This window comes from Achroia grisella, unplaced genomic scaffold, assembly GCF_030625045.1.
Source record: "Achroia grisella isolate CSIRO2021 unplaced genomic scaffold, CSIRO_AGI_Agris_v1 utg11170, whole genome shotgun sequence".
NCBI classification, from domain to species: domain Eukaryota; kingdom Metazoa; phylum Arthropoda; class Insecta; order Lepidoptera; family Pyralidae; genus Achroia; species Achroia grisella.
Window position 1 is genome coordinate 250,110 of NW_026712583.1, and position 72,089 is coordinate 322,198.

General features: G+C 34.5%; 1 protein-coding gene across 1 annotated transcript; it reads left to right on the plus strand.

Moving 5' to 3' along the window:
- The first annotated feature begins 27,733 nt into the window (after positions 1-27,733).
- Positions 27,734-36,541, plus strand: LOC131850156 (uncharacterized). The gene is made up of 5 exons (XM_059200333.1): positions 27,734-27,864; positions 30,613-30,737; positions 34,267-34,365; positions 35,490-35,600; positions 36,352-36,541. Exons 1-5 carry the CDS (start codon positions 27,843-27,845, stop codon positions 36,457-36,459), a joined length of 465 nt encoding a protein of 154 aa, XP_059056316.1. The 5' UTR covers positions 27,734-27,842; the 3' UTR covers positions 36,460-36,541.
- The last annotated feature ends 35,548 nt before the right edge of the window (positions 36,542-72,089 follow it).

Below are 72,089 nucleotides of genomic sequence, written 5' to 3' on the forward strand. Positions count from 1 at the left end.
TTCCAGATGGGAGACTGGTACTCCAGATGAGGAAGGTGGTTTTAGAAGGATTGTCAACAATATATGTAGTGTGTCGGAACGCAAAAGTAGCCATTACTAAATTTCGCTGGGAATATTTAAATCCAACATGACAATGGGCCACAGCCACCCCATCTAGGACAAAGGTTGTTTAGTTATTATTGTTTCCTTTACAGAGAGACGAACTTCTTAACATTCCATGAATTCACCATGCGGAAGTCGGGTCCATCAGCAAAGAAGGAAACTTCAAGCAGTTCTCTGGCATTGTGACCCGTGTGTAGGTTTAAGGGGCCACCGACGTACGTCAAAATTCATCTTCGCCGCTTGTGTGTCTCTTCTTACCACACAAATCTGGTGTCAGCCTGCTAGTGCTACCTTAAATACACGTTCTAGTATAGAACTTACTGCAGTTCTATGACAGGCCGAGATATTTTAGAAAATTGTAGATAAATCCCGCTAGTATACTTCTCGCTCCCATTTCGACTGCATATAAATTAATCAAATTGTAATTATTGATAATTTTACCACGGTTTTTTTTAAATATCTAGTTTTTTATTGTGATATAACCATGAAAAACCATCCAGAATATATATTATTTAAAAAGTACAGTTCTAATAGTATCGTAACTCTATGCGCCTAACTGGCGCGTAGTAAAACGCACGTGTTGTCACAGGACCATATTGCTATTCTATCGCCATACGGCTGCCGCGCTGTAAAATATACCCTGCGAAGGAGGGAAGTAGGTAATAATTGCAAGAGCAGAATTTAAAGGTGTCGTATTTTGTTTGCATTTATTTGTGATCTTATGAAGAAATTTCAAGTTATGAAAGCACGTTACGTTTTATGTGAATCCAATTATGGAGTTTATGAAAGTTCTAACGCTGAACAGATGAGCAGTAGTGTGAAATATGTTATTAGGATATGCGAGTATACACTCGAAACTAATACCGATCTAATGACATTAGATTGCGGGGTTTTTGCCTTTTTTGTACTTTAAGAGGGTGTTTGTACACGTCCCTTTAAGGTTTAAGTTTAGGACCTACTTCGTCGAGAATCTGGGAGCTTGTAATGATACAGGCGAGAGACAGAATAGAAGTGTTTTATTTGTAATTTTTTTTTTTCGGACTACCCTAATGCTGTTGGCCGTAGCTGGCCTTTACAGCTTCACCGGACGTTATGGGGCGAGTGCAGATGGCACTCCAAACCCGGGGAAGGACTTATGGAGCGGCTGAAGGCCAACTCCTGCCCGACGGATACGAATTTAGTCTGAGGGCACCACTAGGGGTTCGAACCTCGGCTCAGGCCGTCGTAATTTCGATCCCCGTTGGACGGGGAATCGATCGGAGGGGCGCCCGGGGGCGCCGGTGTGGAGCGCCCGGGCGCGCGCAGGCGCCCGGTTGAATGCGCGATATTGTGTGTTTGAGGTCGTCGTCTTCGCCGGCGAGGACGATGTCGTGTGTGTGTGTAAAAGTGTGGTCGGGGTGGACATTTTATTTGTAGAAATGTTCCGGCCTTATATACAAAACTACACGTGTCGCGTACACGCGCTGCTGCAGGTAGCAACGGTTCGAAGGTCATGCAGCTGCGTTGCGAATATTACACGTGCCGTGCGATAAGAGTTCTAGGAAGTTGCAAGGACTAAAGGTGGCACGTGTAGTAAGTATACTGCTACAGTACTATTGAATTATCTACTATGTAGTACGAATGTCTCAATAAGTATAATTAGTAAATCACGGGATCTTACCACGTTTTATTTTTATTGAGTTCCCGATATTTCGGCAGTGTTTCAACCGCCATGATCACGGGTAAACTGAAGAGCAGCGAGTAGATGGTAAATATAAATCTTTTATGGGCAGAAATATGGGTCTACCTTCACACGTCTTCGTTTGTAAATCTATACTCACAGTATCTTTACGTCTTAATACACTTTCTGTTCGTGTTGTTGTTTAATTAAAATATCTCAATGACTAAATTTAATTTTAAAAACAAATTTGTAGGGACACAGGTATTGCTATTACTTACTAAGTCAACATTTAGTACTTAACACAGCAAAACAGCGCTATCTAGTCCCACAGTAAGCAGAGCTTGTGTTATGGGTACTAGATTACTGATAAAAATGCTCCGATATTTTTTTTGTACTACGACGTTAGCGAACAAGCATACGGCCCTTCTGATGGTAAATGGTTACCGTAGCCTTACCAGAGCCGTAGCGCAGCATGCTGTAGTCTCTAGAGAAAACCTCGTTAGGTAGTTCATTCCACAAGGAAGTTAAGTTATCTTCTATCGAGTACTACAATCGAGGCCCCCTGGGTGTTGCTCCTCGAGTTGATGTCGGAGTAAACGGGGTGGCCCGAAGCCTTAATCTCCTAGAGAGTTACGAAAGATATGTGTCTGACTGTTATCTCAAAATGATGATGTCATATGTAACAAATTTTATATATAAAACGTCTCTTATAAAACACTTACAAAGAATATTTCATGTCGTATAAAAATAGCCACAATGAATTTATATATAAAAGTTATATTACAATAATAATCTCGACAGGAAGTCTCATAAATGTGTCAAATTTGAGAACAGTACACTTAAAAATATGTTTTATACGAAACGCCTACGTGCCTTTTTACAGCTACAGCTACAAAAGCGCTAAATGTCAAGTCATTCGCTATTTACAGCACACACAGCACATAAACTGTGACACTCCAGTTACCTACATAGTATATTTTGTAGAATAACCGCCAGCTTTCTTGACTTAGTACAAATTTGTAGCGTCGTAAACGCTTATTGCAACTGTTTTACGGTCCAACTTAGGGGGTAATAGTTACTCTATGCAGGTGTACACATTATTGTACATTGTACGCTGTGAACAATTAGGTAAGCTGGTCACTAAATGTATATTTCTTGCTACCTTTACACCTACGTTTTATCACGCGTGATTTAGTTTTCATGCGGGAGAGAGTGTTATGTAGACACATCAATCAGAACGAAATAAAATTCACGTTATCCTGAAATTTTTTCTTATTTTCGGACGACTCACAGCTGGCCTTTACAGCTTCACTAAGCAGTGCCAGTGCAAATGGAACTCCAAACCCGCGGAAAGACTTATGGAGGGCTGATGGCCAACTCCTGCCTGACAGATATGACTTTAGTCGTCGTAATTTCGATCCCCGTTTGAACTGGATGGGGGATCTATCGGAGGGATGTTCAAAGAGTGTCTATGTAAGGGTAGCCAAAGAGAAGTAGAAAGAATTCGAGCGATCCTACATGCTACGATGCTTGATACGAGAATTTTACATATTAGATATAAGACTGTAAAATAGTGGACATAGAACTAATACTACTACTAATAATACTAATGAACTAATTAAGCAAAGACCTAATTACATTATAAAATAAACATTATAAACCACCATTCAGACTGGAACATGGCTTACAAAGCCATCAATCTAGCTGTACCCGCAACTTCGTCCGTTTGGAATTTATTTTTCTAAATTAAAGTAGCCTCAGTTACTCCTTATTACATCAGCTACCTGCCAAAAAGTCCCGTTAAAATCGGTCCAGCCATTTCAGAGATTAACCGGAACAAACAGACAGACAGAAATTGTAAAAAAAATATATTTTGGTGTGTGTACCGTATTTATAGTCATACGCATGCAGTAAAAACGGTTATTTCAATATTACAAACAGACACTCCAATTTTATTTATATGTATAGATGTAACAAAATTTCAAATATACATAAAATATATTTTAATTTAAATACATACCTATATATAATATAAACAATACTAAACAGTCACAATAATATAAGTCGTCGAAACAAGACTCGGAGAGACTGCGGTAATCAGTTTTGGCCAATTCGTACCAGTTTCATCCGGCTCAAACCGGATTAATGGAGTTAGTATCGCGACTTTGGCACGTCTGGCTGGCATGCCGCTAATTCCTCGGATCAGTAAAGGTACGCCTAGCTTTTAAATACTTTATTCCTAAAGACATTCCTGAGGTTTGATTCCGTTTAGCATTCTATTATACTTTAAAGAAAATTTATTTCTGTTGTATTATGATAAGAACAAATGATAATAACAATAATATTCTAGGATAATACATACAGCGCCATCTAGTTCCAAGATAAGCAGAGCTTGTTCTATATGTACTAGACAATTGATATAATATATAGATACATACACAACGAGTTTCAACTTTGTAGCTTTAAAAACGGCGGTTATTCTATAAAACCTTTCATCTCCTTTCAACCACTTACAATCATTTTTTCGCATTAAAAAGTAGGAGCTTGTGCTATAGGTACTATACACCTGATATAATACAAAGATACATACACAAGTTTCAAGCTTGTAGCTTTAAAAACGGCGGTTATTCTATATAACCTTTCATCTCTCCTTTCAACGGCTTACCAATCTTTTTCGCATTAAAAAGTAGCATCCTTTCTCAGGGTCTACTCTGGACTCTCTGTGTACTTAATTTAATTTCAATCGGTTTACTAGTTTTAACGTGAAAGCACGATAGATAGCCAGACAGAGTTACTTTCGTATTTATAATATTAGTACTTATCCACTGTTATGTCCTTTTATTTATGTATATATTATGTACAAGAGTATCAGCAGAATACCAGCATCGTGGCACCCCATCACGGTACCCCATGCTGAGCGGAGATCTTTAGTACCATAATGATCCAAATTGTAATTTAAAATTCTTCTTGTTTAAGTGTATCAAATAGACGTATTTTCTTTCTTGCTTCTTCTTTCTAGCAAGAATTTTTATAAAGCGTTGGTGTTTGTTAAAGCATATTGCGTGATTATCTTATTATAATAATCTCAGTTATGTGCTATAATTTAACATTTCATAAACATGAACATAACTCGTATTGTTATAGCGTCGTAAAAACCTTATTTTCCTCTTTCTACTAAGGTCAGGTGAATTTATTCAACATTAAATGTATTAAGGTTTACGAATATTCATTAGACTGCTTGTTATTATTAACTTGTTCTACATTATCAGATTTATAAATGTCTTAATTAGGCTTCAATGTTTTTATATTGTATACCTCTGATATAATTGCCGATGGCTGACCTCATGATGTAATCTGTCTTGTCGTTAAAATTTATAAAGATTTGTTTATCTACTTAGACTTCATTGAGAGTTGAAGGTTTGCTTGGTTTACAATTATTCTGGCTTTCGTGCCACAGGTCTACTATATCGAAAGCAATGGCTAAATGTATTGAATTTTACTTTATATTTATGAATAAATTTATTATTATTATTTTGCAATGCCTTTCGATTTGTAAAATAATTAAGAATCTAATAAATGACAAATATGAAAGAGGTATAACGCTTTCTGTATTTATTGCTGCATGCACTCTGTAACGTGCGAATAGTATAACTACCATATGGTAATTTTATATAGCTATGACGTGTCCAAGTGTTATGCTCACTAAAATATTATTGTGGCGGCATGGTGGACCGGAACTTTGGGCCCCCTAAAATATGGTCGAGCGCAGTGATAGCTTGTAGGGTCAGGTTTGCTCTAATCACTGCGACTGTTTAAATCTTATTGTTTATTTAATATTTTTGCTTCTATTGAATTAGTGCTTTTCTCTATTGAATAAGTGGTAGATGGTAGTTTGTATTCATACATTTCAATTTCAAAATGTAAAGTTACAACAAATATTTAAAAGGGCAACAGGTAAGTTTCTTCCTTGTTCTTCTTGTGCAGAGACAGATTTCCGAATGAGCGGTATATTATAAACATAAGTATGAATATTTAAAAGTGTTTAAATTTAAGTTTAGTTAAATAAAGGACTTTCTACTCTATTCCTTTTTTTAAATAGAAATATGTGTACAATATCACTGAACTGACATTCATAGAAGTATGAAACTGTGTTGCGAATATCGACGTCCTTCTCCTAGCTTATATAATTCCAAAATTTATAATCATTATTCGATTTAATAATTTAGACTAGTTCAGCTCACACGATGTATAAATTCTTAATAAAAAAGAAATTATTAGTGTGGATAGATACAGTAATTGCGTATAGATACGGTAAATTTGTCCCACGGGCCCTATGCTAACTGTGTAGCAACTTTTTTTACCTCTCGTCAACTTTATTAAGACTTCTCAACGTCATGGGACTTATTAGGTCGTTTCACATGAAAACTTAGCAAATAATGTTGTACAAAGTTACTGAGTAAAGCTTGTGTTATTTTGTTTGCCCTTGCTGTTTGTATGTGGGCATTGGATCTCTAAGTTACCAACTTCCCAATTTTGTACATTTAACGACTGTGTTTTTAGTGGCTGGTATTTTTCTTCGGTCACGTCTCATGAAGAGATGAGAAATCCATAGAGCGATTCGACATACAGAGTAGGGTTAACGATACTAGACGACGTGGAGCCATGGACCAAGCATAGACCAAGATAGACCAAGCAAGTCAAAGTTGTGGTAGGCCGTTCAGTCCTTGAGTGTACCACAATGGCAGCCAGTATTGACAAATGGCGGGCTGTTGTAAGGTAGATGATAACTTCTTACTTATCTACAATATTTGGTTTTTAGGCAACACATGATCTTTAGTCCTATTAGACGACGATGCGGGGCTACGAGCTAGTGGAGAATGTGTATCCGGAATTTTCGATGATCGAGTCCCCCAGGACTATGCCGCAATCCTTGGCTATAGGGGAACCTAAAGCCGCATATTTGGAAACAGTCCCCCAAAAAGCAGTTACTTGGAAAGTGGACTTAAATAAAGTTCCTAGGGAGTTGTTGACCCCGGAGTAAAAGAGCCCTAACTTTCACCTCCCTAGGGTGATGTAGTTGACTCAGTAACTGTCGATGCCAGTTTTAGGTATCAGCATGGTAACAATATAAAGTATACGATTACATACGAATATTTAATAACAGTCCCTATGCATAACCCCAAATGGGCCAACATGGCGCCGTTAATAATAAAACAAACCGCATACACTTTCCCGTATGTGTTTGTTACCGACGGTTGTCTCTGGCACACCCCTGAGAGTTTCCATCGTTTGTACTAAAAGTTCATAATGAATCCCATGACGTGGGAGTTCGGTAATTACGCACCAGGGTTGTCAGTTGGTTCATTTTCATGACGCAAATGTACCGGAATAAAAGTATATTTTTTTCAAATATTTCAAGGTTTGCAAAGTTTCGCGACCTAATGGGAATAACGGAACTCATATAATTTGTAATGTATGAAAACTTTTTATTGTTCCTCTCACTGAAAATTTAGGTATACTACTGTGTATGGAAGATAAACATATCAATTGTAGGAAAACTCAACTAGACAAATAATTACTTGTATTCCTTTTCCATTAGGTTAGTGACGACCTTTCTAGTATTCCATGGCACCAGCGTAACGGTGCCGAGTTCTCGTGTGGCACACCTGATAGCGGCCGACATTTATGACACGGGTGTAGGTTTAAGGGGCCCATCACCACTACTGGTGTTATTCGCCCTGCCCTGCTCCGCTATATACGACATGAACCTGCGAATGCCTTCGTCCAATATTTACCTTTTCACTGGTCTTCTTAATTCTGGGGCTTCGGGGCGAGTCTCTTTAACCTCGGCTTCGACTCCGGGTGTAACAACCCCTGGGTAACTGGGAGGAAAGCCTCTTGACAGCCTCTGAAATCTACGTTAGGGAATTAAATGTATATATATATATATATATATATATTTAAATTAAATTAATTTACCTTTTACCTTATTTTTGTTTGATAATAATAACTCATTACCCTCAACTACTGTTACGTCAGTCCATCCATCCATCAATCCACGTGTCAGTATTACCACCTTACATTTCATTATTAGTATTGACATAATATTTTACATAAAATCTATTCATTAAACGAAAGCAAACACCAATATTTACAAATACCGTTTCCCATATTTTGGTTTGATAATAATCACTCGTTACCTTCAACTTATGTTACGTCAGTTCAATGTCAATCTATCAATCAATCTACTATCTATTAAATGTAATCACTATGAACAAGACAAAGAGGCAACAACAGGCGGCCTTATCGCAAAAAAGCGATCACTTTTGTCTTTCATCTATTACAATATTAAAAATGTATTCTTTTGCGTGGCCGATAATTTTGAGTTTGAGTTTTGAGTATCTAATCCATTCATCATCCATCATATCCCGGACGGGATGTCTGGGATAATAAACGTGAATATTTATTTCATAATTAATAAAAATTAGAGGGATTATGTTTCATAATAAACAATTTGTCTTAAGAAATTTAGAGAGTATCCAGGATTTATTTATAAAAGAATGAAAGCCCAGCTGTTTTCAATTTTGCCGCTCACAAAAACACAATTTTAATCTACTGCAAAGGATTAGCCTGTATCTAGGTCACAATGAACTGTGTATACACAATGGAAGTTAACAAACAAGGCAAATGCAAAAATATAATGCTAAAAGGTCTTATAATGTCATTACATTAAAAGCTAGGAACCGTTTCATTGTACAGACAGGTTCTTTAGCAATGAAATAGTTATTATTGTTCATCATCTGCTTCTTCCTTATCCCATTTATTTGTGGTCGGCGTAATATGTTTTTCGCTTCCATTCATCCCTGTTCGCAGTCATCGCGTTATTTACTTCCTTTCTTACCATATCATCTTTCACACAGTCCATCCATCTCTTTATCGGCCTTCCTCTACCCTTATAACCATCCACATTCATATGTAACACCTTTCTTAAAATATTAATTAACAATAATAAATAGTTATTATTGTTAATTGCATATTTTATATCTGTATTTTAAAGATATATCCAACAACAACCCGGGCGAAGCCGGGGCGAGTAGAAGATAGAAATATATTATTACTAGCTGTCCCGGCAAACGTTGTTTTGTCTTAAAATAAAAAAACAAAATTTAGGGGTGGACTACCCCTAACATTTAGGGGGATGAAAAATAGATGTTGGACGATTCTCAGACCTACTCAATACGCTCACAAAATTTCATGAGAATCGGTCAAGCTGTTTCGGAGGAGTATGGGAACGAAAACTGTGACACGAGAATTTTATATATAAGATAATATATTTTTATCTTCAACTCGCCCCGGCTTCGCCCAGGTACATGTATTATACATATAAACCTACCTCTTGAATCACTCTATCTACTAAAAAAACCGCTTCAAAATCCGTTGCGTAGTTTTAAAGATTTAAGCATACATAGGGACGGTCGGACAGCGACAGCGACTGTTTTATACTATGTAATGATACCTACTTTCTTATACTTTGGCCTCGGTAGTATAGTCTAGGTTGACTACACCGCTTAACATACGATGGTCACGGATTCGATTCCTAGCCGGTATAAACATTTGTATTTATGATTACGATTGTTTGTAGCTGTCTGGGTGATTTTTATGCATAATACGAATGTACATATTTAAGTATTTGTATCAGTTATATAGTACCCATTCATAAGTTCTGCTTATCTTGGGATTAGGCGCTGCGTGAATTGTCCTGGGATATTTTTATTATGTATTATTGAATTTTAAACCTACTTTCCTATACACTACTTTTTATATCTTAACTATGTGATAATGGGTATGAAAGAATGACATTCACCTGACACAGAAATTATTATACTTACTAGGTGATCAATTTATTGAAGAAAAAACAAATAGTTATTTTTGAAAGAAAAAAACATTTTCCTTATAACTTTCAGCAGTTACCACATTTTAGCATTTTTATAATTAGTTAGATTTTGAATTACATTGTTTTGTATCATTGTATCACTACAGAACTGAAAAGTCTGAAAGAGTCATAAAAATAAAACAAAACGAAGGTAAGTAAAACCTTTTAAAAAATCCACGCTGATAATGGGAAACAATGAAAGGAATGAATAACGCGAAATAAAAGAAAGCTTAGCACACTAATTAAGTAGAAGAAAAGCCTGCGAATGTCGCTATCTACCTGGGAATCTTTATAGAGGAGGCAGCTGGAAGGAGGGATCTAAATCAGTGCGTTTAGCGGGTATTCGTGGGTCAGTCCCAAAGGAGACGGAATGGCCACTTCCGTGCACGCGGGTTGGTTTCCGTTGGGCCATAAAACCTGCAACATTTTAAGTCAAATATATTTATTTTATCATTAATCCATTATGAAGTTTTGTATTAAGTGAATATGTGTGCTATATTGGAATTATACATATACAAACTATTACTATATATATATATATACAACGAATTTATATGTATTCAACCGCATTTCTTAGTATTTCGTAATAAGATATGAAACAACCAATCATAATATAAGAAATAACTGAAATATCGATCAAACTATTACTACTAGGTAGATATTGAAAGTATAATAGTTTAGTATTGGATAAATATTTGTACGCTTCATATAAAATATTGGTATATATACCTATGTATAAAATCCCAGACAATCGACACAGTGCCATCTAGTCACACAGTTAGCAGAGCTTATGTTATAGGTACTAGACAACTAATATAAACACTTTGATACTTTTTTTTGTATAATAATAATAACATATAAAACACGCAAACTGATACAAACAATCATACTTGTAAATACAAATGTTTGCACCGTGTGAGGAATCGAAACAGCGATTATCGGAAGTAAAGCGATGTACTAAACCGCTAGATCACTGAGGCCGTGTTGCACTGATATAATCAGATTTTTTAAGAGTCATGTCTTCATTAATATCTTGTACTGTACCCATAATTGTTTACAAATAAATAAATTATTATTATCTCTATACTTAAAAAAATATATTATATAAAAGTCATTTGCATTTGTAACCTATGTCTTATATATTTCAGCCTCAAAGTAGCCCTTACAAACTTTCGCGCTTTTAATATTAGTTCACCATTGAAAGGCTAAAATTATGTTTTTTTTTGTGGATGATAATGGAATGGTGCACCCGCCCGCGCTAACGGTTTACGCTGGCCGGGCACCAGTGGAGGATGATAAGATGAGCATGAGGTCAGGTCAGTTAGCCCATCGTGACTAATTCACCAGGAATTAAACACGATGGTTTCCAGGGGGAACCACGTGGAGGTCGACCTGACAAGGTACATTGGTAGCAATGGGGTTATCAATCCACATTACTAACAATCCCCTTCCCCCCTTCTAAAATTATGTTAATAATGTTATAACTAGAGTTACATGAAGCATTCAATTGTAGAGAAATGGGGGATAGCGGATAAGGTAAGTGGACTGTATGGAAAGAAATAAGGGATGCACAGTACGTACCTGCGACTGAAGAGCGAGATTCTTGCACAGCTGCTGCACTCGATGAACACTAGGTTTGACACAAACACGCACACAATCAAAAGTTACTTATTTTAATGTCAATATATTATAGTAATTAATTTAAAGCGGAGCGGTCGGGAATAGATGTCACCATTCGGTCTTAGCCGTTACCAGACGAGGCAGTCGGGCGACCTCAGTTTACATCCTGTGCGCGGGAAAGGGATGAAGATATGGGGAATGATACCATACCACTCGATATGTTTAAAAATGGTGCGAACAAATTATTTCGTTTTAAACATCAAGAAACTTTTTAAAAAATAGCAAACAACGGGTAGTATGGGACTAGCGTAGAACGAAAGTATTTCAAACTCAAAAAGACTTTAAACATACTTGATGTCTTTTATGTACTAAAAATCTATTTTACAGAACCTAACAGATACAAAATTCTCTAACAATAATGTAAAAACAAAAAATATACCTAAAAATTAATAAGGCTTTCTATAGACCTTTTATAATTATCAGGTTCATTTTCTCTTTTCTTTGTAACTAGTTCATCGATTTAATTAATTACTACTAGTCATTTACAAGTGTTCTTCGTTCTACCGTGTAATGTTTTATATATCACTGTGCCCGCAATTTCAGCGGCTCTAAATTTCAATAAAAATATAGACTATGTGTTATTCTGATGCATAAGCAATATTACTATAAAGTTTCATCAAAATCCGTTCAGTAGTTTTTGCGTGAAAGAGTAACAAATATCCATATTTATAAACTTTCATATAATATTATTACGATAAAGAGGACAGTGCCAGAAAGCTGATAGCGTATGTAAATGGGCTCATATGTTGATTGATCCCCATTTCAATGTTTATTAATAATAATTATTATATAAAATAAGTATATGTAGATTCCTTCGTCAAACAATAACTTTAGTAATCTTCATATCTATATATAACTCAAAGGTGGCTGACTGACATAGTGATCTATCAACGCACAGCCTAAACCACTGAACGGATCGGCCTGAAATATGGCATGCAGGTAGATGTTATGACGTAGGAATCCGTTAAGAAAGGATTTTGATAAATTCCACCCCTAAGGGAATAAAATAGTGGATGAAATTTTGTATAAATCTTTTTAGATTTTCGTCTGATTGAACTGAAATTAAAGATCGGTGCTACTATGATGAAGACGTTCGCTTAAATAGGATTTTGATAAATTCAACCCCCATGGAGATAAAATAAGGGATGATGCAGGATGTAAATGTATTAGTTTGAATCTATCAGTACTATATATGTACTATACGTAATGGAACGAATCAATTAAGACGAACAAAATAATTTTTAGTTCTTTAGGCACCTTTTATTTTAGAAAAATAAAGTTAAATACAACGCGGATGAAGTCGCGGGAACAGCTAGTGTTAAATATAAAACTTAAAATACTTAAATCGCTAATTTCGTGGCCGTAGAAGTAACGTCTGAATCTGCCCAAAAGATGCTCGCTTTTTATTTAGTGTGAAAACATATATTAGTGTCAGAGGCAGGGCTCCAGCGTCGGCGATTGTTCGTAATGACCACGACCATAACGCACTGGTATCTAGAGAATAAGTGTTCTACCTAATAGCCTGGCGACAAAGTAATGCTATTAGAAGATTAGGTACGAGTGGCCATGTCAAATTGGCTTCTGACTGCAATTTGTAATCTTGTTTTTTGGTATACTGTTATCAGTCAGTTATTTATTTACTTGTATTTTACATCGTACGTCCTCGATTCGCATTGATGCAATCATTAGAATAGATTACTATGAAATATACTTTAATTAAAAAAAACTTAGAAAACACTCTTGTTTCCATTGAATAGGCTCCGACATTATATAGTGATATAAATATAGGGGTTGATGTTAGAAGAGTGACATATTTGAAGTTTTATGTATATTTCAATGATATAATACTATTAAAAGAAAATTGGGGTGGGTCACCCTTATCAAAGAGGGGTATCGAATATTTTTTTTATGGATGACAATGGAATGCTGCACCCGCCTGCGCTGACGGTTTACTCTGGCGTGGCACTAGTGGAGGATAATAAGATGAGCATGAGGTCAGGTCAGTTAGCCCATCGTGACAAATTCACCAAGAATTTATCACGATGCTTTCCAGGGGGAACCGCGTGGAGGTCAACGTTCATTGCTAGCAATAAGATCATCAGTCCACATTAGTAACAATCCTCTTTCCCTCCGGGTATCAAATATTGATTAGTGCGGATTCTCAGACCTACCTGATATGCTCACAAAATTTTATAAAAATCGCTAATTCCGTTTCGGAGAAGTTTGGTGACAAATTCCGCAAACACTAGAATGTTATACGTATATTAGTTTATAAAAAAATGTAAACGAAAATTGAAATCTCGTAAACAGTCGAGATCAATTACAGTATGGTGACGATACGAAAAAAAAATACCCCCATTCTCTCAGTCTCATTGATAGTTCGTCCGCAGAACTCCGGAACTCTGGAATCGAGTTGTGGGAGTTGAGTCGTCAAGTTTACAAAACAATATTTTCCCACACAATATACTAAATCTCATAAAAATCGGTATATCCGTTTCGGAGGAGTTTGGTAACACAGACTGCGAGGGGGCAATTACTAAATGTGGCCTAATCCCCATTACTAGCAATGTACCATATCAGGTTGACCTCCACGCGCTTCTCCTTGGAAACCATCGTGAAAAATTTCTGGTGAATTTGTCACGTTGGGCTAACTGACCTAACCTCATGCTCATCTTATCATCCTCCGCTGGTGCCCCGCCAGCGTAAATCGTTAGCACAGGTATATGAACCATTCCATCGTCATCCTTAAAAAAACAAAGACAAAAACAAAGACATTTTTATACATATATTTATCTATATATATAAAAATAAATTGCTGTTCGTTAGTCTCGCTAAAACTCGAGAACGGCTGAACCGATTTGGCTAATTTTAACTTGAAATATTCGTCGAAGTACAGGGAAGGTTTAAACTGTGATAAAATATGACGAAATTACATAAAGAATAACAAAAATAACAATTTTATTTTCCCATACAAACTGTCAAACAAACAAAATTCCTTTAATTCTGAAGCGCAATGGAGTTCGCGAAGACATCTACTTAGATTATAAAAAAAATTTAAGCGAAAATTTAAATCCCGAGCGTAAATAGTCGAGACCAATTACAGTATGGTGAAGTCGATACGAAAAAAAATCCCCCGTCTCACTGATAGATCGTCCGCAGAACTCCCTAACTCCGTAATCGAGTTGTTAAAGTTTCGAATACTTCGTCGAGTTTACAAAACAATATTTCAAAGAAAGTTAAGATACATAATGTATCTCGTTTGTTTCGAATGGACGCCTCGCGTTTTTCTCTCTAAATATCTCAAAAAAATACTTTCTACGAGTTTGGTTATGCCTCTACACTCATATTTTCGGGTTCCGTATGATTAAATGGAATATTGATGGTGGGTCTGCATGATTTAATGGTCACTTGTCATACATTTATTGTATTAATTTTTTAATGCCACATTTAAAAAAAAAATATAGTCTAACAATTAAAAATCCTTACTCCTTGTTATAAATACGAAAGTAACTCTGTCTGTCTCTCTTTCACGTCAAAACTAATGAACCGATTTTAATGAAATTTGGTAGTCTAGACCCTGAGAAAGGACATAGGCTACTGTTGAATGCGAAAAAAGGGTTGTAAGAGGTTGAAAGTGGAGATGAAAGATTGTATGGAAGAATCGTCATTTTTTGAAGCTAAAAGCTTGAAACTCATTTTTGAGGCTCTTGATTAAATATGAATAAATATGACATTTAAAGTTTTTAAATCAGAATGATATATAGATAATTTAAAATATATTATGTAAATTGGGCGACATATAATTATTCGCGCGGGCAGCTGGTTAAATATATTTAGGGGTGGGTCACCTATACACTATCAAATATATATGTTGGCCGATTCTCAGACCTACAAATTGTCATAAAATTTTTGTACCACAGATATATTTGACGACCTCGGTCTAGCGGTTTAGCATACCGCCTTACTTCCATTGGAAGCGGGTTCGATTCCTCGCACGGCACAAACATCATGAGTATGATTGTTTGTGTCGCTCTGGTTTATTTTTAAGTATAATATGTATCCATTAACGAAAAAAATATATCTACATACATATATACATATTTGTATCAGTTATCTAGTATCCATAACACAAGCTTTAGCTTAATTTAGGTCTAGATGGCGCTGTGTGAATTGCCCTGAGATTATTTTCTATTTATTTATTTAAATTCAATGCACAAAAATAATGTGTACGTTGGACTCAACACCATGCAGCGTTATCTACCAGGCAACCATGAGTGGTGCAGAGAAAGATTGTTGGTGGTGCACTAATATAAATAAGACATGTCAAAAATATATATACGGTAATATATGTATATACATATAATATATATAAAGCCATCAGCGGATTCGAGAGTATGTTGAGGTGCAAAACCCTCGATAAAATGAATTTTTCTCTTATCTAGTGAGCAATAGAAAACCTGTTAAGAATTCTAATTTATAATTGAAACAAACCTTAAAGTTACAGATTATAATGATAAAAAAAATTGTAAAGTTAGTTAGGTTTTGAGGCAGCGGGTACACAATAGATAATAATAATTATATATAATTATATGATAGATAATTTATTTGCCTGAACATTATTTTCTTTACAGTATAGGTCTTACAAAATAATGTACTTAAATACTTAATCAACAGTTACATAAATAAACATTTCATAAAAAAATGTCAAAAATATTTTTAATATAAACTTTTTACTAGTCTAATGCTATTGGCCGCAGCTGGCCATTACAGCTTCACCAGACGATGGGGGACGAGTGTAGGTGATTCCAAACCCGCGGAAAGACTTATGGAGCGGCTGAAGGCCAACTCCCGGCTGTACACGTGGGCCATATATCAGGATTCAGCTAATTTCTAAATATTACTCAATGTAACATTCTACAAATTAATTAATGAAGTCTGAAAGTCCGTAAATGAAATCTGTAACATAATTCGCAATTAGTAGTTTCCAAGTGTTTATTACGTTACATACCAACTTAGAACCTTACGACGTATATATTAAGTCTATTATCCAATAAATTTAAGAAACTTTTAGTATTATCTCCCAACTGCTTGTAAATTCAATTAGTGTTCCATTTCGGACATTGATTCTCAAAGTGTAGAACATGGGGCTCATATCCTCATGACTGTGAAATCTTCTCGAGATTGAAATGTAAACGCGGATTCACGACAATGGACTTTATTTTAACGGATCAAAACTTCAGTTCATCATAATTTTCTTTTGTTACCTTGCAGATTATTTTTAATAACATCATCACTATCGTCCAATTCTACTAATTATTTCGATTAATGTCGGATTAATACCAGCTGCTGAGTTTCACCACCGTACCACCCGCCAGAAACTAAAATACCATCCTGATCATCTGGATGAACGGCGGTCTTCCAAGTACGGTTTTCTAGAATCTTTTTGCCATGCACAACCACATTGTGAAATCACCTTCCAGCAATGGTATTTCCGAACCCGAGCGCGAGGAATCGAACCCGCGACCATCGGTCGTAAAGCGGTGTGCTAGACCGCTAGACCACCGAGGTCGTCGTTCTATGTGACTAGAATGCTAAATATTTTTATTTACATATGAGGGAGTTTGGCCTTACTCGGTGCTTAGATTTGGACACTATATATATTTATAAACTGCTTCATACTTATCACAGAATATATTATAATGCCTCTAGTATCACTCATGCGTTTATATCCCCATGGACTAAGTAGCTATGACCCCGTACAATAGAATAGAATAGAAATCATTTATTCAAATAAACTTACATTGACGCACTTTTGAATAGTCATAACATTTTTTTTTAATCTACCGCTCATTCGGAATGCTGTCTCATCACAAGAAGAATAAGCAAGAAACTTGTGTGTTGCTCTTTTAAATAATTTATTCTTACTTACAATTTAAGTTTAAGTATGTGAATACAAACTACCGAATCGCACTAATTCAATGAAATAATAAAATAGAAAAAACATTCAATACACAACAACTGGTTAAACAATTAATAAGAGAAAATAAGTCATAGGGATTAGAGCAGACCAGTCCCTACAAGCAGCACCCATTCACGAGTATGACGGATGAGCCAGCCACTACTGCGCTCGACCATATTTTAGGGAGCCCATTGACCCGGCCCACCAAGCCGCCACAAGTCTGGACATTTTAGTGAGCATGACTACTCAAAACACCAATATAAATTAATGTAAGTTTGAGAAACTGTGATTTAGAACTATAATGGCTACTTCCCCAAATGTTAACAGCTAGTGTCGAGAAAGCATATGAAACAAAAGATTCGAACACGAAAATAGAAAATAACTAAGCGAATAAACATAACAGTTGCTCGCAGATTTCGTAGAGGCTTAGCACGTCTTTTTAGAAGTTTCAAACTTTAATAAAGTTTAACGATTGCTCGATAAGGCTTTTAGGGGACGTACGGGTCTGAAGGTTGTTGGATAAGCAATTAAAAAATAGGTTACGATGGCTTCACGTCTATTATAAGCTAGATCTGGTAGATTGAGGCATTGTCAGCTGTCGACAACAGTAGTAAATGCAACATTTGACATTTTGTTTATTTGTGCAATCAACTTCCCAGCAATGATATTGAAATCTTTAAGAAAAGAGCTTCCTTTAAAAGGCCGGCAACACACTTGCCTTATTGTCTGGTGTTAGGAGTGCTCATGGGCGGCGGTAATAACTTATCATTAAGTGAACTACAAAATGGTTTGTCTCCTAAGCCATAAAATTTTAAAAAAAGGTATGACGGATTTGCAGGCTGGAAGGTAATTTGTCAATGAGGTTGTGCGTGGTAAAACTATTCTGGAAAATGCAAGGTGGAGGACCGCCATTCATACAGATGATCAGGTTGGAATTTTAGTTTCTGGCGCATAGTGCGATGGTGAAATTCAGTTTATATTAATCAGAACAAATTTTCAGAAACTTTAGAATTCTCTAATCAGTCTAAACTTTTAAAGGACACACATTTTATGAACGAAACTGCTTTATGACAAAAATAGGTGAGACTGATGAATTTGTACATAATCTGCCTCTAAAGAGTATTGCTGGAGTTGAAGATGAAATAATAGATTTGGAACCCAATTCTCAGTGTAGTAGTCTTTAAAATCGTTTAACATCCGCTCTGTCTGTGTGTATACGCCAAACTTTTCCATGATTACGTTACTGCTCTCGTAATATTGTACATTTTGGCTTGTGGCGTCTAACTCCATGACTTTTATTAGAAGATTATCGGCGGGGTGTGTAGTTCAGTTGCCTTAGGGAGATGTTAGTCTGTTATGGACGAATTTGTGGTGTGTACCTTTTTAACCGACTACAAAAGATTTTGTTCTAACTAATTTAATAAAAAATGTGTCCCTATTTTGCTTGGTCATGTCATCATGCAGGAACAGCTGGACCGATTTAGCATGTTATGCCATGAATTTTTTTATGCCACAATAAATAAGATACCGTAGTGATCTGGAATGGCAAAGCATGAATATCACAGGCATCACAAGATTTCCATATTGCCATTTCAGTAATGACGACCTCGGTGGTCTAGCAGTTTAGCACACCGCCTTACATCCGATGGTCGCGGGCTCGATTCCTCGCACAGTACAAATATTTGTATTTATGAGTATGATTATTTGTATCAGTATGGGTGTTTTCAATGTATAATATTTATGAAATAAAATCTATGTGTTTGTATCAATTGTCTAGTACCCATAACACAAGCTTTAGCTAGCTTAATTTGGGTCTAGATGGCGCTGTGTGAATTGTCCTGGGATTATATTATATTATTATTATCACTCACTCACGGAACCCTAAAATTGTTAACATTAAGCCTCTTAACCGCTCCAATAACCAACTTCTATGAACAAGTGAGTGGATATTTTAGTATGTCTTTAACGGAATACTATTAACACTAACTACCAAGTGCCAATGCATTATTATACTTATGTAATTACCATTAAAAGTCAATTTCGCTAATGTAGACCATTGGTGACCACTTGCCTAAATACTATTAAGTTATTGTAGTTTGATCTCTATTGCTAGTAACAATAAAGTCTATAGTTGCTTAAACCAAAGCTAATATACAATGAAAGTATGTATTGCAATTGTAATAACTAAAATAAAATCTTCCTAACGCACTTATCCATTTTATTCTATCAGAAATAGAAATAAATTATGTCTCTGGGCAGTGCCTGAATATCAGTGGTTTGCTGCTTGGATGCTGCAAACAATACACTGAGGTCCTGCCTTTTTACGTATGGGCTATGCACACACACTACGTTACTCATACCGTTTTTTTTTTGTTGTTATCTGTATTGCATTTTATTTTATCTGTATATTGTTTGTGTATTTTGTTTGACTTGGCTAATATAATTTGACGACCTCGGTGGTCTAGCGGTCAAGCACACCGCTTTACAACCCATAGTCGCGGGTTCGATTACTCGCATGGCACAAACATTTGTATTCATGAGCATGATTGTTTGTATCGGTCTGGGTGTTTTCTATGTATAATATGTAAGTATTTACAAAAAATATATCTATGTGTATGTATCAGTTATCTAGTACCCATAACACAAGCTCTAGCTAGCTTAACTTGGGTCTAGATAGCTCTGTGTGAAAAAGAAAAAAAAAATTGTATATGTCTTTATTTTTGTTCTTTCTGTGTGAAAAAGAAAAAAAATTGTTTATATGTCTTTATTTTTGTTCTTATTATACAGTGCCTTGTGAGCGTGTGCCTGTAACGTGAATAAAAAATTTTATCTATCTATCTAAATAATCTCAATATGATTAATTTTGAACTAAAGATAATTCTTATTTCATTTGACTTTACGGGTCATTTGGAAAGCAGTCACGAAGAAGAACGAGCTAGAAACATGTGTCTTGCTCTTTTTAGTAACTATTATCTCAAAGTCTAATAGCTCCTCTCCATCCTAAGGTTGTCTGGAAGAAATCGCTTTTCAGCAATAAGGCCGCACATTGTTGCCTCTTTCCTTTGACAATGTTTTATGTTTATACATATAAATATATATAACTCAAAGGTGACTGACGTAGTGATCTATCACACAGCACAGCTCAAACTACTGGACGGATCGGGCTGAAATTTGGAATGCAAGTAGATGTTATGACGTAGGCATCCGCTAAGAAAGGATTTTGATTAATTCTACCCCCAAGGGGATAAAATAGGAAATGAAAGTTTGTATGAAACTTTGTCAATATTAAACCAATCGGGATGAGACTTTACATGCATAAAGCTACTATGACGTTAGCATCCCCTAAGGAAGGATTTTGATAAATTCTACCCCCAAGGGGATAAAATAGGAAATGAAAGTTTGTATGAAACTTTGTCAATATTAAACCAATCGGGATGAGACTTTACATGCATAAAGCTACTATGACGTTGGCATCCCCTAAGGAAGGATTTTGATAAATTCCACCCCTAAGAGGATAAATTAACGCGAGCGAAGCCGCGGGCAAAAGTTAGTCCATACATATAAATAAAATTGGAGTGTCTGTTTGCAATATTGAAATAACCGTTTTTTACTACATGCACGTGAATATAAATACGGTACATACACAAAAATAACATTTTTTTAAATATTTGTCTGTCTGTCTGTTTGTTCCGGCTAATCTCTGAAATGGCTGGACCGATTTTGGTGGGACTTTTTTGACAGCTACATTATTGTAAAGTTTCATTAGAATCCGTTCAGTAGTTTATGTGTGAAAGAGTAACAAAGATCCATCCATACTCACAAAAATACACATTTATAATATTTTATAATATTAGTAAGCTGAAAATATTTAGTTTGAAATATTGTGGTTTCAGTTTGTAATAACATGCTCTCTCCGGGAATCTTCTGAACGGTAAGTTGATTACAGCCAGGTGTTAAATACGATTACACTGAAAATTAATGTAATTTTCCAGTTTCAGTGATAGTACATATGAAATTTAATAGAACGTTGCAGAAATCTATATGTTTTTCAAGTATAGTAGTATACTAGCTGTGCTTGCGATTTTACCTGTGTCTTTTCTTAATTTTATTATTTTCACTCCTGTGACCCACGCACCACTTCCTGTGTCACGCTGTTTTGGGTTGACTGGAAGAGATCTCTTTTAGAGATAACTCCTCGAAATCAAAGCTTATAACTTATGTATAACCTCCTTTGTAAACAAAACTTATAAAGTATATTCAAAACTTTTATTTAAAAGTGCAATAAAGTATATATATAAAATTGTAGCCTATATGTTATACTGATGTATAGCTATATTACTGGAAAGGTTTCATCAAAATCCGTTCAGTAGTTTTTGCGTAAAAGAGGAGGACCAATATTTTAATATATTGTTTCACAAATTATAAACAACTTTACATATTTCATTATTCCTGCATCCTTCTGCGTATATTCAGATTGTGGAATGATCTACCTGCTAGGTTTTCTCACGAGACTACAGCATGGGGTCTTCCAAGAAGGGTATATTAAGGTTTCTTAAGGGTCGGCAATGCGCACGTGACACCCCTTATGTTTCAGGTAACTATAGGCTACGATAACAGTTTACCATCAGATGGGCCGTATGCTTATTTGACCACCGTAGTATAAAAAAGTACCAATTTTGTAAGATCTAGAAACGTCCTCGATGAATGACATACCTTATTCTGACGTTTATTATGTGATTATGATTTGACGACCTCGGTGGTCTAGCGGTCTAGCACACCGCTTTACGACCGATGGTCGCGGGTTCGATTCCTCGCACGGCACAAACATTTGTATTCATGAGTATAATTGTTTGTTTCGGTCTGGGTGTTTTCTATATATAATATGTAAATATTTACAAAAAAAATCTATGTATATGTATCAGTTATCTAGTACCCATAACACAAGCTTTAGCTAGCTTAACTTGGGTCTAGATGGCGCTGTGTGAATTGTCCTGAGATTATTATTATTATTATCTTTTCTTTTTCTTTCTCTTCTTTTAAAAAAATTAAAAGAAGGTAATACTCACCTACACGAGCCTTAGCCAAGTGTGGGAGAGGTTGTGCTGTGTGATGATATTGTTGAGGAGGTTAAGAATTTTCAGGTTATGCGACAAGTACTTAGTATTGTGGCTTTTTGTAGGAGATATGTTTTGGAAGGGTGAATATTTAATGTTTGCAGACTATTTTGAAGTGTTTTGGGTACAATACCCGTAGATATTATTGTTATAATCAACTTGGAATGCGCGCCAAATTCAAATAACGAATGTCAAACTTCATTTATATACATAAAAAAAAGTTACCAATTTCCATCAGAAGTTGCCTGTAATAAAAATAATTTACTATATTCCCTGGTATTTTTACCCTAATTGTCTAATCGTAAAATATACCCCCATAATAATAATATTTAACGCATTATCCGTTCTGATTCTCCCTAAGACAGGGTTTACGAGGTTAATTTAAAATGAAAAATGTTGGTCAATCTCGTAGGAGCTCCGTGTTCCCGACAACTTGGAAATATATTGCGGAGAAGATGAAAAACTGGGGCAAAACAAATTTACTGTGACCCGGGGAGATAAGGAGCCACGGGGACCTAATGTAGAGTAGCTGTTTGGAGTGCGTAATGTTTTTATTATACACTAGCTACCCGCTTCGTCTTCGCACGGGTGTACATGTATTATATATATAAACCTTCCTCTTGAATCACTCTATCTATTAAAAAAACCGCATCAAAATCCGTTGCGTAGTTTTAAAGATTTTAGCATACATAGGGACGGACAGACAGCGACAGCGACTTTGTTTTATACTATGTAATGATTAAAGATTAATTGTGAATCGATTTAATTTTATTGTACAATATTGGGTTTCTATAATCTTAAAATATATTTTCATGTCGAGGAAGGTAATTGTAAGTAATGGGTACATTATTGATTTATATACCGTTACAAACTTCTCTTATAGTCAAATTCCGACCGGTATTGAATAAGTCATTATCAAACATTAGGTAGAGTCATAGCTTGGAAGCCTATTGTTGATTGCCTCCCCCTCCGATCGATCCCCCGTCCAATTCAAACGGGGATCGAAATTACGACGGCCTGAGCTGAGGTTCGAACCTCTAGGAGTGCCCTCAGACTAAAGTCGAATCCATCAGGCGGGAGTTGGCCTTTAACTGCTCCATAATTCCTTCCGCGGGTTTGGAGTGCCATCTGCACTCGCCCCCTATCGTTCGGTGAAGCTGTAAAGGCCAGCTGCGGCCAACAGCATTAGAGTAGTCCGAAAAAACATATTGACTGTTCAGTGTTAAAACCGTTACTCAACTACGAGAATTCAGTTTCAATATATATATATATATCGGCATGCATGCCGTTCCATAAGTCCTTCCGCGGGTTTGGAGTACCATCTGCACTCGCCCCCTATCGTCCGGTGAAGCTGTAAAGGCCAGCTGCGGCCAACAGCATTAGAGTAGTCCGAAAAAAAAATGTTGACTGTTCGGTGAGAAAACCGCTACTCAACTACGGTGACTTAGTTTTAATATATATATATATATATCGGCATGCATCCATTGCCCGCTCTACCTGAATCATCTCAGTGCAAAAACCACGAGGTATGGCGCGGTTTATTCTCGTTTTCATGAGCGAAATATGTCCGAATGTTACAGTGAATGTGTATAATATGTTCCGGCTTGTTTATTTCCTGTTTTCTAGTTTGTGAACTGTGATTTTAAGTTTATTTGTTTTGTTTTCGGTACCTATCTAGTGGAAACGGGGAAAATAAACGTAAATGTTTATTGTAGTGGTTGGTATCAAATTGGCTGGCATTTGATTACTCTTCGTTTTATTTCATTAATGTTTTAGTTCATTATTTTAAAAGAATTGAATACGAATATTTTATTTCATACAATTTTAACAGCTGTTGTGTATGATTCTTAATTTTTACTTTATAAGTTAAATGTAATAAAATTAGTGAGGGTATACTGTTAAAAAAATATTACTTTCCTTGCTATATTTTGTACGTTTCTTGCTCATTCTTCTTGTGATGAGACAGCTTTCCGAATGAGCGGTAGATTAATAGCAATGCTTCAATGTAAGTTTATTTGAATAAATGATTATCTATTCTATTCTATTCTGCGTAACTAGATTATTTTATAGATGAACGTTGAATTAAAATAAATAAAATTTATAAAATAAATGTTTCTAAAGTTACTCCTTATATTTATTTTACTCGCCTTATTATTATTTTATTTTAATTCCTATCAAAATCGATTCATCTATTTTAAATATTAGCAAGAATAAGCAGACAATATTTTTTAATATCATTATTGTAAAATCCGTGTGTATTTTTATAATATATGCATTTAGTGAAAAACTATTAATTTGATATTACAAACAGACACATAAATTTTGTTTATTTGTATACATATAGTGTACAGATATTGAATTAAGAAAAATGTTTTAACGCTATAAACAACTTCTTACAAACAACCTACTCGCTATAACTATACTTCAGTAACAATTAGTTACCAAATTAAAAAAGAAACTAAAATAACTAAATGAACTAAAAACAATGTATATCATAATGGTATAAATATGTTTGCGGAGTGCAAACTCTAGTTTGAATACAATAAAGGCCACAGCGGATGTCCCCAACATGCTAAGCTTTAATTTATCACTACACTAAATGTGGGGTGACACTGAAGTGTAGCGGAAATTTCAGGATAAAATAATATAGAACAGAACAGAACATCATATAAAAGAATAGGATGGAACGGAAGACAAAATTCTTTATTCTAAGAATCTTAAATGCAATTACTTTTGAATAGTTTGTTTTAATTTAGCGCTCATTTGGAAAGTTGTCTCATAACAAAAAGAACGGAAAAGAAACTTGCGTGCTGTACTTTTAAGATAAATTCTGGATTATTATGGATTGTATATATATGTATACAAATAAAAAAGAAATTGAAGTGTCCGTTTGTAATTTTAAATAAATAACTTTTCACTAAATACATATAAGAGTATATACGGTATTTATATAAAAATAGTATTTTTTTTACTTTGCATCTATCTTTTTGACGCTATTTTCACTCGTAGATAAGCTGCCTCAATAATAAATTTATAATAACAATAATAAGAGAAAGCAAAGGCTGAGAAAAAAATAAATAAAGAACAATAACAATAATAATAATAATAACACACACACACGCGCTCATACGCACACATACATGCGCACGCTCACACACACACGGACACATACACACAAACAGCACTTACTTGGTTAGTTAGTTGTAAGTTGCACTACCGGAAGTTTTATTATCTTCCCCACTAGTGATCATACTCTAACGGTTATCGGATTTACACCCACATTTCTACATATGTTTCGCATCTAAACGGCATCATCAGAAAATGAATACAGTTTCAAATCTATTAGATGGCTAGACTATAACTCTTTGTTGTAGATCTAATAAATAAATTTACACAGATATAAATACACATGCACCTGCACACACACACACCCACACACACACACACACACACCCACACCCACACACACACACACACACACACATACACAAACAAACAGTACTACCGTCCGATGCAGCCGTATCGGACGGCTGCGGCCAACAGCATTAAAGTAATCCGAAGAAAATATTATATGGGTTTAAATAAATTCATTAATGCTGTAAAAGACATAAATGTATTTCATTTTTTAAAACCGTATTATCCTCAGCTCTTAGTGAAAGTGTTGCTGCCCTACACGCGCTACAAGCTGAGATATGATACAATTTAGAGTACAGTCGTCTCTATTTATGTTTTACACGAATATATATATATTGTTAACATAGTTTTAAAGGATTATGATGTAATACGATTTATTATTTACTAACTGAAACCGCGAGTTCATTCTCGTGGTTATTGAGATAATTATAGTTTATAATTTTGTTATTTTTAAACCTTGGAATGAAATAAAAATTAAATTATAAGTGAAGCTTATATTATAAGTTAAGAATATGTTAGTGAAAACAGTATCTAAATCAGTTGAGCTGTTTCTGAGATTAGCTTCCGTAAACACACAGACATAAAGACAATATAACTCTATAATCATTTTGTAAACTATCACTATTTTGGTATTTATTACGATGATGAAGTTTTTTTTTAAATTTGAATGGCAAATAACCTGACGGCCCGCCTGATGGTAAGTGGTAACCGTCGCTTATATAGGTACATGAACAGCACTACGGACATCATATAACATCCATATTATCTCTCATATGGACATCACGTTAACATATAACGTCCATAGTACCTCTCATACGGACATCACGTTATCATATACCGTCCATAGTACCTCTCATACGGACATCACGTTATCATATACCGTCTATAGTACCTCTCATACGGACATCACGTTATCATATACTTTCCATAGTACCTCTCATACGGACATCACGTTATCATATACCGTCCATAGGACCTCTCATACGGACATCACGTTAACATATAACGACCATAGTACCTCTCATACGGACATCACGTTATCATATACCGTCTATAGTACCTCTCATACGGACATCACGTTATCATATACCGTCCATAGTACCTCTCATACGGACATCACGTTAACATATAACGTCCATAGTACCTCTCATACGGACATCACGTTATCATATACTGTCCATAGTACCTCTCATACGGACATCACGTTATCATATACCGTCTATAGTACCTCTCATACGGACATCACGTTATCATATACCGTCCATAGTACCTCTCATACGGACATCACGTTAACATATAACGTCCATAGTACCTCTCATACGGACATCACGTTATCATATACCGTCCATAGTACCTCTCATACGGACATCACGTTATCATATACCGTCCGTAGTACGTTTCATACGGATATCAGGTTATCATATAACCTCATGCATTGTCATTCCAGAAGACTATCATGCCTTCATAATTTCAATGACGCATCTTAGAAAACAATCTACATGGCAGTTGTTACCACTTACCATCAGTTTAACAGTCAGCTTTTTTACCATTCAAATAAAAAAAAACCTGATTCTACAGTTCACCGTGTACTCTGGTCTAATTCTTGTTATCAGTTACTTAATCTTAATTTAACTCCGCCTTTAAGTAATAAGAACAAAGAACACACATAAAACTTGTAGACTCGTAAAACTAAACACAACAAATCAAAGGTTCTATAAAAAAAACATGCCACAGATAATGAAACAACTACAAATCACAATTGTACGACTCAACTTCTGCCATAAATTGATAACAAACTTTTTGTCTATTTGTCCACCTCTACGGATTTGAAAGGAAGAAAGAAATTCCTAACTTTGGCGTCGATAAAAAAAAGTGTCAAGACTGAAGGAAATCTAGTTGACCGCTAAAATGACAAAAATAATTATTTAATTTTTACAATTCACTAATATAAAATGGCTATATTGTCTGTGGTTTGTGGATATGTCCAGAATTTGGTTCACTGGTGAGTTTTTTTCTCAAAAAATATCTTTATATTTTTAGAGTCGGTCAGATTGCATGACAGAAAGTAACAATATTGCTTAGCTTGGGAATAGATGGCGGTGTGTCCTCTAGTTCCAAGCTAAGTAGATCTCGTGTTATGGGTACTAGAAAACTGATATATATAGGTAATTAGATTTTTTTTTGTATAAATATATAGTTTTTTTTTGTAATTACATAATATACGTAGAAAACACCTAGATTGAGACAATTACTCATGAATACAAACTGCGGATACAAAGTCTTGACTTTGTATCCGCGACCATCGAATCAGGTGCTGTGCTAAACCGCTAGATCACCGAGGACTCAACCAAGTCAAGCTATAATAATAATAATAAATAACCTTGGACAATTAACAAAGCATCATCTAGTACCACGGTAAGCAGACCTTGTGTTATGGGTACTAGACAACTGATATAAATACTTAGATATATTTTTTTTTGTAAATACATACGTAATACACATAAGCGCTCTGACGTATACAAACAATCATACTCATGAATATGCATATGTTTGCACCGTGCTAGGAATCGAATCCGCGACAATCGGAAGTAAATCGGTGTGCTAAACTGCTAGACATATTTTGGTTCTATATTTATGAATGTTTAATTCGTCGTTGAAGATGAAATGTTATTTTTAAATTTTGTTGAGTTTTCTTTAAAAGCTGAAATGATAAACAGCAAGCTAGCAGCAGGTAAATGCTGGAAATAAATTATTATATGTTGAAAATAAAATAATACGACCATAGTACATACAGCTAGTATACAATAATATTACGACGTCTCCCTGCAAATAGTTATAGCACTAACTTTACGACTGCTCCGGTGTGAAACGTCAGTCCAAAACACAGTTATTATTTTTTATGATTCAGATAAGAACTTATATTTCTTGAAAAGTTTATTTCTTAATTATATTTCTTTAATCTGTTTTTTAAACTTTCTTCAAAATTGTTTATAATTGTTCACATTGTACAAACGAAATATTTACCGTTTTAATATTATTAAAGCTTATTCCTTATTATGTTGTGACTATCAAATAACACCCCTACTACTGGACATCTCCAGTAGTAGGGGTGACGGTTTTTTTTTAATTATTCTAATGCTGTTGGCCGCAGCTGGCCTTTACAGCGTTAACGAACGATAGGAGTGTATTTGGGACTCCAAATCTATGGAAGGAGTATTTTTTGGATGATAATGGAATGGCGCACCTGCCTGCGCTAACGGTTTACGCTGACGGGGCACCAGTGGCGGATGATAAGATGAACATGAAGTCAGGTCAGTTAGCCCATCGTGACAAATTCACCAAGAATTTATCACGATGGTTTCCAGGGGAACCGCGTGGAGGTCAACCTGACATATACATTACAGCAATAAGATAATCAATCCATTATCTTATTACTAACAATCCCCTTTCGTCCCCTAACTTGGAAGGAGTTGTGGAGCGACTGAAAGCCAACTCCCGCCTTACGGCTACGACTCTAATCTGAGAGCACTGCTTGGCGTTTGATCATCGGTTCAAGCAGTCGTAATTTCGATCCCCGTTTGAATTGGACGGGGGATCGATCGGAAGAGGTGACAGTGTACGCAGAAAAGGCGAAGAAAGCGGGTAGATAGATCTGTCTGCTTGTAATCAATGTTTATATCGCTATCTCCAGTCGATTCGTGACCAGACGTTTATAACAGGTTGAAATATCTCGTCTATATATCTCGTGTATTCCTTTCCCGGCTGCTCGTATGCCCTTTTTGTCTGAGTTACCGCCCATAAACAGCCATCCTGTACCCCACTAATTACGAAAAACTGGAAGGGATAACAATATATTTTATGTAATGTTTACAGTGCTTCTTAATCAGATAGTTCAGGTAGGTTTAATAATAATTGACGTCCTCGGTTGTTGCGTGTTGCTCTTTTAAATAAATGCTGTTCATTTTTAAGAATTATTTTACTCTTTGTTGTACCTTAAAAAATACAAAACAAAGTAGGATATTTAGAGTTTGTAGATACAAAAGGCGATCTTATCGCTTAATCAACTTCTACCAGACAACTTTTGGATATAGGAGAAAAAACAGAAGCTGGTTGATAGCGTATGAGTGGAATGAAAGGATTTTTTTCTGTATACAAACTGCTAAATAACAAATTTGATAAAAATTAATAGAGTAATAAAATAAAAGTATCAGATATCAGAGCAGACAAGTGGTTATAAGCAGCAGGCATAACTGGTGAGGCAGCCATTACTTCGTACTGTAACTGGCTATTAAGAAATGAGTTTTTATATCGAAATTTGTATTTTAAAATTTATAGTTTCTCTTTAGTTTCTTGTTTGATACTTCAATTCCTTCTTTCTATTCCTAATTGTCAGTAGTCTATATTAATATATTTTCTCCGTTTACCCAGTCTTTTTTCTTATTACTACAACCACAGATAACATAATATTACATACTACAACACAGCGCTCAGTGAATACAAATTTCCAAGTAGTAAAGTTGACATAAATAAATGGATAGTTACTTGAGTGACAAAATAAATCAGTCATACTTATCAGAGCAGACCAGTCCCTATAAGCAGCACCCGTTCACGAGTATAGTGAGTGAGCAATGATGGCTCGCTCAACCATATTTTAGGGACCCTCATGACCCGTTCCACCACGCCATCTCCTGTTGTGATAGATGATTTTATACAACATTTTCATTGGTAAAATGATACTTATGTCCAACAGATCAGCGGGGAAGTGGGCAACTACACGTTTCATTGTTCTATGCAACCCAAATGATTGATGACATAGCTGCAACCAAGATGTATACTGACCATTACCATTGGCAAAGGAGTCTGTTCGGACACAATGTTAGTAAAAGCTAAATGACTACTACTTTATTTTATTCTCCATCAGAATAGAATAGAATAGAATAGAAAATCATTTATTCAATTTAAGCACTTTTGAATAGTCATAACAATTTGTTTTTTATCTACCACTCGCTCGAAATGCTGTCTCATCACAAGAAGAACGAGCAAGAAACTTGTGTGTTGCTCTTTTAAATAATCCTTGTAAGTTTACATTTACAAGTCGAAACGTGTGAATACAAACTACCAACCAGCACTAATTTTTTGGGTCAAATATAAAAACACAATAAGATTAAATCAGTCGTAGTGATAAGAGCAGACCAGTCCCTACAAGCAGCACTCGTTTACGAGTATGACGGATGAGCCAGCCATCACTGCACTCGACCATATTTTAGGGATCCAAATCAAAATGTGTCGGTTCTCAATTCGAGTTATAATAACATAACTCGGTTGTTATTTAAAAGTTAGTGCTTCTTATACGGTCCTGTATTTTGTATAAAATAATAATAATAATAATAAAAATTTTTGGGAAAAAAAAAATAATAATAATCATCTTTAGTTGTCTCAAACAAAAACTTTTTACACAATACAACTATTGCCCATACAATAATATAATTTAAAACTAATGAATGAGACAAAACGGTCTATAACTCAGTGAGGGCAGTGAGTCCACCCTCTCTGCTATTCTGTTATAGCCTTTACCAGTAAAATACAATGTGAGATCGATGACGACGATAGCATATTAAGTTAAGTTTAGTATAAAATGTGAATAGTAGTTTTTTATTCATCGTATAGTGCGAGATTATTACCTTGTCGTAACACACTTAGTTAGATAACTGTACGGGAGGTACTCATTTTTAACTGTATACCTTCAGAAATATTTGTTTTGTTTTATATAGTTTATACAATGTTTTTTTGTGGAAATAAATATTTTTATTATCCTCACTATCATCGTCTCGCTCTCTCAGCTTTATTATTATTGTTGTAGTAATAAGAAAAAAGACTAGGTAAACGGAGAAAATATATTAATATAGACTACTGACAATTAGGAATAGAATGAAGGAAATTGAAGTATCAAAAACAAGAATGTAATATAAAAAGAACTATAAATTCAAATACAAATTTAGAATATAAAACGTTTCTTCATTACAGTACAACAATTATTAGATGAGGATATCTATCTTTAGAATTTGAGTAATGCGATTGAAATGAGTCTTTTGTGGGTTGTACTCGGTTATTATTTTCAAACTATTCTAAGGCCATTAGCCCGTTATCCGCCTTATTTCTCGTGTCACAGTTTTCGTTCCTATACTCCTCCGAAATGGCTTGACCGATTCTCATGAAATTTTGTGAGCGTATTGAGTAGGTCTGAGAATCGGCCAACATCTATTGTTCATCCCCCTAAATGTTAGGGGTAGTCCACCCGTAATTTTTTTTTATTTTTAGACAAAATTTTTAGTTTCTACTTTTTTATGATACAACATACAAAAATACATACAATCCTAAATTTTCATCCTTCTATCATCAACCCCTATTTTTTATAGCGTTATTAATTTATATCGCAAAACAACGTTTGCCGGGACAGCTAGTTCCTTATATAAATTCTTAATACAGTACACCATTATCTCAGCTCATAATATATGAAGTCGGTCTATTAATAAATCAACGTCTATGTGACAGACTCGACCCATTGGCTTTGCGGCGAGATATTGCATCTCTGTGCATTTTCTACCGCATATATCACGGGGAGTGTTCTGAGGAATTGTTCGGATTAATACCAGCTGCTGAGTTTCACCACCGTACCACCCGCCAGAAACTGAAATACCATCCTGATCATCTGGATGAATGGCGGTCTTCCACAGTACGGTTATCTAGAAACTTTTTGCCTCGCACAACCACATTGTGGAATCACCTTCCAGCAATGGTATTTCCGAACCGATACGATATTGAAACCTTCAAGAAAAGAGCTTATTCCTTTTTAAAAGGCCGACAACGTACTTGCAATTCCCCTGGTGTTGCGGGTGCTCATGGGCGGCGGTAATCACTTACCATCAGGTGAGCCGCATGCCCGTTTGTCACGTGTTATAAAAAAAAAAAATATGATTATTTCAAAAACACTTACATATAAAAATGAAATAAATTTGTATTGTATTGTTTAATGCCATGTACTTCGGTACATAATGTTGTTTACACAGAAGTACTTATATTAAATACTAGCTGATCCCGCGAACTCTGTTCCGCCTCGGAATTAAATATCATAGGTTTTTTGCACAAAAGTCTTTTTGAATCAAACAGTTTGTATAAGAAAATAAAATTATTGTTCTTACCATTTTCAATGATTTTTTAAATATTTCTCACCAATTAAACCTTTCTTGGAGTTATTTTGTATAACTCCAAACACAAAATTAGCCAAATCGGTCTAGGAGTTCTCAAGTTTTAGCGTGACTAACAATTGTTATTTCATTTTTATATACAAGAAAATTTTTAAATGAGGTATATCAATTTTACTACATGTATCAGAGTTTGATATAGCAGACATTATGGGTAGTATCATAGTCTAGATAACTTTAAAGATTACGATAAAGAAACAACAATCGCAAAATATAAATTAGAGGGGAGAACAGTGAACATCCATATCACTAAAAGCGATCTCCTTCAGGTAATTTTTCGATTGCCATTAATTCTGATTATCATCGCCAAATTTAGATTTGAATACGACTAAACCTAATACCAAATTGCTAACAAATTTAAACTTTAATTAAGATTTAAAGATATTTTTACCGTACCGTATACTGTAATCGTGCATGAAAATAAGAATGTAGCAATTTGGTGAATCATTTCATTCGAGAAATCGGTAACCATTTTATGATGTCAGATAAATACATTCGTTTTTAATTTATTGGCTTAATATTATTTCAACCCTTTAAATAAATGATTGCATCAATTTATTTTTATGAGCAACTCTTTTGATATAAACACATAAATAAACCACAATGCAACCGACTACGAGATAAAACTATACTCAACTAAGTAAGAGTGAAACAGCAAAGTGTTGCCCTTGACTTTACCATCGAATCTTTACCATCGGGCTTTTTCACCCTCAGTTAGGGTCACGGAGCGAAACCGGCTTTTTCTCCAGGGGCGACAGGCCCCGTTTATCTGGAACTAGACACCGTTTTTAGCAGTTCCCATTATGCTTGTACTTAAACGTGTTTTAACACGACCAAAGGTAAAGGTAAAGGTACTTATCAGAGAGATCCAAGAGAATCGGGGCTGTCCCGGCAGGAGCGTACGTTTCTACTAGATTGCACTAGGTATGGTCAAGAGCAGAGTGGAGTAATAGCATTGTTAATGTCGATACGTGCCGGCAGTTAAGTGGTAATGTTAAAACCCGTTTAAATTAAATTAACTATAAGAATACTGTGTAGTAAACGAAAAAGTATACAAATAAGGTATTTTATATTGCCTACAGAAGCTCGTGTTTGATTTTTTTTGTTTTTTCGGATAAATAAATAAATATATTTCTCCATAGTTCAGTGTATCTCGATCAACTTGTGGAGATAATAGTGGAGGCCCAGCTGGCGCGGTGCAGATGTTGAGGTCCTGGCTCCATGCACACGAGGATGCTCAGGTAATATTAGTCTATTATGAAAGCAAATAACTTTTTAATAGATTTATATATTTTTTTAATTCTGCTACAATTAGCATGTCTGAGACCACAATTATCGCGGAAAATCCACTACCGTTACTTCTGTATTAGTGATCAAATTCCGACCGTTATTGAATTAAGCTGTGTTTCTGTTGGTAGGTGAGATATAGCAGTGAAATTAATTAGGGTACCGTGCAATAACATCGTAGTACTCCGGAATGGTAACGCACGAGTGGTACATGATGACTTTATGTCCATTTTATTTGAATTATTCAAATGCTGTTAGCCGCAGCTGGCCTTTACAGCTTCACCGAACTATAGGGGGCGAGTGTAGTTGCCACTCCAAACCTGCGGAAGGACTTATGGAGCGGCTGATGGCCAACTCATGTTTGACGGATAAGACTTTATTCCGAAGACACATAGCCAGGGGTTCGAACCTAGGTCAATCAGGGATGTGGATGTCGAGCGTCCGGACGCTCCCAGGTGTAAATAAAATTATTTTAGAATATATCTATACTATACAGAAAACGAAAATATAGCGAATTGTAGAATTTATGCAGCGTCATCTAACGTTGAAGGGGTGAATAAATTTGGACATAATATATTTATTATTTTTATCTAAATGTATTTTATAAAGGTAATATTTACTTTTTTCGATTATATTCGTAACGCCCTTCATGTATATGACGGTAGCCACAGATGGATCCAATCCCCGTCCAATACAAACGGGGATTGAAATTACGAGGGCTTGAGCCGAGGTTCGAACCCATAGCGATGCCTTCAGACTAAAGTCATCCGTCAGGCGGGAGCTGGTCTTTAGCCGCTCCATAAGTCCTTCCGTGGGTTTGGTGTGCCATCTGCACTCGCCCCCTATCGTCTGGTGAAGTTTTAAAAGCCAGCTGCTGGCACCACCACTAGAGTAGTCCGAAAAAAAGGCCACTAACTACCAGGTTGGCCATAAGCTAGTTCGCCGTTCCTATTACATAAAAGATCTTTGGGGCAGGCCTATGTCCAGCAGTGGACGTCTTCCGGGCTGCGATGATGATGATGATGATGATTACATAAAAATTTTTTTTAACGCTACGTTTTGTTACATTTTTATGCAGGTCATGTTAGCGAGCGTGCTGGTCGTTATTGGACTGTGGTGGATGGTGCGAGCTGTGTTATCATTGCTTATCAACCTTCTGTGTCCCTTACTAGTCGTTCTACTGGCTGTTGTAAGTTTATCTTAAGACACAACTCAGATAGTGCCTAGTCTCAAGTTGTGTTTTGGGTACTAGACAACTGTTATATATAGTTAGATTTCTTTTTGTAAATACGTACATAATATACATAGAAAACACCATACTCATGATTACAAATGTTTGTGTCGTACGCGGAATCGAACCCGCGACCATCGGAAGTTATGTGTATGGCACACTCCGCTAGATCACCGAGGCCGTCAACAAAATATCTGTCTACACGGCGGGGGATATGGTTTAAATTTCGTTTAGCAGTTAGAAACATTGCTATATGGTTTTAAACTGCATTTTTACTGGCCAGCTCATATTATTATTTATACTTATTAACCTGGTCTTAACACGAACAATTTTATAGCAAATAAAGGTATTTATCTCTCTCGACGTTTCGACTAGGTTGCACAGCTGTGGTCACGAGCTGACTGGAGTAACAGCGATGTCAATAGAGTAGGTGACAGCAGTTTTTTCATCTACCGTCACTAGATTGTTCAACGAAATTACGCTACACGTTTAATAACATAAATAACTCGCTGTGCCCACGTTTTCATTGCGGGAAATTTATAGCCTATATATTATTCTGATATATAAGCTACATTACTATAAAGTTTCATCTAATTTTTTTGCGTGAAAGAGTAACAAACATCCATCCATACTTACAACTATATAATATTAATATAAACACGAAAATTTAAAAATAACAGTTCATATCAGATGTCATGTTTTGTTTCAGGTTTGCGTACCCCAACTTCGAACTCCCTTACTTGGACATAACTATCCCATGTTGGCAAATCTACTACGGAATATACTAATGAAAATGGCTGAAAATATAAAGACCTAATATTTTTTTAATTTAATAATCACCTTGACCGTTGAAGTAAAAATTTTAAGTCGTGGAATCAAATAAAAAAATTTGATATTTATCTGGGCTAATTTGATTAATTTAGAATTTCTAAATATTCTCAACTCTTCTTGAGTTGCGAACATTTTCTACTGTCTTGGTAATAGAAGAAAATTTTCAATTATATTTGTTTAAACATATGCTAGTCTATATTTTAGTAAACTGATTATTAAACTAATTAACCAGGAAACTAATTAAAACTGAACTAATTCAGATGACACCAGTTGTAGATTGTATATATATCTATACTAATAATATTATAAATGTTAAAGTGTCTGTCTGTCTGTTTAGTTTTGTTTCACGACTAAAAACAGCTGTAACAGATTAATAAAATTTTATAGAAATGAAGACAATACATTTCGATATTTGGTATAAATGTAAAAATTGTAAGTATAATATAGATGAATAGATGGATAGAAAAACGTGTGTTACTCTTTCATCCAAATACTACTGATTTGGGTGAAGCTTTACAGTAATATAGCTTACTAGCTGTCCCGGCAAACGTTGTTTTGCCTTAAAATAAAAAGAAAAATTTAGGGGTGGACTACCCCTAACATTTAGGGGGATGAAAAATAGATGTTGGCAGATTCTCAGACCTACTCAATACGCTCACAAAATTTCATGAGAATCGGTCAAGCCGTTTCGGAGGAGTATGGGAACGAAAACTGTGACACGAGGATTTTATATATAGCTTATATATACGACATAATAACATGTAGGCTATAATTTAATGAGATATTATGTAAATTGGACAAAATATAATCATTACATAGTATCAAACAAAGTCGCTGTCGCTGTTTGTCTCTATATATGCTTAAATCTTAAAAACTACACATCGGATTTTGAAGCGGTATTTTTAATAGATAGAGTGATTCGAGAGGAAGGTTTATATGTATAATACATGTACAACCGTGCGAAGATAGTAGCTAGTACAGAATAAACTCTCAAACTCAAACTCAAACAACTTGATAAATTTTTATGCTATTTTTGGACCAACATAGTCATTAGTCAGCTAGTATTATGAATTCTTACAGATTCTAAATTAATTATGATGATTCCTTTTGCAATTAATAAGTTTGACTACTTTATTATATTACCTACTACAAATATGAATGTCATCACGGATGAAGTAATATTTTTTTCGTAGAACAAAATCAAAATCAACATATCTATCTTCATGTAGGTCTATTACAGACTCTTATAATAATGTCAAGTCTGGAGGTAGCTGGTATTGTGGTGCTCCCGCCCAGAGATGAGAACAGTATTCCATATGCAGCCGGATCTGCGCCTTGTATAATTACAAGCGATGGGCCGCCGTGAAATACCGTCTCACTCTACTGTGCACACCAAGCTTTTTTGAGGCTATGTTAGCCTTGTCCTCCAAATGACCGCAAAACTGAACGTCACTGGATATATCAACGCCAAGGACCTCGAGATTTGGCTTTACATCAAGGAGAGTGTCTTGATCCATCTGGATCCCGGGCTTTTTGGTCTCTTCCCAAAGTTGCTCAGGGAAATTTCTGTCAGCCTCACTCTACTGAGCACACCGAACGCTCAAGAAACTCAGCTCTTATTCTATCAAATGAACTTATATACAGACATATAATACAATAACAAAGTTTCATTTTTCAATTCAATATTTGGAGAATAGACTAAATAAAAAAATTACTTTGAAGAAAATAGTTTAATCAGTGTGCGTATCTCAAACAGAACAGTCTTACAAGCAGCAAGTTCACGAGTATGACGGATGAGTCTGAAATTGAATTAATTTTGTTTCTAAACTACATAATCATGACAGGCTCAGTTGTGAAGTTTGAGAAGGCAAATAACTCTACTTAAATGTGATCCTACATCAAAAACCACTATACGTTCACTGAAATGTACGACCAAGTCCCGTTTATATTAATTACCCCAAAAATCCGCAAGGTATTAAATGGGCGGCGAGAAAATACTGTAATTTAAGACTGCTTCTTTATATAAACCCGTATGTAAGTAGCTTTTAGTTTGTTATACATATTCTTACTTAAATTTATACATATAAATAAAATTGGAATGTCTGTAATATTGAAATAAACATTGTTTACTACATGCATATGAATATAATACGGAACATACACTAGAATAACATTTTTTACAATTTTTGTCTGTCTGTCTGTCTGTTTCTTTCGGCTAATCTCTGAAATGGTTGAACCGATTTGGCGCGATATTTTTTGGCAGGTAGCTGAGGTAATAAGGAGTAACTTAGGCTACTTTTATTTTAGAAAAATAAAGTTAAATTCCACACGGACAAAGTCGAGCGTGCAGCTAGTTATAAATAAGAAAATAGAAATAGAAATAGATATAATCTTTATTCAAATAAACTTAATATAAGGACTTTTGAATAGTCAAGTTTTTTGATTCTACCGCTCATTCGGAATGCAAACTCATCACAAGAAGAATGAGAAACTTGTGTATTGCTCTTTTATACGTTGCTCTCTTGGTGATCTGTTTACACATACTTATAATAGACACCAGCTCCTAACAGCATATTTATTCTAATAATAAATTTAAACATTGTATTACGAAAATACTACATGTATTGTATAGTCACTAATTAGAAACAGCTCTCAAATAAATGTAATACAATAAATTCTACTAAATAATAATAATATCTACCATCTAGTTTGAAAGCAAGCAGAAATTGTGTTATATGTATGTAATTGTGTGATAACTGATATAAATATATAGGTCATTTATTTGTATTTACATACAAAACATACATAGAAAACACGCAGAACGAATCACACAATATACTTAAAACAAATGTTAGACACGTGCGAGAAATCGAATCCGCGACCACGAAGTAAAGCGATGGGCTAAACTGCTTTACCACCGGACCTGCCGTAATTCCTAAAATTTAGTTAGATAGATAGATAAGTTTTTTATTCACAATTACATACATGAGATACAGAAAAACACGAATTAATAAAAGAAATGTAGGTGACTTTATGTGCCGCAAAAGTGAAAAGGTAGCCAACTCAGCATAATGTTACAGATAAATCTGCAGCGCTTATATTCTGTTGGCTCCTTACTTATACTATACTTATTACTAAAAAAATTACAAATGTATTAAACTTCGATTCTACAAATTCTCAGTCTATCTTTGTAAAAGTTCTACGCACCAGTGAAATAAATTACTTTGACCATAATGCGGTATAAAAATATAAGGAAATGTCAATAAAACAGTGCGAACGAACGTTTTACTCGGCGTATAATGAATCCTAGCCTCGGCTACAGTGATTGTCTCATAAAATCTGCCAAATAACATCTGCCTGAAATTCATAAAACTTTTACTGTTGTAAAATCCACCAATTTCGCCAAAATTGTCCATTTAATCTTCACAGACTTGAATATAAATAAGATTATTAATATTTTACAACGGAAATGACCAGTAAAAAGTATGTGTTAAGACAAAAAGTTATGTCCAGTCTCTTCTGTTCTTCGTAGAATATTTATTATAATTAAAAACCTTTGTCCTACCTATATTTTTTTTACTTTTACACGACTGTTTTAGTCGAGTAAAATTTTAAATAAAATCATGATGTGATCGGTTTTGGTGCAATATATAGAAATAAGTCCGCAAATACGTGAATATTATTCACGTATGAAGGAAAGTTGATTTAAGTTAAAGGGAAATAGATAAAAAAATGGTTGTGAAACACTTATTTTCAAAATACCTCGATAACGGTAAGAAATATGAAAAAAAAGTTTTAAATAAAAGTTGTAGAGAATAAAAATCTGCTCAAAACAGGACCTTTTATTTTATCAATAACTGCTGTTGTTTAGTTTTTAATTTTTTTGGTTAAATTGTTGTTTAGCCACAAAAATTATAATAATGAAAAAATGAGGTGGACTTATTCTACGCATAACTTTTTTTCTACAACTTTTATTCAAAACATTTTTTTCTATTTCTTACCATTATTGAGTTATTTTGAAAAATAAGCGTTTTTCAACCCTTTTTTAATTTTTTACATCCCTTTCCCATCAACTTAAATCAAAATTTATTTCTGTATATTATTATTCACGTATTTGCGAACTCCTTTATATATATTACGGCGAAATTAGTCAAATTATGGTTTATCTAAAAATTTACTAGAGCATATTGTTGACACGACAATAATTGTATATACTATTCAGGATATATATATTTAGTATAATACCCTTAATAAAAAAATATATAATACTCTATAATACCCCATAATAACCCCCTAATACCCCATAATACCCCCTTAATACCCCATAATACACCCCTAATACCCCTTAATACCCCATAATACCCCATAATACACTGATATGAGGTTCCTGAAATTGAAAAAAATCCCCAAAAATTTGATTGAAATTTGATTTTCTATATTTTTTCTCATTTGCTATACATTTATGTTTATCGTGTTTATATTATGGGCAGCCGATAGTTTGAGTCGTGTTACAAACGTCCTAAATAACAATTATTATAGGCAGATTAATCTGTCTACCCTCATTGTTGATATGGCAAACTTCTGTCTTATCAAAGTTTTGTGGGTAGATATGGTTTTGACGTGTTCTGTTCGACTACGTGTGGGATTTTAATTAACTCACAAATTACCTAATTAATTACGTATAGAAATGGATATTGAATATATTTTAATTATAATAATTATAAAAAATTGTAACTATTTTGTGTATGTTGGCTTCGACGGTGCTAGACCACGAATTTCAAATTAAAAATCATTTTTTCATGTAGAATATTTTAGTCGCTTATGAACGTATTTTTTTTTATATTATATTATTTTTCCCTACCGTCCAGTTCAGTATACATATAGATCCAATTGAGAAGAACTGGTAAGAAAGTCAATTGAATATTTTTTTTTTAACGCTACCGTCCAGTTCTGTGTATAGATCCAATTGAGAAGAATTGGCAAGAAACTGAATTGAATATTTTATTTATTTATTTTAAAAGCCAGTATTTACAATGTATATTTATATAGGTGTCTATGACTAACTTTGAATGAAAATCCCGTGCATGAACAACTATTGCCATGTACGCTCGTCATTCAAGTAATCGCTTTCCTTCTGACAGTCATCGGTTCGATTCCTGTTCGGTTCGCACAGTGCAATATTTGTTATGAGTATAATTTCTGTATCTGTCTAGATATTTTCTGTGTATATTATGTATTATATTATATGTATTTACAAAAAACATCTAAGTAATTATATCAGTTGTATAGTACCCATAACACAAGCTCTGCTTACATTGGTACTAGATGGCGTTGTCTGATTTATCCATTCCCTTGGATAATTCATGTACTCCACCCAATGTTAGCAGAGCTTGTGTTATGGATACTAAACAACTGATATAAGTATATATATTACTTAGTTTATTTATATACACTACTAGCTGTCCCGGCATTCGTTGTTTTGCCATATAAATTAATAACGCTATAAAAAAATAGGGGTTGATGATAGAAGGGTGAAAATTTAGGATACGTATGTATGTATATATTTTTGTATGTTGTATCATAAAAAAATAGAAACTAATAATTTTGTCTAAAAAATAAAAAAAAAATTTAGGGGTGGACTATCACTAACATTTCAGGGAGATGAAAAATAGATGTTGGCCGATTCTCAGACCTACTCAATACGCTCACAAAATTTCATGAGAATCGGTCAAGCCGTTTCGGAGGAGTATGGGAACGAAAAGTGTGACACGAGAATTTTATATATAATATATATAAAGAATAAGAATACTACGAAATAAATTTATCTCATTTCAATATGTAATCCCATTTAATCTCGCCAACATGATACTATGATGTAGTGATGGCTCGTGTTTGAATCGTAAAACTCGCTGGCAACATTTAATTCGGTTGGTTCGTGCCACCTTTACAGTCGACCGACAATAACCCTCTACTATAAACTAGCTCTAATTTTTATTTAGGGTTGCCACTAAATAGAAATGAAATATTTTTATTTAATAAATTTAATATAAGCACTTTTTCATAATGTGATTGTATTATAACTCGATCTAGCGGTTTAGCACACTGTTTTAGTTCAGATGGTCGCGTGTTCGATTCTTCGCACGGTGCAAACATTTGTATTCATAATTATATTTATTTGTAGACGTCTATTGTAAATAAGTAAGATATATATTGTAAAAAATGTATCTATGTATCAACATTTATATCAGTTGTCTAGTACCCATTACATAAGCTCTGCTTAGCTTGGGACTAGATGGCGCTGTGTGAGTTGTTCTGAAATATTGTTATCATTATATAGTATAAAACAAAGTCGCTGTCGCTATCTGTCCCTATCTCCGTAAACCTTTAAAACTACGCAACGGATGAAGCGGTTTTTTTAATAGATAGAGTGATTCAAGAAGAAGGATTATATATATAATACATGTATGTACACCCGTGCGAAGCCGGGGTGAGTAGCTAGTTAATATATAAACTTACAACAGCCAGCCTTTTCATGGAGATGGTGATGGTAGGACTAGATGTCGCTGTATTAATTGTCCAAGGTTATTTATTTATTTAATTAACTCAAAGAAAATAGAGCAGAGTATCTTGTCAGTTCTTCTTTACTCGAATAGATTTGACATATCATAACTCTGGGAAGGCTTCCAGCAAGGTGGACCGACGATCTGGTCAAGATCGCGGGAAGGCATTGGATGCGAGCAGCGCAGGACCGATCGTCGTGGAGATCTTTGGGGGAGGCCTATGTCCAGCAGTGGACGTCTTCCGGGCTGCGATGATGATGATGATGATGAACTCTGTAATAGATTTCATTTGAATTTTTGAAAAAATTATAAAATTATATGCATAATATATTATTATTAAATATATAAAGATATTATTCCTGTAGTTGTATTACAGAGTTATGATATGTCAAATCTATTCGAGTAAAGAAGAACTGACAAGATACTCTGCTCTATTTTTTTTCAAATGAGCTTGTACATGTACATATATTGATGGCCTTGGCGGTCTAGCGCTTTAACACACCGCTTTACGTCCTATGGTCGCGGGTTCGATTCCTCGCACGTCATAAAGATTTATATTCATGATTATGATTTTTTGTATCAGTCTGGGTGTTTTCTTTGTATAATTATCTGTGTTAAATTACGAACCAAAAATATCTATGTATTTGTATCAGTTATCTAGTACCTATAACACAAGCTTTAGCCAACTTAACTTGAGTGGTTGGTGGTGAATTGTCCTGAGATTATTATTATTATTATTATGGAAGAATTTCGTCTCTCTAATAAATGCTACAAAAGCCGATAGATAGGTTACTAAACCTAATACGAACCTATAAGATAGGCAAGACACGTGTATAGAATCCAATTTGGTAAAATTCTTCTCCGTTAGCCGGCACCTTTATAATCGCCCGGCAATAATCAAGAATCTGAAGCCATGAATTTAGTTCAGGGCTGACACTTTGATGGCCCAAATTTTCGGTTTGTTATCTTAAATTATATTTAAGATAAAATAATCAGTTTTCTGTATTCAATAGATCTTGTTATACCTTCTAAATGTAAGCGGAAAGTCTGTCAATTATTCACAAAAAGGTTTCTTTTTATTTATTTGTTATGTTTTACGAAAAATAATAATTTCGGTCAAATGTTCTATACACAATTTTTTTTCATTGGACTTTCATTGGCAGGGCATATAGCTCGTAGGACAGATGGCCGTTGGGGCAGTAAAGTTAAACTCCTCGAGTGGCGACCACGGACCGGAAGACACAGCGTGGGAAGACGATCTGGTCAAGATCACTGGAAGGCATTGGATGCGAGCAGCGCAGGAGATCGTGGAGATCTTTGGGGGAGGCCTATGTCTAGCAGTGGACTTCTTCCGGGCAGTGATGATGATGATGGTGGACTTTCTGAAATATGATCGGATGAATGGCTGATTCATACCTCGTAGATGTAAACGGATGCTGCATGTAGAGATTGATTTGTTAAACTAATTGGTTAGTATTTGGTAAATTAAAACTAAAACAGTTTATACAGTAAATAAATATAAAACGTAGTAAGATTTTTACTAATTATATGTATTAATTATATTGTTTGTAATGAATTCTTACTAGTGGTCTATTGGTAGTTTGTATTCTATTCTTTTTAAGTTTACAATAAAAGAGAATAATACATTATATATGTTTAAATTAAATGAGATGAGATGAGATGTGATGAGATGAGATGAGATGAGATAAAATGAAATGAAATTATATTTATTCGGTAGATGTTAATAAAACTATGATAACTACTTTGATTCTTTTCTATATAATACACAACATATGGCCTCCTGTTGGAGCTCTGCTATGAAATAAAAATTCTTGTAATTAACAAAATAACTCATCTAGAAAGTTAGGTATAGCAGTGAAATTACAGGGTATGGACTTATTGCACTTTAGTCCTCAGCAACATCAGTCATCAATTTATTTCTCAAATTAAAATCTAAATCCAATTAAAATATATTTATTCATGTATATCTGTTCTAATTTTTTATTATATCTACCGTTATTTCGGAGTGATTACGAGCAAAGAAGATTTGACAAGAAACTCAGCTCTTATTATTTAGAAGCAGTTTAACATGCTAACAAAAATATAGATTTATTATGAAATTCAATTAGAGAAAATATAGTGATCACCAGCAAATGTTATTGCAATGAAATGAGCTTGTACATGCCTACAAAAATATAGATTTATTTTTAAATTCCATTAGGGAGGGTATGTAATAAATACTAGAATATGTTATTGCATTATTGCAGAAGACATTTTGTCAGCCATTATTTTTTAGCCATTATTCAGTAACTAAATTATATTTAGTAGCCAAGTTTTAGAATCGAATTTGTAATGGAGTCTATACCAGAGGTTCCCAAACTTTTTTGTGTCATAGACCCCTTTCCATATTTTGCAGTTTTGGGTAGACCTGCCATTCTTACCTGGTATTGATTTTTTGTAAATATCTTACTGCAGTAAAGTTTAATGTTAAAAATATAAAGTTGACAAAATACAACAAGATGTTCTCTGTCGTAGACCCCTTTCAGTTTGTTTGACCCCTGGGGGTCGATATAGACCAGTGGTCTATACTATACGTATAAACTAACTGGTGGAGTAAGGTGGACGGTTAATATACGGAATCCTCTATAATTTCAGCAACCCAATACTGTGAGCCATTGGCAGCAACTTTCGACTTGTATTATTAAGTCAACGGGTCACAGAATGGCCACTTTAGAGAGCTAATTGCTTTAGTCTACGAATCCGCTGGTGATATTAAGTTGGATGTGAACATATTATTATCAAATTTATTACGGTACTAGTAAGAAGTTTATCAATAACTGGCGATTCGCCCCTTCTTTGCACGGGTGTAAAAACTGTACAGATCTCTAAGAAAAGAATAATATATCTGATGTTATTTATTTATTTAATTATTTACTTTTTATTGCACCAGAAAGATAAATAAATATACAAAGAATAAACAGATAAGTAATAAGGTAAAAAAGGTAGAGCGTTCCTATGGGTGAGGAAAGAACATAGAAAATGGTAGATTACGCAAGAATGGACTAGAGAAATAAAAAAAGGCATAGCAATACTTAGTCTATGATAATATTGGGTTTATCTATCTATGTATATAAAAATGATTCTGACCTTCTCTTCATTCTTTGGTTCCCCTGTACAATTTCAGAAAACTTATCGGCAATTATAATTTTCTGCGTTCAAGATGAGTGTGTCCATGCTACAAAATGATGTAGGTATTCATCAGCATTAGATCTATCTTTATTCAGTTTACTTGCATCTTCCCTTACCTAGGCGCGATAGCAATATTTTCAATCGAAATTTTGTCGTAAATATTTTCGCTATACTCGACTTACTAAATTATTATAGTAAATATAAAGGTATTTTTATATATATTATAAGGTTATAGGTTATAAGAGCAGAGGAAGGCCGAAAAAGAGATGGATGGACTATGTGAAAGATGATATGGTAAGAAAGGAAGTAAATAACGCGATGACTGCGAACAGGGATGAATGGAAGCGAAAAACATATTACGCCGACCACAAATAAATGAGATAAGGAAGAATCAGATGATGATAAAGGTATTTTTTCGTTATTCTGAAAGTTTATTATAATTTTAATTCTTGTATACAAAAAACGTTTATTTTAATTGTTTAGTACTGCTTATCTGCTTAACATGGTACTAGATGAATTTGTCCAGAGATACCTCTATGATAATTATTATTATACGGTCAGCGTTGAGAAATGCGCTGCATATCATATCGTAATGGAAGATGGAAATCACATACCCATACTCCGTTGATAAGGCTCTAATGAAGCCAGCATACACCAAGTCTTAAATTATTCAGTTATTATGCATCAATATATTAGCTCGACCTTGTTATAATACTAACGTATGCAAATGTATGGAGAGCTATCATTAAGTCACTAAAGTGGGGTGTCATATGAAGTTCATTCATCAGCGACCAATTCAGTTTTCAGGTCAAAACATGGCTGTAATTAGTAGAGTTATTATTATAAATAGGTACATTATAAGTATAGTTAATATTTAGTGTTTTAATAATTTCATTAATATTTATATACACATTATTATATAACTAGTATTTACATAACCTAATTGTACAACTAAGAACTAAAATAAAAATCTTAAAAAAAATATATAATATGATGACTAAAATATATTATTAAAAGGGGTCCCTTTAGGCAATGTTTTAATATATTTTAATTTTGGATATATTTTTTGCTACTTTTCTGTGTATTGTTTTATATTATGTATACATATATATATTTGTTTATTTCCACAGACAGCAGTCCGTGCTTTCTTAATTTTATCTATTTCTATTAAAATTTAATTACAATTTTCTTTTATTAATATTTTACAGTACTCCGAGCTATATATTCTACATTACAATTAAAATCAAATCAAATTAAAACATAATAATTTAGACCAAATAAAACCAAATTATACTTAAACAAGGTAAATTATTTAAATGCAGAGTACATTAAATATAATGGATTATATGGGATTAGACACATTCATAGTGGAATAAAAAATATAATACATCACATTTAAAATTACTGTTCTTGTTGCTGAGTAACAGTTATGACTTGGAACTGTGATGAAATTATGAGTAAATTATATTTACTGCTCTACATCCATTGAATATCTCCAACAGGATTGTTCGGAGTTGTGGAATAAAATGTATAATTCATCACATTTAAAATTACTGTTCTTGTTGCTGAGTAACAGTTATGATGTGCAACTGTGATGAAACTATGAGTAAATTATATTTACTGCTCTACATCCATTGAATATCTCCCACAGGTTTGTTCGGAGTTGTGGAATAAAATGTTATAAATCATCACATTTAAAATTAGTATTTTTATTGCTAAGTAACAATTATGTCTTGCATGCAACTGTGATGAAATCAAGAGTAAATTATATTTACTGCTGTATATCCACTGAAAATCTCCAACAGGATTGTTCGAAGATGTGGAATAAAATGTATAATTCATCACATTTAAAATTAGTGTTCTTGTTGCTAAGTAACAATTATGTCTTGCATGCAACTGTGATGATATTATGAACTTACGAGCAACTGTGATGAAATCAAGAGTAAATTATACTTACTGCTGTATATCCACTGAATATCTTCATCAGGATTGCTCGGAGTTTCCCTCTTGCTACACGTTGGCCCCGGCACCCGCACGGTAAATCCAGGGGATGCTAAGAAGTTAGTATCTTAATAATTTGTACTAAACGCGAAAGTTTCAAAGTAAGAGTCATTAGGACTCAATTATACTTCAGCGCCTCAAATTTTTCAATGATTCATTACTTCTAGTTGTAACTTTATTCTATGATATTTTTTTTATATTTCTTTAAAATATTTTATGATTGTATTTCTTTCATACTTACTTATTTTTTTGTTTAAATCTTCACTTTTTCTAGTGTTCAATATCACATAAATATCTCTAAGTACTTCTTAATTTATCATTCATAAATTACTACCATTCTATTTATTAGTATTTTATTGTTCTGAAGTAAAGAAAATGATTTAATTGTACAAGTGGAGATAATCAGTATACTAATACAGCAATTCAATCCTTCTATTAAATTTAAATCACTATAATTTTATATATTTCTACAGGTTTGAAATAATACATTGTTATATAGGTATTTTCTCAAACTTGTATAAGTGTTTGTAACAGAACAGACGTTTCTGTACAGTATTAAAAGTATTTGACTTTCTGTTTCATGCGCCTCTATCGGTTTCCTTTTTTGAGATAAGAATTCCATCTTCAGGTCAAACATTGAGATCTGTTACTGTTTAGTCGTGAAAAGGTACGAGTAGGCGGACAGACAGATTTACGAATTTATAATAGTAGCTATTATAATTATTATCCGGGTTTTAAAACGAATAATTTTATGGGAAATAAAGGTATTTACCTCACCCAACGTTTTGAACCCTAGTTTGCACTAGCGGTGATCACGAGCTACCATAAAATTATTCGTGTTAAGTCCCGGTTAACAATATAAATAATGTGTATAGAACACAAAAGTTTACAAATAAATAAACTTGTTAAGTAGGTACTTTCAATTATATTTAATATACTTATATTTATTTATTCTGTTATTTATGTATTTGTATAATTTATATATATATTACATTTATATAATTTAACTATATATGAATATAGATAATTTTTATTACTTGTATAATATGGTATTATGGTCACATTTGTTTCGCCATGTCTGCCTACGTTTTCTATTTCTACCTAAAGGTTAGCTGGTAGAGAAGTATGGATTCACGGTGTTACCCTTTCACGGAAAAGCTACTGAACGGATTTTGGTGAAACTTTACAGTAATATAGCTTACACACGCGAGTGAAACCCCGGGCATAGCTAGTGACAAATAAGCTCGCCTTTTTTACTGTGCAATAAAGGAAAAATAAAAATTTAGTAATTTTTTTCGAATGTGTCAACCCTGCCGCGTAATATCCGCACGTTCCGAGATGATGTTGACAGATGGCCCAAATATAACGCGACACTCTTTTAATAGCGAGATTTTCTCCGCTCTCCTCACTATTGGTTCGCTATACTATGTTACATTCTTATCAGAACATTGTACGGAAGAACTAAATGTCTAAGATTAATTTAACCTATTTGTGAGAATCCTTGCGGATAGGAACGGAGGAGAAATTCCGATATCGGAATCCCACTTAATAATATGAGTGCGAATGTGGGTTTGTTTGTGTTTAACCAATTATTGGGAATATGTAATTTGGGGTAGTTTGATTTATGCATTTATCCTCATCTCTCATGGACATATTCATATTCAAATTCAAAAATCATTTACTCATGTAGGACATTTTAGCCGCTTATGAACGTCAAGTTTTTTACATTATATTTTTTTTCCCTACCGTCCAGTTCGGTATATAGATCCAACTGAGAAGAATTGGCAAGAAACTCGATTGAATTACTTTTTTTTAAAAGCCAGTTTATTTAGAATGTATTTAAGGTTATGTATTTAAAGGTGTTTATATGGGTGTCTATGTCTAACATTAAATGAAAATCCCGTACATGATGAATAACTATTGCCATGCACGCTCGTCATTCAAGTAATCGTTTAGTGAGTAATAGAATAATATTAATGAAGTTGTTGTTTATTGCATTTTGAATCCATTTTCTTTATAGGATAAACAACTTGCAGCTATTTAACCGAATTAGGTGTTATTTTGCGGAAGTACATTTCATTTTTTATTCTTTATTGCACTTTTAAAAATTGTACAATTTGGCAAGTTTTAATGCCATATGCCTCGTTCGGAAGCGAAACACGTGTCGTGATATAGGTGTAGACTCAATAACGGTCGGAATTTGATCGCCATTACAGAAGGTCGAAATGGTAGTAATGTTTCCACACCGAATGTTTGTGGTCTCACATACGCAATCGTAGCGGAATTAAACAAAATAATATAAATTCATCAAGTAGTGATTAGCTCACCTGATACTAAGTGATTACCGCCGCCCATGAGCACTCGCACACTAGGGCAATTGGAAGTGCATATAAAAGAAATAATCCTTTTCTTGAAGGTTCCTGTATCCTAAAGGTTCGTAATACAAATATTTATTTTAGGTTAGTTTATTTTTAAATGTACTAGTAATTACCCAGTCGTCGCAATTCGAGATTAAATAATACAACATTCAGTAAGACTATAGTCAAACAATATTAAGAGTTTCTCAATTTGACCATAGACTTTAACAATAAACAATAAGCACATCTGAATGTGCAAATAAAAATATGTACAATGTTTTTTTTTATTGATTATTATTAAAAAAAAAACATTATATTACTAGCTGTACCTGCGAATTCCGCCCGAGCGGAATTTTAAATTTCTAAAATAAAAGTAGCCTAAGTCACTCCTTATTACATCAGCTACCTGCCAAAAAAAGTCCCGTCAAAATCGGTCCAGCCATTTCAGAGATTAGCCGGAACAAATAAACAGACAGACAGACAAATTGTCAAATATGTTATTTTGGTGTATGTACCGTATTATATTCATATGCATGTAGTAAAAGCGGTTATTTTAATATTACAAACAGACACTCCAATATTATTTATATGTATAGACATGAACTATAATTATCCGTAACTTCGTACCATTCCGTCCGAGTAATTTTCGAAAAAGAGTACAAAGTTTTTGCTTCACGTATAAATATATATATTCCTAAACAGTTGCTCTTAACAGCGCAGATGCATTATTTTAGTACTATAATTACAAAGCTTAGTAAGGGGGGAAGTAGGTGGGGGGAATCTGAAGTGGCATAACCATTTGTAAGTTAACGTTCCGGCAGTAAACTAAGCTCGTAATTGCTTAAACTGTTGCCTTTACAGTACCAAGATCCATAAGGAGATTAGCTACTTAAAAAGCTAAGCTACCGCTAAAACCATGGTAGATATAATAATCTGTGACCAAACACCGTTTTGTTTGTTTGAAACAGAAATTATCTTAAATTATGACTTAACAGGTCTTTATTTTCAGTACTTTGTATAATTTAAAAAGTTTCCAATACGAAGGATTGTAATGAAATCTTTATTCGTGTGATTCATTATAATAGTAAACACACTTTCGCACATATAAATTCATTTTTCCTCGTATCTCATATCTCTTTTCCTCATTCAACCCACTATATAGGGGAGGTGGTGGCAAGATAGGGTACTTAAGCTTTAAAGGTCTGTAATATGAAAAATTACATAGTGAAACAATCATATTTAAATTTTGGTGGGTACCCCATCTTACCCACTACCCCATCTTACCTCCATCTCCCCTATACACCATCATAATTATAAGTAGAAAATATATTAGTTTGTATAAGACCCAACATGTCTTAATACTTTAATATAATTTGTGATCATGCATGTTGGGTTTACAATAACATAGTACATAGAAAATGTAAAATAATTATAAGTTTCCTAATTATGCAGGTTCACAGTTACAATTTTTGATCCTAAATAAAAAAATAATAATAAAAAATAACCGTTGACAATTATGACCTCGGTGGTATAGCGGTCTAGCACACCGCTTTACGTCCGATGGTCGCGGGTTCGATTCCTCGCATGGCACAAAAATTTGTATTCATGAGTATGATTGTTTGTATCGGTCTGGGTGTTTTCCATGTATAATATGTATGTATTTACGAAAAAAAATATCAATGTACTTGTATCAGTTATCTAGTACCCATAACACAAGCTTTAGGTAGCTTAACGTGGGTCTAGATGGCGATATGTGAATTGTCCTGAGATAAAAAAAAAAATTAACACAATACCATCCAGTCCCACGCGCAGTTTGTGTTATGGGTTCTAGATAACTGATATAAATATAGTTTTTTTTTATAAATACATACACAATATACATAAAGAATACTCAGACCCATTCCCATTACTGCTCTACAACCACTTTCTGTATTTACCCTATGGTTAGCTGGCAGAGAATGCCGTATGGCATTAAGCTTGCCAATTGTACATTATTTTAAATAGTGCAATAAAGGATAAATAAATAAAATAGACAAGATGGCGTCGACTATTTTATTTATTTACTTATTTTAGGTAATCAACAGCTTATACAATTTATAGACAATATATAGTATTACATAGTCAGTAAATCCAATAACAGATACCTCATGAATTTATCTTTAATATTAAAGTTATATTTAAATTGGTGATTTTAAAACAATAAAGTTAAACATTTAAACACTTAGTTAAACAGTTAAACATTTTTTTATTTACTGTCTATCATCAATAGAAAATTTCAACAAATGTACACGCGACGAAATCACGGTAACGAGTAGTAAGTGAGGAGGAATATAAACAAGTTTCTGCGAATTCTGTCCGCGTTGCATCCTCGAGTAGTCCCAGTTATCAGTGGGAAATTATACTATTGTGAATTTGATTAGTTCCGCTGATTAACTATGCATAGCTTTACTTTAATGGACAGCGACCCTTACTTTACGTTTATGTATTACATTTCGCACCTTTATAGTGTTCAGAATTTTAGATCGTCTAGTGTGTTAAAATATAAATATAGGTTATTAAAATCAAAATATAATAATCCCTAAACAATACACACAGCGCCATCTAGTCCCACAGTACGCTAAGCTTGTGTTATGGGAACTGTGTATGTACTGATATATATACTTAGATACATTTTTTTTGTAAATAATTATAATATATACATGGAAAGTACACAGACCGTTACCAGCATATACTATAATACTAGCTGTGCTTATCAAATACGGTTTAGCACAGTGCTTTACTTTCTAGTCGCGGGTTCAATTTCTGGTAAGACACAATTGTATTCATGAGTATGATTGTTTGTAGCGGTCTTGGTATTTTTTATGTATAATATATATGTATTTATGAATAAAAATATATCTATGTATTTGTATCAGTTATGTAGTACCCATAAGACCAGATTTAGCTAGCTTAACTTGGGTCTACTTGGCGGTGTGTAAAGTGTCCTGAGATTATTATTATTATTATTATTACTGACCACGTTACTCTTTACTCTAGTGAAAAATCTATTTTGAAACAACAACTATATATTTATTAACACTTATACTTTATAAATTTCATGATAAAAAATGCATTTTAAATAAATTTCCATACATTATTTAATATTAATCTCCGATAGTGCCACAACTCTATTTAAACAATGCAATTACCTGGCAAGATCGGTAATGAAAAATTTGTCTCCTAGATTAAAAAACAGACCATACATATGTATATATATTTGGTCCATAATTTTATTGGGACTTGGCTTAAATATATAACTATTATATATTCAAGGGACTGCCGCTTCGTAAATAATACTAACACTTCACTTATGGAACCCATGTCAAAGTTTCCTGAATAAACATTTTAGTGGACGAAACATCGAAATGACTGAAGATGGATACCTATGTATATTTATATATATGTATATATATATATACACGTACTAGTATATCTATATATTAGACAATCTCAGTGGAATAGTGGTGTAATCACGTCCGAAGGTCGCGGGTTTGATGCTCTCACGATGCAAATATTTTTATTGAGTCTATTTAGGTACTTACCTAACTTTTAACTTTACACTGGTACATACCTACATAGGTATGTACCAGTGTAAATTGACTTAATATGAATAATATAATTATAATATTATCTGAAGATCACTCATACAGCACTATATAGTCCTAAATTATGCAGAGCTTGCCTTATAGGTACTAGACAAAATGTTTTTTTTTTTATAATTAGTCATAGCTCATCATATTATTATTATTATAAACGCAAAACTTTAGGAGTATGGATGGACAGATGGATGGATGTTTACTCTTTCACGAAAAACTACTGAACAGATTTGGATGAAGAAACATAGCTTATACATCATCATCATCATCAGGGTCATTGGGCTCTCTAAAATACGGTCAAGCGCAGTGATGGCTGACTCATGCATCATACTCGTGAACGAGTGCTGCTTGTAGAGACTGGTCTGCTCTAATCACTACGACTTTTAATCCTATTACGTACATATATTCTGACCCTAATAAATTAGTGCTAGTTAGTGGTTTGAAAATAGAAGGAAAGAGGGGGAGGGGAAGACCAAGGAATAGCTACATCAAACAAATTGAGGACAAAATGGGAGTCGTGTCGTATCAAGAATTAAAGAGCATGATGGAAGATCGCGGAAAGTGGCAAGAGCTCCACCGACAAGAGCGTAGCTCTTAAATTATGAATGAATGAATGAATGAGTGGTTTGTATTCACACGTTTCGAATTGGAAATGTTTCTTGCTCGTTCTTCAAAACGCAAGTTTCTTGCTCGTTCTTCTTGTGACGAAACAGCTTTCCTAATGAGCGGTAGTTTAAAAGAATGATAATTGACTATTCAAAAGTGCTTAAATTCAATTTATTTTAATGATTTTCTATTCTATTCTATTCTGTTCTATTCTACTTCATATAGTAATACAGCGTGTATATATATATATGCCTGTTTTACACGCCGTCATGGCCAAAAAAGATTGTTAGTCACGTGCGGCGAAGTTCAAAGAAGTTCTGGACTAAGAGATAAAATATATCGCGGGATCTAATCCTGATCGTTTATAACGTGCCTGGGGGCTGCTTGCCGGCCCTGACTTATAACGTTGGGGATTTGTTTTAGTTCTCTAATCTCGTGTTGCTACGTCTGCAGTTCTGTAGTATTTTTTTATTAAGGAAATCCAGGGCATTTAACTATGTTATCTGATCTATTTTATGTTCTTTTTTTAATTATATAATTACTCTGGGTAATGCATACAGCGCCATCTAGTACCAAATTACGTAGAGCTTGTATTATGGGTAGTGGACAACTGATATAAATACTTAGATATATTTTTTTTAAATACCTACTTAATATACATGGAAAACATCTAGGACTAATACAAAAAGATCATATACATAAATACAAATATCTGTACCGTGCGAGGAATTGAATCCGCTACTATCGGAAGCAAGGTGGTGTGCCAAACCGATGGGCCGTAATTGGAACAAGAATTTCGTGTCACGTTGTTTGTCCGCGATAGAATCCTAAAGTACTGAACCGATTTTTATGATTTTTATATATATACTCGGTAGGTCTGAGAATATGTTATTATCAATTTTTTATACCCCTGAGTGATAGGGATGGCTCACCCAAAAAGTTTTTTTTTATTTTTTTTCTATCAAATCATAGAAAAAAAATTTAAAAATAATATTATATTTTTAATAAAATTAGAAATACACACAACCTTTAATTTTGAGTTTTCTACCATCAAACCCTATTTTTTATTAACTACTTTAATTTATATGGCAAAACAACGTTTGCCGGGACAGATAGTTGAATTATATAAAACCGTTTTCATAACAACGACGAATTCCACAGGTCATGGGCGAAATTTCTACCAAAATATTGTGAACAAAGACAGATATTTACATTTTCCGAACATCAAGACAGAATGATGTATCTCGGATGTGAAAGAATGTTTTTTTGCCTCACGACGCGCTGGGGATCCGAAAAAGCAAGGGCCCGTGGTAAGTACCCTCATCCCGGCAAAATGTGAGAAAGTGTGCCTCTTGTTGGGCACCGTACATAATATTGTTTACAGAAAATATCTGGTCGGTGTTATGCTGCAAATTGCGAGTTGCGAAAAGCGTTATATAAAACAGAATATGTAATAAGGAATTAAGATCTTTTCTTGGCGGTTTCTATGCCAAGAAAAGATCTTAATTCCTTCTTAAAAGGCCGGCAACGCACTTGCAAGTAGCTAGTAAACTTACAATAATGTAATGTATTATATATGTATACTAGATGTTCCCGCGACTTCGTCCGCTTAAATTGTCGAAACTTCCATGTAACTTTCATTTCCCCTTTCAACCCTTTACAACCCTTTTTCGGATAAAAAGTAGCCTATGTCCTTTCTCAAATTTTAGACTACCTATGTACCAAATATTATTTAAATCGGTTCTAAGTTTTGGCGTGAAAGCGAGACAGACAGCCAGATAGACATAGTTACTTTCGCATTTATAATATCTATAATATATAAAGCTGCATTACGGTGACTCACTCACTGATTGACATAGTTGTTCTCCCAGAAGGAGCGTCCGGGGGTCGAGACGATGTATGGGGGAAATGTTCCTTTGGCTAGGGTGACCACGAGAAAATTCCGAAATTTGGGAAAATCCAAGATGGCGGACAAAGATGGCGGCTAACTTTTACAGTTTCGCTCGGATCGATTCCGTTCAAAGAGTGATTTGGCACGTCTCGGCGGGACCCAGAATATGGCGTAAAAACAAAAAATTAAAATCCAAGATGGCGGCGAAAAAATTGCCAAAAACTGGTTGAAAATTTTCTAGGGTTTCAAAAACCGAAATTCCCAGGGTAGTTGCGGGGGTGCTGGCGACACCGGTTGTAGGGCATAGGAAACTCGAAGGACCCGACTTCTAGGGAAAATTATGCAATTTCGAAAATCCAAGATGGCCGACGAGTTGGGGGCGTGTGAATTTGGTCCTAAAAATCCGGATTATTTTCAAAATCATTTTTTAGGTACAGGGCAACCCCGCAGCGAGTCGGCTTCTATGGGGCGATGATGGGTCTCGGTAAGAAGTATTGCCAGCGCTCAAAAGAATTCCCGAATTTGGGGTAATTTGGGAGAAATGGTCCAAAAAGTGGGAAAAATTTTTTTCGACATTTTTGACAAAAGAGGCATCAAGGCCTATCGAGAAACATCCCCTAAAGGGTTTTAGGTGGGTTTTGTTGGAATTTGCTGGCAACACCCATACATGGTTTGACCAAAATAGAAATTGGGGTGTCTCTCCAAAAACTGAAATTCCTAGGGTACTTGCGGGGATACTACCGATCCCTATTGCAGGCCATTGGGAGGCTGAAAGACCCGGCCTCTAGGGAAAATTATGAAATTTCAGAAATCCAAGATGGCGGCCAAGCTATGGGAGATTTAGTTTTTGGAAAAATTTTGGGATATTTTCAATCGCGTTTTTGCTGCACATGGCAACCCCGTAGCTAAACGCCACCTACTGACATGGGTAAGTCTCAGTAAGAAGATTTGCCAGGGCTTAAAAATTTCCCCGATTTTGGGTTAAATTTGGAGAAAAGTCCCATAAAGTGGGAAAAATTTTTTTCGACATTTTAAATAAAAAAGTCTTGTTGGTCTACCAAAAATCGTCCCCTGAAGGGTTTTAGGGGAATTTTGTCAGAATTTGCTGGCAACACCCATACATCATGGGACAAATTTTGAAATTGAGGTCTAGCTTCAAAAACTGAAATTGATAGGGTACCTACGAGTGTGCTAGCTCAACGCACTGTGCGGCGTCGGATAGCCGAAGGACCCCGTCTCTAGGGAAAATTATGAAATTTTAGAAATCCAAGATGGCGGCAGAGATAGGGGAGTTTTGCTTTTCGGAGAAAAATTGGGATATTTTTAAATGTAGTTTTAGGACACTTGGCAACCCCACAGCCAGTCGACTTCTATGGCGAGACGATGTCGCTCAACACAAAGTATTACCTGGTATAAAAAATTTCCCCGATTTTAGGGTAATTTTTGAGACAGGTCCTAAAAAGTGGGAAAATTTTTTTTCGATATTTCAAACAAAAGAATGATGAAAATCTGTCAAAAACAATCCCCCTATTGATTTTAGGTGGTTTTTGTCAGAATTATCTGGCAACACCTTACATCAGTATTCTTAGAGAATAGTACTAGAAGGAGTCACCGAGGCTCTATACAATGTATGAACGAAATGTTTCTGCTACTAGGGTGAATACGTCAAAAGTATTAAGAAGTAAAAATCTAAGATGGCGGCTGAGTTAGGGTACTTAATTTATGTTGACAATTTTAGGGACTTTTTAAAATTCAATTTTGGGGTACCATTTATCCCTGCAGCGAGTTGACTTCTATAGAGCAATGGAAACTCTCGGTGGAAAATTTTACCTGGTCTAAAAATTTTACCCGATTTTGGGGTAATTTCGGAGAAAAGTAAAAAAAAGTGGGAATTTTTTTTTTCGTTAATTTGAACAAAACAGTGATGAGCATTGGTTCAAAATCATCCCCCAAAGGATCCTAGGTGGTTTTTGTCAAAATCATCTGGCAGCACCATACATCGATTTTCATAGTAAACCGTACTAAGGAACTAGAGGTGTAACCTGGGCTCTGTACAATGTATATATGAAGTGTTTCTGTCACCAAAATGTATGTGTTAAAAGTATTTAAAAAGGAAAAATCCAAGATGGCGGCCGAATTAGGATACTTTATTTATTATGACAATTTTAAGGTCTTTTTAGTAAATTCAGTTTTGTGGCACCTATCAACCCTGCAGCGAACTGACTTCTATTGAGGAATGGAAACTCTCGGTGCGAAGTATTAACTAATTTTCATAGTAAACAGTACTAAGGAAGTACTAGAAGGAGTCACCTTACATCTGTACAATGTATGGACAAAATGTTTCTGTCACCAAAGTGGATAAGTTAAAAGTATTTAAAAAAGGAAAAATCCAAGGTGGCGGCCGAGTTTGAGTATTTTTTCTCTGATGATAAATTTACCTGGCTTCCCTGCAGCGAGTCGACCTTTATTGAGCCGTGGTAGATTTCGGTTCGAAATATTACCTAGGTTACAAATGTTTCCCGATTTTTGGGTAATTTTGCAAACCCAAAATGTGGGATTTTTTTTCGACAAACTATTTATAAGAGCAACGGAGATCTATAATAAATATCATCTTAATAGTTTTATGCGATTTTTTGTAAAATTAGGTGGCAACACCATGCATAGATTTTCGTAAAAAGTAATATTTACTAAGGACCCACTAGAAGGACCGTGTCTCTGTACAATATATGGACGAAAAAGGAAAAATGGTATGAAAATTTTCCCCGATTTTGGGGTAATTTAGAAGACAAGTCCAAAAAAGTGGGAATTTATTTTTCGATATTTCAAACAAAATAATGATGGATATCTGTCAAAAATTATCCCCTTATGGGTTTTTCGTGGTTTTTGTCAGAATTATTTGGCAACACCTTAGATCAGTTTTCTTAGGGAATAGTACAAGAAGAAGTCACCGAAGCTCTACATAATGTATGGACGAAATGTTTCTGTCACTAGGGTGAATACGTCAAAATAAGTAAAAATCTAAGATGGCGGCTGACTTAGGGTACTTAATTAATGTTGACAATTTTAGGGACTTTTTAAAATTCCATTTTGAGGTACCATTTATCCCTGCAGCGAGTTGACTTCTATAGAGCAATGGAAACTCTCGGTGGAAAATTTTACCTGGTCTAAAAATTTTCCCCGATTTTGGGGTAATTTCGGAGAAAAGTAAAAAAACGTGGGAATTTTTTTTTTCGTTAATTTTGGTCACAGATCTATTCTATAAGGTATAAAAGTTGGTTAGGTAAGGTTCAGTTATATGACCTCTACATTAGAAATAGCGACCCCATACTAATTAGTATATAGAAAGTAGGGTTCGATATGATTTTGTATTTCGTATTCGGTTAGGTAGTAATATAGTGGCCAATTATAATAGAAATTATAGCCACAGATCAATACGGTATGCAGAAGTGAATTAGGTTAGATTTCGTATTCTGTTCTCTACATTATAAACTATGATCACAGACTAATATATTGTAAAGAAATGTAGGTTAGGTTTTGTACTGGGACCATTACAATACAAAGTGGCGCCATAGGTCAGTCAATACGGTATACAAACAGTGAGTTGGGTTTCGTTTTTTCACTCTTACGATAGGAATTGACATTTGTGGTATAGTTTCGTATCAAAACATGTTTCTGCCAACCAAGATCAGAAAGGAAACCTTCACCATAAAAAAATCAGCTAAAACGACCCACACGCAACCCAAATTATGGTCAAAGATATATAAGGTATACAGAGAGGTAGGTTAGGTTAGATTTTGTATTGCTACTCAGTAGTAATTATTGCTTCAGACTATTAGTATACTGAAAAGTAAGATGAGGTTAGGTCTATAGACAGAAGAATATGGAAATTGTGGTCACAGATCAATAAGGTACACAGAAACGTGGGTTAGGTTAGGTTTCGTATTATGATCTCTACATCAGAAACTGTGAACCGAAATTGATGTAGTATACAGAAAGGTGAGGTTTTGTATTGTGACCATTGCAATAAAAATTAAAGTACAGATGGAAATGGTATACTGAAAGGTACGTTGGGTTAGGATTTCTACTGCGACTCTTACAGTAGCAATTATGGCCTCAGAATAATATAGTAAATAAAAAGGTAGGTTAGGTTAGGTTTCGTATTATGATCTCTACATTAAAAACTTTGACCCCAGACTAATATAGTATACAGAAAGGTAGGTTAGGTTAGGTTTTGTATTGTGACCATTACAATACAAAGTTTCACCACAGGATAGTACACGTGAAACAAAAATTCACTGTTACAATAGGAAGTCACCTAATCGTATCAAAACAGACAACTCTACTTGCCAACCAAGTCTATTCGAAAAGAAAACCGTCTTCACAAAAAAAATCAGCGACAACGCCTCGCGGGCCTCTTGAGGCCCGCGCACACACGCACCCTCTAGTTAGTAAGGAGTAAGGATTGAGGACAAGAACTTATTCCTACTTAAAAGGCCGGTAACGCACTTGCAATTCCCACGGTGTTGCACGGTGGGTGACCATGAGCACCCGCAACGCTGGCTGTAAACACTTACCATCAGGTAAGCCGCAACCTCGTAGGTATAAAAATATTTTCGGGAGAATTTTGCTCCTTTATTTTTGGGTAACTATGAGAATATAGAATGCAGTATAAATTCTCTATTCTTGTATATAAATGTATAGAGTACATTACAAGTATTCAAGTATATCAAATGTATACGAATCAAAGTATATAAACCATGGCAGTTGATGGTTGGCCAAATTTTAGTGACAATATTATTGTGATTCCATATTATTTAAGTAATTTGAATGATAAACAAAATGATAGCCCACCTGATAGCAGGCAAGTGGTAACGGTTACGTATATATGTGAACATCACTACAAACATCACCTTATCATCTGCCATCCGGTACTTGTACACAGTCTGCGAAAAAAGAAGAAGTCATGAAGTCTCTTATCCTATAATTTGACTGTTTAATTGTACTGTACAACCGAAACACAGTTTAAAAAGAAAGCTACTAGGCGGTAAAACAGACGAGATCCGGTATTGTATGTTAGACTCTAATTTCGGCATTTAGCCACTCATTTGTAAATTGTACAGGTAGATCCGAGACTACTAAAGTAGTCAGCCAAATTCCTCCCTAAAGTGAAGATGCCTACTGTCGTCCTAACAGGTTTCATGAAGCGATCTCACCATACCGAGGATGTATGCGCATTGTGTAGCTACTGCTAGTGGCCCCGCAACGCACACATTCCAAGTAAGATGTCGTGTCTGTATTTGCAGAGTTGAGACTACCAGAGTAGCTCCTGGAAGCGGAGAAGCGCAGAAGATTTGTGTACGTTCTATAGCCACTGCTACGTATTTTAGGATTACGTGAATGGCCATTTCTACGCCGTCAAAGCAGCTCCAAAATATGGACCGTCTGTAGCACCTATTGTGTACAAGTGTTTGTTCAAAGGACAGTGGCCCGTTATTGATATTATAGTTATTTTGAGGTTCTTCAGTTTAGGATTAATAGTTGTTCTACTGGAATTGCCTATTACGATTTTTTTTACAATCATTGGTCTGTTCATCTTTGCTTTTGTATTTTAGTGTATCTCTGGTGAATCCAAGTTCGAACCTGCGAAAAGGGTAAGCGTGAGAGTGGTCTGCCACCTCCAATATTGTAGTTTGCCTAGTCAACTTTTTCCACGCTACCATTGGTAAAACTTGACAAGGAAGGAGGCCTGCCACCTCCAATATTGTACTTCGCCGAGTTAACTATTTACAGACTACCATTGGTAAAACTTGACAAGGAAGGAGGCCTGCCACCTCCAATATTGTAGTTTGTCTACTTAACTTTTTACAGACTACCATTGGTGAACCTTGACGTAAAACTATTGGGGCAATATTGCGTAATGCGGGCCTACAATACTGTTGACTAAGCAAGGGTATAAATATTTATACGCTACGCTATGACAAACTCCACGATAAAAATGACTATCGCTTACTTACAACTAGACCTTGCAAAACAAATATTTTAGATATGATAATCTATGGTTACGATCAAATGAATATAAAAACTGTAATACCAGATGGTATCAGCAGAGTACTGCATAAAATTCAAGGAGAGATGGCATCTGAATTAAGTAGTGATATAACATCTATTGAAGGTGTGGCGGAGATTGTCAGTAATAAGGATTATAGGTTCAAACCTTATATCCTAACCATTTTTGAAAATAAGGTTGTACATTAACAATAACACAGATATATTTTGATTTATATGATTATAATATTTTATTAATTATAATAATATTTTATTTTATTTATACCTTCAAGCTTTAATAAATAAATAAATATTTATATTAAAAAATGATAGAATAGAATAGCATTAAAATAAACTTAATTTAAGCACTTTTGAATAGTCAACAATTTTTTTTTAATCTTACGCTTATTCGGAAAGCTGTCTCATCACAAGAAGAATAAGCAAGATACTTGTGTGTTGCTCTTTTAAACAATCCTTGTAAGTTCACATTTTACAAGTCGAAACGTGTGAATACAAACTACCAACCAGCACTAATTTATTTAGGCTCAAATATAAAAACATAATAAGATTAAATTAGTCGTAGTGATAAGAGCAGACCAGTCCCTACAAGCAGCACTCGTTCACGAGTATGACGGATGAGCCAGCCATCACTGCGCTTGACCATATTTTAGGGAAACCAATGACCCGGCCCACCAAGCCGCCACATGTCTGGACATTTTAGTGAGCATGACTCGTCATTTCACTCGACCACGTCACAGCTACTTCAATTTATTATATGGTAGTTACAGTATTCGCACTTTACATAAGGATGCAAGCGGCAATCACTACAAAAGCCGCTACGCTATCCTATTTCAAGAAAGCAGTATGAAAAAGAAATTATAACATTGTCCCCTAAAAAACTTATTCTTGCTAGATATTGCTGTCATCTATCAATTCATCTATCCAATAATAGGCTTTTTTACATAACATTTGTTTAATAAATATCTGTTACTATTACATCAGTAAGAAAAGGCGATTGCTAAACATAAAAATTCAGTTGCAAAATCATAGTTTGCTGCGTAACTGGTAAAAGTATTACACGAGTCAGCACTATACGATATAATATTATATGTTTTGATATGAAATGTAAAGCAAACTCAACATTTTTGTTTACCCCCGCCCACATATATGGGAAGCCTCATGGGGCATAAAAACTCCACGTTTCGTAAAACTCTGCAGATTAGCTTGACGTTTATGTTTTGCTAAACTAAATCCAACGGCCAGAACACAAAGTAAGATTTATGTTTGTGTATGGTTCATATGAAGATTTATATGGTAATAGTGAGCTGTGATCGCGATTTCACCCGCGAGAAATTTATAGTTTATATGTTATTCTGATGTATTAGATACATATCATTCAAAGGTGAATGACTGACGTAGTGATCTATCAACACACAGCCCAAACCACTGGACGGATCGGGCTGAAATTTGGCATGCAAGTAGATGTTATAACGTAGGCATCCGCTAAGAAAGGATTTTCGATGACACCTGCATGCCAAATTTCAGCCCGACCCGTCTAGTGGTTTGGGCTGTGCATTTATAGATCACTACGTGGGTCACCTTTGAGTTATATATATTTAGATAAGATTTACATGTAAATAAGCAACTAATTACTAAATCATCATACCCTATTGGTATAGAGAGAAATAAAATAAACACCACTATAGTAAAACTCAACAATACCTTTATACTTAAACGTAGCTTTTTAAATAAAACGGATTATGTAATGAGTGAAATTTTCCTATCTTCCACAATTAATGTGGCCACTGCCCTCTCGCGTTCTGGAGACGTGGGTGTCTGTATAATTTAACAAAGAAATTGCATAATCTATTATTAGAAAATTAGTATTTAAGATCTAACCAAAACTGTGCTGAATAATTTAATATGTCGGACAACAATTAGGTTTTATAAGCAATCTTCTTCTTCATTACATAGTATAAAACAAAGTCGCTGTCGCTTTTAAACAACGCAACGGTTTAAATACAGTTTTTAACAATAGATAGAGTGATTTTAGGTAAAGGTATAGTTGTATAATACCGTGGTAAGCAGGGGCGTATAACTAGTTTAAAATAATCGCCACTTACTATCAGATAAGCTGTTGGTTTATTTACCATGATATGATATATCTTATTTTAATCATTACATAGTATAAAAAAGCGATTTATTTAATAGATAGAGTGATTCAAGAGGAAGGTTAAAACCCGTTCAAAATCCGTTGCGTAGTTTTAAAGATTTAAGCATACATAGGGACGGACAGACAGCGACAGCGACTTTGTTATACTATGTAATGATATACTAGCAGACCCTGTATATAGCGACTATAAATTGAGATATAAGCTGTCCTATCTTTCAAGTTGGATCAAATTGTGCACAGTGTGCAAATCAAATTTGCAAGTTCAGTAGTTTAATTAATAATGTGACATGTAATTTTTATATAATATATGTATATACATTACTTACTCGGCAAAGCGCCGCTCACAAGGGCACTGAGTGAAATATGGTAATATAGTAGATCTGCTTTCTTGTTCTCTGAATGAATTCACTAACATACCTTATTTATTGCAGTGACGCGGTTTCACCCTCATAAAATTTATAATTTAAGTGTTAAAGCTACATTACTACAAAGTTTTATCAAAATTCGTTCAGTAGTTTTTATGGGATAGAGTAACAAACATCCATCCATCTGTCCATAATCATAAATTTTCGCGTTAATAATATGAATACATTCAAATTCAAATTAAAAAATAATTTATTCATGTAGGACATTTTAGCCTCATATGGACGTAATTTTTTTTATATTATAATTTTTCCCTACCATCCTGTTCAGTATACAGATTCAATTGAGAAGAACTGGTCAGAAACTCAATTGAATATATTTTTTTTAGTTTTAATAATATAAGCTATAACTAATTTAAAAAAATATAATTGTTACGCTGTTAGTTTAAGACTTGATAAAGATTAAAATGTAAGAGTAGAAATAAATAAATATATAATATAATTTCTTTAAAGAAATTTCTCAACGGTCAGTAGTCAGGCGTTTCTATTAAAGGAATGCAACGCCCTTAATTGAATTTGCAAAACCTTTAACACAAATTTAAATTATTCGTTCGTTCACCGCCGTAAAGATTTAAGCCATCGTTTTGAAAACTTAATTAAGTAGTTAGTAGGTGCGTAGGTACTGAATTAGCAAGTTCCCTTTGCATCGAGACCCTCCTTAAGCCAAATTTAAAGATTTAACTTCCAATTTACAACCCACATATTGACCTTTCCAAACAAAACTCTTGTACGTCCTAAACACACTTTTGTACGGAATACAGCCAATTGCTCTGATAAAATAATCCTCTGTGGTGTAGGGGTTCACATATTTACCTTTAGATGGTCGTGGATTAGATCCCCGAGCAATTTTAAGATTGAAATTGATTAAAGAAAATAATAATAACATGTAATAGCATACTTTCTACACGTGCCACATTTAGTCCTTGCAATTTCCTAGAATTCTTATCGCACGGCACGTGCACGTGTAACATAAACAACGCAGCTGCGCGACCTTCAAACTGTTGCTACCTGCAGCAACACGTGTACGCTACACGTGTAACTTTGTGTATAAGGCCGAAACATCACCTCAATAAAAACACTTCCATTCTGTCCCTTGCCTCTATCATTTGAGGCTTTAAAGAATTTAAAGGTTCTTGACGAAGTAGGTCCTAGACCTAAACCCTACACACACACTCAGACTCCCTTAAAAACATAAAAAATAGCAATTGATCTTTTGCCAGATCTTAATAGCTGTCCGGTACTGGATAGTAAGGATAGTTTTAAAAAATAGGAAGAGATCGAAAGTTCCTATGTGAATAATTTAGATTTTTAATAAAATCTTTTGTCTACATCAAAAAAAAACTGATTGTATTTCTTTAGAGATCTTTTACATAAATTCTATGTTTATTATAGTTACTTATTGTTATGTTTAATTGATTGTTTTGATACTGGAACCACTACTGGAATCGTCATAATTACTATGTCAGTGAACAATATTGCGACACGTGTTTCGCCTTGCAACGAGGCATCATCAGGCAATGAATAGATCTCTGATATAGCTTGGAAGCCTAGTATTGACTGTTCGTCAACCAGATTACGACTCGTAGTTTGGTTTTTTTTTTATATAATAAAATAAAATAAATTCACTATTAGATAATAATTAAAAAGGAAAATTTAAAAGGAAGATTTAAGTTTAACTAGTTGGTGGGTAACTGTGGACAGCGCATTTTTATTACTTTCTTTCTTCTTTTTCTATATCATGTGACGCCCGTTTTAACAGAATATTACTGTAATTAATGGATCTTAAAAGGTTGTACCAATATCAATTTAAAGTTGAAATTTGATGTCGCAGCATTCACACTATATTTAGAATAATCATTACAATTTCAACTTTAGTGACAACTGATTAAGGTCTTTTGTTAATTTTCGTGGGCGGTGCCAGTCAGAAACCTTCCAACCATATAGAGCAAGTGGTCTCAATGGCTTTTGACCGCTACTAATCAAGCCAAGCTTGACTAAGCGCACATAGATGTTAAATGTACTAGATTAGACTGTAGACTTCTAATTTACTAAGGTAGCTTTACCTAAGTAGCTATGACCCCATTGTTACCAATGTACCATGACAGATTGACCTCCTCGCTGTTCCCCCTGGAAACCATCGTGATAAATTCCTGGTGATTTCGTCACAATAGGCTAACTGACCTGACCTCATGCACATCTTATCATCCTCCACTGGTGCCACACCAGCGTAAATCGTTAGTGCAGGTGGATGCACCATTCCTTTAACATATCTAAAAAAAATAGCTATAACGTGATCGAGTGTCTTGAGTAGTCATGTTCAATAAAATGTCCAGAAATATGGGCCGGGTTATTGGAGTCCCTAAAATATGGTCGAGCGCAGTGATGGCAGACTCATATGTCGTACTCGTGAATGAATGCTGCTTGTAGGGACTGGTCTGCTCTGTCACTCATCATCATCATCAGCCAATTGCAGTCCATTGCTATATATAGACCTTCCAAGGCACGCCACTGTGCACGTTCTAATCACTAAAACTGTTTTAATGTTATTGTGTATTTAATATTTTGACTATAACAAATAAGTACTAATTTACCAACTAGCATTAGTTTGTAATCACACATTTTAACTTAAAAATGTAAAGTTTTAACAATCATTCAAAAGAGCGACTTGCAAGTTTCTTGCTCGATCTTCTTGTGATGAAACTGAACCTGATGAAGCTTTCCGTATGAGCGGTAAATTAAGAAAAGAATTGTGACTATTCAAAATTGTTTAAATTTAAGTTTATTTGAATCAATTTTTGTACAGGTTTTTGTACACCTACAAAAGCAAAATATTCTATATGTTTTAAATCGTTTATAAGTAAACTAGGCACGCGTAACTTTGTCTGTGTCACATATCCCCGTTTTTGCGACGTTATTCATTGCAGCTCGGCTCCTATTAGTCGTAGCGTCATGTTAAATAGCCTATACATTAATATCCTCGATAAATAGGCTACGTAATACTAAAAAAAATTTCAAAATCAGTTCAGGAGATCCAGGAAAGTTCGTGAGGTTGTAGAGATTATCCCGTACAACTTCACAAACTCACTAACTTTGCTTGTTCGTTATATTAGTATAGATACTTTTGACTTCAAATTTGATTATTTCTATGACGATTCTATTAAATTTAAGGTGGTGTTAATTACTATACAAATAGCTACACACCATTATTCTATTTATATCTCTATCACTCAAAAAATAAAGACCAGTTTCGCAGTACACTCGTAAATGGATGAGTGGTTTTGTATCGTTGATAGTGGCGCTTTGATGCGGTGGAAAGGTTAAAATTGAAGCTTGTGATCATTTTGTTCAAGATAGAATAAGGTCTAATGTTTTACTGCCTCAATATCTTCATCTACATCCTTACTAATATTTAAATGAGTACGTAACTCTGTCTGTCTTTCTGTCTGGCTTTCACACCAAAACTGCTGGAACTATTTAAATGAAATTTGGTACACGAATAGTCTAGAACCTGATAAAGAACATTGGCTATTTTTTAATGCGAAAAAAGGGTTGTAAGGGGTTGAAAGGGGAGATGAAGGGTTGTATGTCATCATCTTGGAAGTTAGAAACTTAAAACTTTACTTTAAACTTAAAATAGTAAAAGTTGCAAGATGTGAGGATTTTCCTATGAATGATTAACCTCCTAATAAGGTTTTTTTTCGACATTGTGATCCTCCTTGTTTTCCTAGCTAGTCTCAACACCTTTAAAAATTTCGAGCATAAATTGGAATATAACTTTAGTGCAAGTAAACCACTGAATTAAGGTTAGAAATTTATGCTGACACTCAAAATGTCTGGCAAATTAGACCTCAGAAATACTGAAGTCTGTAATTTGTATACGTTCAAAATCGCCTTCATAGGAGCCTCAGTTTTATCTACTGAAATCGTCTATTAGGTGCTTTATTGTGTTTTGGTTGTAGGGTCAGATTAGACCGAGAAATTATAAGAGTATATTACAACTAGAGGGTGCGTGTGTGCGCGGGCCTCAAGAGGCCCGCGAGGCGTTGTCGCTGATTTTTTTTGTGAAGACGGTTTTCTTTTCGAATAGACTTGGTTGGCAAGTAGAGTTGTCTGTTTTGATACGATTAGGTGACTTCCTATTGTAACAGTGAATTTTTGTTTCACGTGTACTATCCTGTGGTGAAACTTTGTATTGTAATGGTCACAATACAAAACCTAACCTAACCTACCTTTCTGTATACTATATTAGTCTGGGGTCAAAGTTTTTAATGTAGAGATCATAATACGAAACCTAACCTAACCTACCTTTTTATTTACTATATTATTCTGAGGCCATAATTGCTACTGTAAGAGTCGCAGTAGAAATCCTAACCCAACGTACCTTTCAGTATACCATTTCCATCTGTACTTTAATTTTTATTGCAATGGTCACAATACAAAACCTCACCTTTCTGTATACTACATCAATTTCGGTTCACAGTTTCTGATGTAGAGATCATAATACGAAACCTAACCTAACCCACGTTTCTGTGTACCTTATTGATCTGTGACCACAATTTCCATATTCTTCTGTCTATAGACCTAACCTCATCTTACTTTTCAGTATACTAATAGTCTGAAGCAATAATTACTACTGAGTAGCAATACAAAATCTAACCTAACCTACCTCTCTGTATACCTTATATATCTTTGACCATAATTTGGGTTGCGTGTGGGTCGTTTTAGCTGATTTTTTTATGGTGAAGGTTTCCTTTCTGATCTTGGTTGGCAGAAACATGTTTTGATACGAAACTATACCACAAATGTCAATTCCTATCGTAAGAGTGAAAAAACGAAACCCAACTCACTGTTTGTATACCGTATTGACTGACCTATGGCGCCACTTTGTATTGTAATGGTCCCAGTACAAAACCTAACCTACATTTCTTTACAATATATTAGTCTGTGATCATAGTTTATAATGTAGAGAACAGAATACGAAATCTAACCTAATTCACTTCTGCATACCGTATTGATCTGTGGCTATAATTTCTATTATAATTGGCCACTATATTACTACCTAACCGAATACGAAATACAAAATCATATCGAACCCTACTTTCTATATACTAATTAGTATGGGGTCGCTATTTCTAATGTAGAGGTCATATAACTGAACCTTACCTAACCAACTTTTATACCTTATAGAATAGATCTGTGACCAAAATTAACGAAAAAAAAAATTCCCACGTTTTTTTACTTTTCTCCGAAATTACCCCAAAATCGGGGAAAATTTTTAGACCAGGTAAAATTTTCCACCGAGAGTTTCCATTGCTCTATAGAAGTCAACTCGCTGCAGGGATAAATGGTACCTCAAAATGGAATTTTAAAAGTCCCTAAAATTGTCAACATTAATTAAGTACCCTAAGTCAGCCGCCATCTTAGATTTTTACTTATTTTGACGTATTCACCCTAGTGACAGAAACATTTCGTCCATACATTATGTAGAGCTTCGGTGACTTCTTCTTGTACTATTCCCTAAGAAAACTGATCTAAGGTGTTGCCAAATAATTCTGACAAAAACCACGAAAAACCCATAAGGGGATAATTTTTGACAGATATCCATCATTATTTTGTTTGAAATATCGAAAAATAAATTCCCACTTTTTTGGACTTGTCTTCTAAATTACCCCAAAATCGGGGAAAATTTTCATACCATTTTTCCTTTTTCGTCCATATATTGTACAGAGACACGGTCCTTCTAGTGGGTCCTTAGTAAATATTACTTTTTACGAAAATCTATGCATGGTGTTGCCACCTAATTTTACAAAAAATCGCATAAAACTATTAAGATGATATTTATTATAGATCTCCGTTGCTCTTATAAATAGTTTGTCGAAAAAAAATCCCACATTTTGGGTTTGCAAAATTACCCAAAAATCGGGAAACATTTGTAACCTAGGTAATATTTCGAACCGAAATCTACCACGGCTCAATAAAGGTCGACTCGCTGCAGGGAAGCCAGGTAAATTTATCATCAGAGAAAAAATACTCAAACTCGGCCGCCACCTTGGATTTTTCCTTTTTTAAATACTTTTAACTTATCCACTTTGGTGACAGAAACATTTTGTCCATACATTGTACAGATGTAAGGTGACTCCTTCTAGTACTTCCTTAGTACTGTTTACTATGAAAATTAGTTAATACTTCGCACCGAGAGTTTCCATTCCTCAATAGAAGTCAGTTCGCTGCAGGGTTGATAGGTGCCACAAAACTGAATTTACTAAAAAGACCTTAAAATTGTCATAATAAATAAAGTATCCTAATTCGGCCGCCATCTTGGATTTTTCCTTTTTAAATACTTTTAACACATACATTTTGGTGACAGAAACACTTCATATATACATTGTACAGAGCCCAGGTTACACCTCTAGTTCCTTAGTACGGTTTACTATGAAAATCGATGTATGGTGCTGCCAGATGATTTTGACAAAACCACCTAGGATCCTTTGGGGGATGATTTTGAACCAATGCTCATCACTGTTTTGTTCAAATTAACGAAAAAAAAAATTCCCACTTTTTTTTACTTTTCTCCGAAATTACCCCAAAATCGGGTAAAATTTTTAGACCAGGTAAAATTTTCCACCGAGAGTTTCCATTGCTCTATAGAAGTCAACTCGCTGCAGGGATAAATGGTACCCCAAAATTGAATTTTAAAAAGTCCCTAAAATTGTCAACATAAATTAAGTACCCTAACT

What these genes read in the sequence shown, in the direction of transcription:
- LOC131850156 (XM_059200333.1), top strand. Translation starts at nt 27,843, where the DNA reads ATGTCCAGAATTTGGTTCACTG. An exon ending in GTCCAGAATTTGGTTCACTG is followed by an intron (nt 27,865 to 30,612) that starts GTGAGTTTTTTT and finishes TATGTCCAACAG; the next exon opens with ATCAGCGGGGAAGTGGGCAA. An exon ending in ATGCACACGAGGATGCTCAG is followed by an intron (nt 34,366 to 35,489) that starts GTAATATTAGTC and finishes ATTTTTATGCAG; the next exon opens with GTCATGTTAGCGAGCGTGCT.